General features: G+C 32.1%; 3 protein-coding genes across 6 annotated transcripts; 2 read left to right on the forward strand and 1 right to left on the reverse strand.

Annotated features, from left to right (window-relative positions):
• Positions 1–12341: 12341 nt before the first annotated feature.
• LOC134720661 (fibropellin-1-like) lies at positions 12342–30893 on the reverse strand. Of its 3 annotated transcripts, XM_063583062.1 has the most exons (13): positions 30627–30891; positions 29161–29315; positions 27430–27562; positions 26659–26810; positions 25612–25736; positions 25071–25193; positions 23046–23507; positions 22014–22163; positions 20847–20918; positions 19508–19670; positions 14109–14298; positions 13464–13558; positions 12342–13126 (listed from the first exon to the last, which is right to left on the reverse strand). In XM_063583062.1, exons 1-13 carry the CDS (start codon positions 30672–30674, stop codon positions 12823–12825), a joined length of 2172 nt encoding a protein of 723 aa, XP_063439132.1. In that variant the 5' UTR covers positions 30675–30891; the 3' UTR covers positions 12342–12822. The 3 variants fall into 3 exon arrangements, with proteins under 3 accessions (XP_063439132.1, XP_063439122.1, XP_063439141.1); XM_063583052.1 differs by having other exon boundaries at positions 20847–22163; positions 30627–30893; XM_063583071.1 differs by lacking the exon at positions 20847–20918 and having other exon boundaries at positions 30627–30890.
• A 1670-nt stretch (positions 30894–32563) lies between these two features.
• LOC134720672 (monoacylglycerol lipase ABHD6-like) lies at positions 32564–47931 on the forward strand. 2 transcript variants are annotated; one of them, XM_063583094.1, is made up of 9 exons: positions 32564–32685; positions 35682–35823; positions 36519–36678; positions 37895–38011; positions 39129–39261; positions 40529–40707; positions 41055–41109; positions 42043–42143; positions 44009–47931. In XM_063583094.1, the coding sequence occupies exons 2-9, from the start codon at positions 35705–35707 to the stop codon at positions 44171–44173; spliced, it is 1029 nt and encodes a 342-aa protein (XP_063439164.1). In that variant the 5' UTR covers positions 32564–32685; positions 35682–35704; the 3' UTR covers positions 44174–47931. The 2 variants fall into 2 exon arrangements, with proteins under 2 accessions (XP_063439164.1, XP_063439155.1); XM_063583085.1 differs by lacking the exon at positions 32564–32685 and adding an exon at positions 32811–32874.
• Positions 47932–58303: 10372 nt separating this feature from the next.
• LOC134708508 (carbohydrate sulfotransferase 9-like) lies at positions 58304–59188 on the forward strand. Its single transcript, XM_063569157.1, has one exon. It carries the CDS (start codon positions 58304–58306, stop codon positions 59186–59188), a length of 885 nt encoding a protein of 294 aa, XP_063425227.1.
• Positions 59189–60283: the final 1095 nt, after the last annotated feature.

The following is a 60283-nucleotide window of genomic DNA, read 5'->3' on the forward strand; positions in this document are numbered from 1 at the left end:
CGCGTATTTCGACATTTAAGTCCTCTAATATGCGTTGCGGAACATGTTGACTATAAACATTGTGTTCCTCTCGTTATAAGCTTTCGAATTAGGTATAACGTTTATCTATAATTAGGGGCTAAATGGTCGCAGCAGTCCATTCCATTATTCAAAATATCCATTTCATTATTCAAAATTGGCTATTTCTTTACTTTCACGCGTATTTCGACATTTAAGTCCTCTAATATGCGTTGCAGAACATGTTGACTATATTCATTTTGTTCCTCTCGTTATAAGCTTTCGAATGAGGTATAAGGTTTATCTATTATTAGGGGCTAAAAGGTCGCAGCAGTCCATTCCATTATTCAAAATATCCATTTCATTATTCAAAATTGGCTATTTCTTAATTTTCACGCGTATTTCGACATTTAAGTCCTCTAATATGCGTTGCGGAACATGTTGTCTATATACATTTTGTTCCTCTCGTTATAAGCTTTCGAATGAGGTATAAGGTTTATCTATAATTAGGGGCTAAAAGGTCGCAGCAGTCCATTCCATTATTCATAATATCCATTTCATTATTCAAAATTGGCTATTTCTTAACTTTCACGCATATTTTGACATTTAAGTCCTCTACTATGCGTTTTGGAACATTTTGACTATATTCATTTTGTTCCTCTCGTTATAAGCTTTCGAATGAGGTATAAGGTTTATCTATTATTAGGGGCTAAAAGGTCGCAGCAGTCCATTCCATTATTCAAAATATCCATTTCATTATTCAAAATTGGCTATTTCTCAATTTTGACGCATATTTCGACATTTAAGTCCTCTACTATGCGTTTCGGAACATGTTGACTATATTCATTTTGTTCCTCTCGTTATAAGCTTTCGAATGAGGTATAAGGTTTATCTATTATTAGGGGCTAAAAGGTCGCAGCAGTCCATTCCATTATTCAAAATATCCATTTCATTATTCAAAATTGGCTATTTCTCAATTTTGACGCATATTTCGACATTTAAGTCCTCTAATATGCGTTGCGGAACATGTTGACTATATACATTTTGTTCCTCTCGTTATAAGCATTCGAATGAGGTATAAAGTTTATCTATAATTAGGGGCTAAAAGGTCGCGGCAGTCCATTCCATTATTCAAAATATCCATTTCATTATTCAAAATTGGCTATTTCTTAACTTTCACGCGTATTTCGACATTTAAGTCCTCTAATATGCGTTGCGGAACATGTTGACTATATACATTTTGTTACGCTAGTTATAAGCTTTCGAATGAGGTATAAATTTCATCTATAATTAGGGGCTAAAGGGTCGCAGCAGTCCATTCCATTATTCAAAATATCCATTTCATTATTCAAAATTGGCTATTTCTTAACTTTTACGCATATTTCGACATTTAAGTCCTCTAATATGCGTTGCGGAACATGTTGACTATATTCATTTTGTTCCTCTCGTTATAAGCTTTCGAATGATGTATAAGGTTTATCTATTATTAGGGGCTAAAAGGTCGCAGCAGTCCATTCCATTATTCAAAATATCCATTTCATTATTCAAAATTGGCTATTTCTCAATTTTGACGCATATTTCGACATTTAAGTCCTCTAATATGCGTTGCGGAACATGTTGACTATATACATTTTGTTCCTCTCGTTATAAGCATTCGAATGAGGTATAAAGTTTATCTATAATTAGGAGCTAAAAGGTCGCGGCAGTCCATTCCATTATTCAAAATATCCATTTCATTATTCAAAATTGGCTATTTCTTAACTTTCACGCGTATTTCGACATTTAAGTCCTCTAATATGCGTTGCGGAACATGTTGACTATATACATTTTGTTACGCTAGTTATAAGCTTTCGAATGAGGTATAAATTTCATCTATAATTAGGGGCTAAAAGGTCGCAGCAGTCCATTCCATTATTCAAAATATCCATTTCATTATTCAAAATTGGCTATTTCTTAACTTTTACGCATATTTCGACATTTAAGTCCTCTAATATGCGTTGCGGAACATGTTGACTATATAAATTGTGTTCCTTTTGTTATAAGCTTTAGAATGAGGTATAAAGTTTATCTATAATTAGTGGCTAAAAGGTCGCGGCAGTCCATTCCATTATTCAAAATATCCATTTCATTATTCAAAATTGGCTATTTCTTAATTGTCACGCGTATTTTGACATTTTTACAGTCCTCTAATATGCGTTGCGGAACATGTTGACTATATACATTTTGTTTCTCTTGTAATAAGCTTTCGAATGAGGTATAACGTTTATCTATAATTAGGGGTTAAAGGGTCACAGCAGTCCATTCAATTATTCAAAATATCCATTTCATTATTCAAAATTGGCTATTTCTTAACTTTCACGCGTATTTTGACATTTAAGTCCTCTAATATGCGTTGCGGAACATGTTGACTATATACATTGTGTTCCTCTCGAAATTAGCTTTCAAATGAGGTATAAGGTTTATTTATTATTAGGGGCTAAAGGGTCGCAGCAGTCCATTCCATTATTCAAAATTGGCAATTTCGTAATTTTCACGCGTATTTCGACATTTTAGTCCTGTAATATGCGTTGCGGAACATGTTGACTATAAACATTTTGTTCCTCTCGTAATTAGCTTTCGATTGAGATATAAGGTTCATCTATAAGGGGTCGCAGCAGTCCATTCCATTTTTCAAAATATCCATTTCATTATTCAAAATTTGCTAATATGTTTAACCCCGTCGAATTATTTATGTATGACTGTGTCTGTCCCAATTCAGGAGTCTGTAATTTAGTGGTTGTCGTTTGTCTATGTGTTATATATTTGTTTTTCGTTCATTTTTTTAAATAAATAAGGCCGTTAATTGTCGTCTTGTTTAAATTGTTTTACATTGTCTTATTGGGGCCTTTTATAGTTGACTATGCGGTATGGGCTTTGCTCATTGTTGTAGGCTGTACGGTGAGCTATAGTTGTTGATGTCTGTGTCATTTTGGTCTTTTGTGGATGTTTGTCTCATTGACAATAATACCACATCTTCTTTTTTATATTTCCTCATTTTAATGCATATTGTGGCATTTAGGTCGTCCGTAAACCCTCTTATGGTCATTGCGAATCAAAATATAGCTAAAGTGTCACGGTCAAATTTTTTTATATTTTTTTCACTATTCACCGCTTCAATTTGAATAATGAAACATAAACCATTTCATTATTCATTATTCATTTTTCAATATTGAATAGTGAAGAATGAACTATTTCATTATTCATTATTGAATAATGAATAATGAACTATGAATAATGGACGTACTTCAGCCCGGTATTAGCGACCACGTTTTTTTTTTACAATGAAACAAGTGTGGACACAGATCAATGTGGATAGTATGTTTGACTGTTTAGCAGTGTCTTCGGACAAAGAGAATTCTCTGTTTTCCCCGCAGGGTTCTAAATTAAACTGTGTTACACAATGAAAGCTTGAGCCAAACACTTAACATTAGCAGTGTTTTTAATTAAATATTTAGTTTAAATGTTCAAGACTGTAAACTATTTGAATTGATTTCCTGATTATCATGATAAAATAACTTCCACAACTTTGATTTTAGCATACATTTGTAGCTAGAAAGGGAACACATTAGTTTTCTTTCTGCAGGATGTGATTATTTGTATGGGAGAATGTATCTTGGAACATGCAAGCATGTACTGGTTGCATGGTTCTATTATGTTTGTGGTTGATCTTCCCAGTATCATAAGAAAAAAATCATTTAAGGTCAAGGAACAGTAAATGGGCTATGTCACAGATTTCAGTAAAATTTGGCATACAACTCTGGCTCGATAAACTTCAACTGAAAATCGAAAAAATATTGCATTTATCTCAATTATCATTTGAAATATTACTGATTGAATTCTTACAAAATGGGTGAACATTTGTATAGAAAGCACATAAAATCGGCGAAAACCCTTCTAAAATTTGTCTTAAGATCGCGAAATCTCTAATTCTACTCCATAGATTTTTCTTAAAAAACAAAATGTTGTTGAAACATAAATTTCCGTTATAATGATGCAAAATAAAGATGGGATCACCGACTTCGTTTTTACGGTATACATCATTGAACGTTGCGTTCTTTGTGAAAAAATCCAACAAAACGTCAAAATAATTGTAACGTTATCGCGTTTCAGGCCGTAAAACGGTGATTTTTGACGTTTTTCACTACCAACAAGGTAACAAATTGATTATTGGACAAAAAACGAATTCGGTGACCCTATGATTATTTTATATCATTAAAACAGAAATTTATGTGTCAACAATATATAGTTTTTTAAGAAAAATCTATGGAGTAGAATTAGAGATTTGGCGATTTTAAGACAAGTTTTAGAAGTTTTATTGCCGACTTTATGTGCTTTCTATACAAATATTCACCCATATTAAAAGAAATCAATCTGCAATTTTTCAGATAATAAAAGAGATGAATGTATTATTTTTTCGATTTTTAGTTGTAGTTCAACGAGCCAAGGTTACATGCAAATTTTTAGCAAAATCTGCGATATAGCCCATTTACTGTTCCTTGACCTTAAGGTAAGATTTGCATGAAACCTGGATTTTTATCTTAGTGATATTATACCAATATGATACAGCATTTTGTTCAGGGAGGAGTATACAATCATTTAATGCGCTAGAAAGTAAACTTCTGTGTAATTTTTTATTAGTTCTTCGAAAATGTCTAAACATTTTTTGAAAAAGGACCAATATCGCCCTTAATTTTAAAAAGATTGGATGGAGTGTCGTCAAGCCACCAAAGATTCTCTTTCCTCGTTTTGGTGGTGGAATCTGTTTCTCCAATGATTTTCTAACATTATGCAGGCAAACTTATTCTTTCTTTTCGAATGATCTGCAAAATGATGTTTTTTTCTTTGTGACGTCATCAGGCATGGTCGCCTTTTTTCATGCAGTCACAATAGGAATTTCAGAGGAAAGCAAGATAATTCGACGTCATAATCGGATTTTAACCAATGAGGAACTAAGATCAAACGAACCACACGTTGATTACATTTTTTTTAATACAATGGGTGCAGAAAGGGATAAATTGACGAAGAATTAGAGAAATATATATATATATATATATACTAGACTTTTAATTTTCCTTTTAGAATGGTTTATGTTGGGCTCTTTATCTCTTGCTGTTCTTTGAGCGGTGAGGCTCTTATATCTTATCTTTTATAAAAAAAAGTTATGTCTTTCTTTCATAAAAGAAATTACGGCCACAAATCTGAATTTTGAGCAAATATACAAAATTTCGACCTCATTTTACTCAAAAAGTAGCACATGAAGGTATATTTTTTATTACATGTTTGATTTAATCAGGTTAAAAATAGCCTATATACAAATTTTCACGAACTTGTAAATACAGGATCAAAACTGTATCGTATGCTCTTAAGCTTTACTTTTACTAATTGTGACTTGGGTGAAGTGTTATCACTGATGAGTTTTTTGTAGACAAAACGCACGTCTGGTGTATCAAATTATTTTAACTTGGTAACTATTATCTCATTGAGACTCATACCACATCCTTTTATAATTATATATGATTATATTAATCCATAATATGCTCCCTTTTCATACGTGTGTGCTTTTTGTTCAGCAAGTAAAAGGCCAATCATGTATTTTAAAAATTTACTTTAAAACGATGTAAGATGCAACGGAAGCAAGTAAAAAACAAAACAAACAAATTGTTATTGGCTTAGAACTAGCTGCCAGTAAATGAAAGTTCTCTCATATCTGTACTGAGTGTGATTTTGTTGTTTGGATGTACAAGTACCCGGCCAAATTCACCCTGTTTTTTTAAGATGTAATTTCATTGGTATCCATCTTACAAATTAGCCTTTCTCAACTGATTTTTATAGATATATGTAACACAACAACAGAAGACAACTAATGAATTACAGACTCCTGATTTGGTACAGACACATACATACAGATTGTTAACTTCTTTTGGATGAACTCAAATTATATACCGAATGTGGCGGGGTCAAACATGTAAGCGTGATCACAACCGTTTCCCTAATCTTGGACAGTGGTATAACAGTACAACGTTAGAATGAACAATAAAAAATCATTTGAAAATGATATCAGATCAATAAATAGATATACAAAAAACACAGTTGCAGGGTACTCGTACATTCCAACAACAACGCAAGTACACTAGGTACAGATCTGACAGGACTCATAGTTACTGTCAGCTAGTTCAAAGCCAATAACAACTAAACAAATATATATATACATGTTCTATGTATTGTTTTTTGTCACACATAGAGGCAAGTTCCGTTTGAGTTTATAGAATAGAGAATAATGGACCAAACCTTCAAACAAAAGAGACAAAAAAAGAAAGAAAAGAGAAAGAAAGAAAGGGCCAAACACATAAGAGAATAGAGAACATCAGTTTGATAAACTGCTTTTGTTTTAAGGAAATTAAAATGAAACAATTACACTTCGGTGTTGACATTAATATCAATAGTGTGGTCCTTTTTGTAAATTTCCTGTTTAAAAAAACTTTGAATTTTTCGAAAAACTAAGGATTGTATTATCCAAGGCATATTTGGCACAACTTTTTGGAATTTTGGATCCTCAATGCTCTTCAACTTTGTACTTGTTTGGCTTTATAAATATTTTGATATGAGCGTCACTGATGAGTCTTATGTAGACGAAACGCGCGTCTGGAGTACTAAATTATAATCCTTTGATTACTATTTGACTGCAACATTTTATATTATAAATTCAGCAATTGGATTAAATAGACATTTTGGTTTATCAAAAAGGAATTAACATGATCGAATATCGAAATCATTTACTTATATGCGAAAATAAGTTAATTCTAAGAAACTTTGGTCTCAATTTAAAATCTAAGATATCAACAAAGCACTAAATCTGATTGTAATGTCATTATCAAATTTTCTGGAGAGTATTGCTTTGATAATGTTAAAATAGCCAACCAGTTTAAAAACTTTTTACCACCATTACTGCAAAGTTGGTTAATAAACTACCGATTCCTAAAAAGATTTATCAAGCGGCTTCTAGTATTTAAAAAAATATAGTATAATTAAACCAAATGAAAATGTATTAATGCTAACACATATTTCTGAAGATTTTGTATTTTAAGAGTTGCGTAATCTTAACATTAAACTAGAGGCTCTAAAGAGCCTGTGTCGCTCACCTTGGCCTATGTGAATATTAAACAAAGGACACAGATGGATTCATGACAAAATTGTGTTTTGGTGATGGTGATGTGTTTGTACATCTTACTTTACTGAAGATTCTTGCTGCTTACAATTATTTCTATCTATAATGAACTTGGCCCAGTAGTTTCAGTGGAAAATGTTAGTAAAAATGTACAAATTTTATAAATATTGTTATAAATTGACTTTATAGGACAATTACTCCTAATCAGGTTGTCCGATCCATCTGAAAATTTCAGGGCAGATAGATCTTCACCTGATAAGCCAAAAACCTCATTTTACCCCTATGTTCTATTTTTAGCCATGGCGGCCATCTTTGTTGGTTGGCCGGGTCAGACCACACATTTTTTAAACTAGATACCCCAAAGTTGATTGTGGCAAAGTTTGGAATTATTTAGCCCAGTAGTTTCAGAGGAGAAGATTTTTGTAAAAGATAACTAAGATTTACGAAAAATGGTTTAAAATTGACTATAACGGGCCATTACTCCTAAAGGGGTCAACTGACCATTTTGGTCATGTTGACTCATTTGTAAATTTTACTTTGCTGAACATTATTGCTGTTTACATTTTATCTCTATCTATAATAATATTCAAGATAATAACCAAAAACAGCAAAATTTTCTTAAAATTACCAATTCAGGGGAAGCAACCCAACAACGGGTTGTCAGATTCATCTGAAAATTTCAGAGCGGATAGATCTTAACCTAATAAACAATTTAACTTCTTGTCAGATTTGCTCTAAATGCTTTGGTTTTTGCGTTATAAGCCAAAAACTGCATTTTTCCCCATTGTTCTATTTTTAGCCATCTTGGTTGGTTGGTTGGCCGGGTCACGCCACACATTTTTTAAACTAGATACCCCAATGATGATTGTGGCCAAGTAGTTTCAGAGGAGAAGATTTTTGTAAAAGTTAACGACGACGGACGACGACGACGGACAACGGACGCCAAGTGACGAGAAAAGCTCACTTGGCCCTGTGGGCCAGGTAGCTAAAAATGGTAAAAAATTGACTATAAAGGGCAATAACTCCTAACGGGGTCAACTGACCATTTTGGTCATGTTGACTTATTTGTAAAACTTACCTTGCCGAACATTATTGCTGATTACAGTTTATCTCTATCTATAATAATATTCAAGATAATAACCAAAAACAGCAAAATTTCCCTAAAATTACCAATTATTCAGGGGCAGCAATCCAACAACGGTTTGTCTGATTCATGTGAAAATTTCAGGGCAGACAGATCAAGCCCTGATAAACAATTTTACTGAATGTCAGATTTGCTCTAAATGCTTTGGATTTTGAGTTATAAGCCAAAAACTGCATTTTACCCCTATGTTCTATTTTTAGCCATGGCGGCCATCTTGGTTGATTGGCCGGGTCACGCCACACATTTTTTAAACTAAATACCCCAATGATGATTGTAGCCAAGTTTGGTTTAATTTAGCCCAGTAGTTTAAGAGGAGAAGATTTTTGTAAAAGATGACGAAGATTTACGAAAAATGGTTAAAAATTGACTATAAAGGGCAATAACTCCTAAAGGGGTCAACCTACCATTTTGGTCTTGTTGACTTATTTGTAAAATTTACTCTGCTGAACATTATTGCTGTTTACATTTTATCTCTATCTATAATAATATTCAAGATAATAACCCAAAACAGCAAAATTTCCTTAAAATTACCAATTCAGGGGAAGCAACCCAACAACGGGTTGTCAGATTCATCTGAAAATTTCAGGGCAGACAGATCTTAACCTGATAAACAATTTCACCCCAATGTCAGATTTGCTCTAAATGCTTTGATTTTTGAGTTATAAGCCAATAACTTCATTTTACCCCTATGTTCTATTTTTAACCATGGCGGCCATCATGGTTGGTTGGCCGTGTCACGCCACACATTTTTTTAACTGGATACACAAATGATGATTGTAGCCAAGTTTGGTTTAATTTGGCCCAGTAGTTTCAGAGGAGAAGATTTTTGTAAAAGTTAACGACGACGGACGACGACGACGAACGACGGACGCCAAGTGATGACAAAAGCTCACTTGGCCTTTTAGGCCAGGTGACCTAAAAAAGCACATATTTAGATGGTATACCAGCCAAGTTTTTAAGAGACGCAGCACCTATCATTAAGATTCCTCACACTTTTTTGTTTTAATAAGTATGTATATATCAAAAGCAACTGTTGCTGATGATTTAAAGCTTGCTAAAGTAAAACCGCTTTTCAAGAACGGGGATCGATTATGGTTCATCATAAGAAACGGACAAATATGGCTGTATTTACATGCAAAAAACTACACTGAGAACAGACTTACATGTCCAGTTAGAAAAGTTTTCATGCCTGGCATCAACTAGATATATTAAAGTTAAAGTCATTTTGTGTTACAGAAAGATAAATAAAGGCAACAGTAGTATACCGCTGTTCAAAACTCATAAATCCATGGACAAAAAACAAAATCGGGGTAACAAACTAAAACCGAGGGAAACGCATTAAATATAAAAGGAGAACAACGACACAACACCGAAACGCAACAAGCAATAGACAAAACACAACGAGAATAACAAATATAACATCAAAACCAAATACATGAATATGGGATAGACAAGTACCGTGCCACGTCTTATCTCAATATCTCAAAAATAAGAGAAAACACAAACGACTCAACGTTAAAATGCAACACACACAGAAACGAACAATATTATAACAATGGCCATCTTCCTGACTTGGTACAGGACACTTTTAAAGGGGAATAAAAGTGGTGGGTTGAACCTGGTTTTATGGCATGCCAAACCTCGCACTAAAATGGCAAAGTTAAATATAACTTTGAAATGACAACATAATATTACAGGACTACAATACAAATAAAAAGGAGAACATATTAGACAAAGAAAATCTCTTTTGGATTTTTATGGGCATTTTTTTCCTTCGTGCATAAGGTTTGAAAATAAACTAAGTTGTGGTACAACTTTGAGATGCTTCCTCAGGTAAAAACTGGTTTGTATTGTTTTTATTGTCCTTAATTGACATGGACAATACGTATCTTCATAACTAAAGGTGAGTTAAAGAGTTTATCTGAGTGGACAGTATCAAAGTAATTCGGGTGTTTGTTTATGTTTACACCTTTTGCAGAAAGGGAAAACAATGCCCATCAAAAACGCAAAAAATGTTTTAATTTTCTTAAACACAAAATGCATGCAACTATTATATATCTAGTGGATACTAGGCCTTACAACTTTCCAAACAGCACAGGTAAGTCTGTACACAGAGTAGTTTTTTAGGTGAAAATACTGCCATATTTGTCCATTTGTTATCATGATGAACATTAAAGCCTGAAAATAATCGCCCTTTCAGTATATTTAGTATTGTTTCAAAGATATTAGAAAAGGCTGTATATTTACAATTAGAGTCATTTTTAGTAGAAAATGATATTTTAAATGATTTCAAATCACATTTTGGAAATTCATTTTCTACGGATATCTGTCTCATGCATTCAACAAATCCTATAAAATCAAGAACAGCCAGATGTCTTTTTACTGGCATGATTTTACTCGATCTACAGTAGGCATTTGATACGGTTGATCTCAAAGTGTTATTTGAAAGCTTAATGTGATAGGAGTTATATCTGGTTTTATTCATATTTGACAAACACAAAACACATTGTTAGTATTAACAAAACAAACTCTGAAGTGTTTGATGTAACTTGCGTTGTTCCCCAAGGGAGTATATTGGGGTCGATTTTTAAAATGTGTGAATGATTCTTAAGTAAGCATTGGTACTTAATGTTAGGTTTTACTATATACCGTATGCTGATGATACGGCTATTCTTTTTTAACATTCAGGTCTAAAAAAAAAATCTAGAAAGCTATCACATGTGTTGAAATCATGTAAATATTGGCTTGTTAGTAATTAATCGTCTCTTCATTTAGGAAATACCGAAAGCATTTTATCTGTTTCAAAGAAAAAACTTCATAATGTTAAAGGAAACGATTTTTCTTTTGAATATTGAAATTGAGAGTAAATCAAATGCGAAATATTTAGGTATCATTTAGGACAAATTTTTATCTGGTGAACAAAATGTTAATAATTTTTGAAAAAAAAAGGCTTATCACCGACTTAAATTTTTATATAGATATAAAGAATGTTTGTCTCAACAATCTAGAAAACATTGTGTACTGCATTAATACAATTCCATCTTGATTTTGCATGTGGTTGTTGGTATAAAGGCTTGAACAAGAAACTTGAAGACTAGCTTCAGGTCATTTAAGATAAAATTATAAGAATTGTACTTTATCTTCCTCAGAAAATACGAATCACTGTAAGTGAATTCGAAAAATTGGGTTATTGAATGTTAGTGACAGAGTGATACAGCTTCGACTGAATCATGTGTTTAATGTTTTTCAAAACAAATGTTCAGAATAATTAAAAAAAATATTTTACAAGAACTTCCTCGCATAGGAATACTAGAACAACTGCATACAATGTTTGTGTTCCAAATGTCAAAGTTGTAGAACCTTCATCTTTCTGATTAAGTGATGTTAAAAACTGGAATGATTTGCCAGATTATGTAAAAGGTATTCATATGGATTCAAAAAAAAAGTTTAGTATGAAATTGAAAACAAAAACTGTCAACATCACTTCGTCATCTTAAAGAAACTTAAATGAATTATAAACAGTAAGATTAATTCGAAATAAAAATATTTTGAGAAAATCTGCTGATTTGGCCTATGCACACTTCCTTGTGCAAGCCATCCTTATTCACTAATCCACATAAGAGTTAGGGAGTTTTGTAAATGTGTTTATTAAGGAATTTCCGTTTTGAATTTTTTCTCGGAGTTTGGTACTTTGTTATTTTACTTTTAATTAGTATAAAGAACAGCAATATTTTAAACAGTAACATGTATTTGCACTGTTTCCTTTTATGTTATTTACAGTATGTGAAATTTAATCAATACAAACTTTTTTATCACAAGCAAAATAAGTAAGGATTACTACTATATGATTAATTAGCCTGGCTTGCAATATTCTTTAAATATGTGTTTCATTTAGCCATTCAACTTTTTTATATTCAGGTGCCTTGTGCAGGCAAAACGTTTGTTTGGTGAAGCAAATTATGAGCCTGCCGACCTTTTGATGAAATTTTACATACCTTTCATTGTTATGGATATTTTGTTTAAGATACCATAGAACTTTCTGTGCGACAATATCTCACTTTCAATTAACAAGTTATGGAAATTTACTGTTTTGAAAGATAAAAACATTGTTTCGCCATGTGTAACACTAACTTACTTTTTGCATTTTCAACTTACGAAATACAAAAAGTAAGTTAGTGTCACACATGGCGAAACAATGTTTTTATCTTTCAAAACAGTAATTTTCCATAACTTGTTAATTGAAAGTAAATGTATGTCCTTTGTTTGCAATAATTAGAAGAGATACATCAATGAGGGGTCATTAGTAACGATATTTTTTTCTTCACAAAAGGAAAGAGAAACATCAGTATCGAAATCCTAAATTAAATAAAATATATACATTTTTTTCTCTACAATTATCCTGATATATGTCATATTGTCGATGAAAATATTTACATGTGATAGCGTTGCATGTGAAATTACAAAATGTGATCATGAATCACTGAAAAGCGTCTTCAAAATTAGCAAAATTAGAATTCATTAAATTATCCTGTTCTTCTTGTGTTACTCTTAGATAACTGTCATTTTCATAAGCCAATGGCTGTTCTTCTATGTATGTCTGGTCTGTTGGAAACTTCTGATCTTGTGGACGGAAGGTCAATTGTTGTTCCGGTGAAGCACTCTGGTAGATATCATTATCAAACGCTAATGATGGTAACGTGTTCATTGTTCCATGTCCTGGCTTCCATTGAAATGAATTGTCCATATATAATTGTCCATTACTGACATCTCGCTGCTTTTTACTACAAATACAGAAATGTGGACATTTTATTAGAGTTTATTCATCCCCATCATTCAGTGAAGAAGAAACAGGAACTAAACATATATTTAAACTTATGAGCGTCCAGCCAAATAAACTCGATCTCTGATAATCCGGTGGCAACAATGACATTGCATCATATTGTTCATCAAAATTGTGACAATCTTGACAAAGTCCAATCTAAACAGTTAATAAAGTAGGTAGTACAAATACTATACGGTTCTGTAATGGATAAAAGAAAAACATTTTAAGAAGAAGGAAACAGCGAACTACAAAAAAAAAGAAAATGTAATTCACGGATTAAATGAGCTGACACTTACCGATTATATCTAAGTAAAACAAAAAGTACTATAGCTATCAAGACCACCAATCCAACAGCAATCATCAGTAAATACCAATTGTCTTTTAACCATGACTGAAAAGATTCGAAATAAACTCATTATAGTTACCCGGCTTAAAAGCAATACTAGTGTTCATGTTCATGCTAAAAATGTGTAAATAGAGGCACCAGTTGGATATCGCTTTTCAAAAGTCATTAATCGATTGAAAGAAAACAAATCCGGGTTACAAATAAGGAAACACATCAAGTAAAAGAGGAAACTATAAACTGATTTCAAATGATAAAAACAAAAATGTATATAATAAAATGTAGATTATTATTTCTACTGGAATACATATTACAGTATTTACTACTAACGTAATAAACGGTAAAGAATATTTGTTAATATCAAAGCTTCCAAGACAACTTGTGAGGTGGGACAAATTTCGTTGACAGTTTACGAGGCTTACTTTGCACTTTGAACGAATAATGCATGTTGTTGTCCATCCGTTTTTGGGCTTTTGATTTTGCCATTTGATTAGAGACGTTCCGTTTTGAAGTTTTCTCGGAGTTCAGTTTAGTGAATTTCCTTTTTTCAACAAAACACTTAAGTTTGCATTAAAAAATATAAGTAAAGAATGCATACCTTCTTTGACATCTTTTGTCGTTCAACAACGGGTTCCGGTTGTCTTAATTCAGTAATACTGCCATTGTATAACTTGAATGGGAAATCACTTTCACCTTGTGTAATAAGGCTCCTTAATTCTTCTAAGTCTTCTCCGCATACCTTTGTACCGTTGATTGATAAAGATAAAGACATATTGGATACTGTGTCTCTGAAAGATAAAGATAAAGACTTATTGGATACTGTGTCTCTGAAAGATAAAGATAAAGACATATTGGATACTGTGTCTCTGAAAGATAAAGATAAAGACATATTGGATACTGTGTCTCTGAAAGATAAAGATAAAGACATATTGGATACTGTGTCTCTGAAAGATAAAGATAAAGACATATTGGATACTGTGTCTCTGAAAGATAAAGATAAAGACATATTGGATACTGTGTCTCTGAAAGATAAAGATAAAGACATATTGGATACTGTGTCTCTGAAAGATAAAGATAAAGGCATATTGGATACTGTGTCTCTGAAAGATAAAGATAAAGACATATTGGATACTGTGTCTCTGAAAGATAAAGATAAAGATAAAGACATATTGGATACTGTGTCTCTGAAAGTTGATTGATAAAGATAAAGACATATTGGATACTGTGTCTCTGAAAGTTGATTGATAAAGATAAAGACTTATTGGATACTGTGTCTCTGAAAGATAAAGATAAAGATAAAGACATATTGGATACTGTGTCTCTGAAAGATAAAGATAAAGACATATTGGATACTGTGTCTCTGAAAGATAAAGATAAAGACATATTGGATACTGTGTCTCTGAAAGATAAAGATAAAGACATATTGGATACTGTGTCTCTGAAAGATAAAGATAAAGGCATATTGGATACTGTGTCTCTGAAAGATAAAGATAAAGACATATTGGATACTGTGTCTCTGAAAGTTGATTGATAAAGATAAAGACATATTGGATAATGTGTCTCTGAAAGATAAAGATAAAGATAAAGACATATTGGATACTGTGTCTCTGAAAGTTGATAGATAAAGATAAAGACATATTGGATACTGTGTCTCTGAAAGATAAAGATAAAGATAAAGACATATTGGATACTGTGTCTCTGAAAGATAAAGATAAAGACATATTGGATACTGTGTCTCTGAAAGATAAAGATAAAGACATATTGGATACTGTGTCTCTGAAAGATAAAGATAAAGACATATTGGATACTGTGTCTCTGAAAGATAAAGGTAAAGACATATTGGATACTGTGTCTCTGAAAGATAAAGATAAAGATAAAGACATATTGGATACTGTGTCTCTGAAAGATAAAGATAAAGACATATTGGATACTGTGTCTCTGAAAGATAAAGATAAAGACATATTGGATACTGTGTCTCTGAAAGATAAAGATAAAGACATATTGGATACTGTGTCTCTGAAAGATAAAGGTAAAGACATATTGGATACTGTGTCTCTGAAAGATAAAGATAAAGACATATTGGATACTGTGTCTCTGAAAGATAAAGATAAAGACATATTGGATACTGTGTCTCTGAAAGATAAAGATAAAGACATATTGGATACTGTGTCTCTGAAGGATAAAGATAAAGATAAAGACATATTGGATACTGTGTCTCTGAAAGATAAAGATAAAGACATATTGGATACTGTGTCTCTGAAAGATAAAGATAAAGACATATTGGATACTGTGTCTCTGAAAGATAAAGATAAAGACTTATTGGATACTGTGTCTCTGAAAGATAAAGAAAAAGACATATTGGATACTGTGTCTCTGAAAGATAAAGATAAAGGCATATTGGATACATATTGGATACTGTGTCTCTGAAAGATAAAGATAAAGACATATTGGATACTGTGTCTCTGAAAGATAAAGATAAAGACATATTGGATACTGTGTCTCTGAAAGATAAAGATAAAGACATATTGGATACTGTGTCTCTGAAAGATAAAGGTAAAGACATATTGGATACTGTGTCTCTGAAAGATAAAGATAAAGACATATTGGATACTGTGTCTCTGAAAGATAAAGATAAAGACATATTGGATACTGTGTCTCTGAAAGATAAAGATAAAGACATATTGGATACTGTGTCTCTGAAGGATAAAGATAAAGATAAAGACATATTGGATACTGTGTCTCTGAAAGATAAAGATAAAGACATATTGGATACTGTGTCTCTGAAAGATAAAGATAAAGACATATTGGATACTGTGTCTCTGAAAGATAAAGATAAAGACATATTGGATACTGTGTCTCTGAAAGATAAAGATAAAGACATATTGGATACTGTGTCTCTGAAAGATAAAGATAAAGACATATTGGATACTGTGTCTCTGAAAGATAAAGATAAAGACTTATTGGATACTGTGTCTCTGAAAGATAAAGAAAAAGACATATTGGATACTGTGTCTCTGAAAGATAAAGATAAAGGCATATTGGATACATATTGGATACTGTGTCTCTGAAAGATAAAGATAAAGACATATTGGATACTGTGTCTCTGAAAGATAAAGATAAAGACATATTGGATACTGTGTCTCTGAAAGATAAAGATAAAGACATATTGGATACTGTGTCTCTGAAAGTTGATTGATAAAGATATAGACATATTAGATACTGTGTCTCTGAAAGAAATCAATCAAAATCGATAACACTTCGTTCGAAATTACGTTTGTAGTCATAAACCATATGATTTCTTCAACTTCAACTGTATAAAACCAACTTATTTTCGTTCGCGAATACTTTATTTCGCGTTTTACCCTTTCATATCTACTTCGCGGATATTTAATTTCGCGATTTTCTAATTTCTTGATATAGTTTAATAAGGAAAGATTTAAGTTTTATATATTCGCGACGATTTATATTCGCGCTATTTTTCTACTCGCGAATATAAATTGATTTACCGTATTCGGGGGGGGGGGGGGGGGTGCTCAGTAGTCAGGTAGTCTAAGTAGTAACTACTGTAATAACTAGTCAGTCAACACTAAGGTTGTGAGTTCGAACCCCGCTCTTGCGGGTGCACTCGACTCCAATCTTAATTGACAAGGATTGTCAGTTTTCCTATTGAAGGACGGTAGGTTTCTCCGGGCTCTCTCCGTCAATAAAAACTGGCCTCCACGAAGTAGCACAATATTAAGATTGTATACCTTCAGTTCCCTAGTTTTAGAACGCTGTAACTTTCTTTATAAAGGTTGAAAATTTATAAATGTGGTATTTATAGATAGCTAACAGATTATTTTTCCGAATTAATGCAATGTTAGTATTATACAACAATTATATAATAATTATAATGTTAACTTTGTCTACAAAATTTTACAAGAAATTTTCACTTTCAATTGAAATTAGCTTCTTCGTGAATATCCCGAGAGGGTTGATTTTATTATTTGTTGTTCCTAGAGCCATTATCTACAAAAGGGTGTCTCAGACAGAGTTATAGATCTGCTTACCCTTCCGGGGAACATGAGATCACTCCTAGTTTTTGGTGGGGTTCGTGTTGCTTATTCTTTAGTTTTCTGTTCATGTTCACTATTGTTTTTCTGTTTGTCTTTTTCATTTTTAGCCATGGCGTTGTCAGTTTATTTTCGATTTATGAGTTTGACTGTGCCTCTGGTATCTTTCGTACCTCTTATAGATAAAATTTTACACCTGATCATTTATTATCTACTTTTATGTTTTAAGGATGTTTACACTAATTATAGATTTATGAGAGAATTGAATACGGTAGCGAAAATTTGAGACACCCTATTGTAGCTCCTGTTGTGTTAATTAAGATTTCATAAAAATTTCCTGTATAGTTAAAGAGATGATAGAGCTAAATTCATTCAAGTGAACTGACCAAGACTTTGTCATTAATTGCATAATAATTGATTACATATTGATTGCATAAAAAAAATATTGCATTCATTTAAAAGATTATTCTTTTATCTATCTTTATATATATATATATATCTTTTATAAATGTATACGCAGTCTTTAGAAAGTTGCAGCATTTTAAAGGTTGGAGATTGGAAGTAAAAAAATTCGTTGTATTGTGCTACCTTAAAAGTGGCGTTAAAAACACAAAAAATTTAAATTGAGTTTTCGGCGATAATTACGTTGCATAAACGGTAGATTTATTTGAAGGGGATTGTATCCAGTTGTCCTTGCATCTGCTTTTCTGTAGCTGTGTGCCATTTTATTCAACCGATCTAGGTCTAGTAAAAGAACCAACCATTCGAACTTTTAGTATGATTGTTAGCTTGGAATCCAAAATAGCGCTTCGGACGCATTACATTTATATAGTATTGTTTTTTTTTTTATAGCATAGGATCGATTCTGACCGACACTGGTGCTGGTAGGCTATCAGTCCGCGAAGGTAACATCAGCTCATCAGTAATAGTCAGTGCTTCGTTACTGTCATGATTTATAACAAACCCTTTTGAAATTGTCCATATATAAAAAAAAATTATCAAAGTAAAATTGAGAAAGGAAATGGGGAATGTGTCAAAGAGACAACAACCCAACCATAGAGCAGACAACAGCCGAAGGCCGCCAATGAGTCTTCAATGTAGTGAGTAACTACCGCACCTGGAGGCGTCCTTCAGCTGGCCCTTTAAAAACATGTATACTAGTTCAGTGATAATGGACGACATACTTAACTCCGATTTATACACAAGAAACTAAAATTAAAAATCACAAGACAAACAAAGGCCAGATGCTCCTGACTTGGGCCAGGCGCAAAATTACGGTGGGGTTAAACATTTTTATGTGATCACAACCCTCCCCCTATACCTCTAGCCAATGTAGAAAAGTAAACGCACAACAATACGCACATTAAAATTCAGTTCAAGAGAAATCCGATACATTGATATATTTTAAGAGATTAAGGTTTCAACTCTCTCAGGTAAAGTTTATCGGTGGAGGATTTTACTATTATGTTATTTTCTCTAAGATCATATAGCTCTTCAACTGTTTCGTTTTTATACATTCAGATATTCGGTATTGCAAGTTCCTGGCGAAGTTAAATCCGGAAAAGCGCTTTGAATGCATGGAATTTAAGACGGTTTTTTTTTATCATTAGTGTTATTTTAATATGCGAATTTACAGAGAAAAAAAATGCAAAATTATTATTTTTATTGTATAAAAGCATACTATCAATGTCAGAACCACGGAAACACAGTTTTTAAATAAATTTGATAATGGAAACCCAAAACTAGTGTGCAAATGAAGAAGCTTGAAGACCGGACGAGCCTTAATAAACATTGACCAATTGTTTCATAGTATTTGTAGGATTATATTTAATCTCATTATCTATAGATATAGGAAGATGTGATCTGAAAGATATAGATTCATTCATAAGATTAATACACTTCTTTATGCTTAAAATTACTCTGCAAAGAAAAGGTTGCCATATACCCTTGATTGTTTTCCAGCCATTCTGCTGATCCCTTTATTTCCAAAGAATCTTCACCATATCCAGTATATTTATTTATCAGATGTTTAATTCTCGAAACAATCTCCTTTTTAATAACCGATGTAACTTTTTGGTGAAGATAGATCACAAATTTTTCATTAACACCTGAAATAAATTTGAAAAATAAATTAGTAGCTTAAATAAAGGCAACAGTAGTATACCGCTGTTCAAAACTCATAAATCCATGGACAAAAAACAAAATCGGGTTAACAAACTAGAACCGAGGGAAACACATGCTTATTTACGTGTTAAAAGTAAACTCATATAATATAATTAATTTTGTTGAAGTATGATTATCGCTTGAACTTTTTTTGCTTTCTTTTGTTTTCTTTCTTTCGTGATAATATCATAACGTACTGTAAACAACTGTTATATATAATATACAAATGATGAGTATTTATTAGTTAGCAAAAATTCAATCTGCCGACCACAAAAAACAACAACCGTTGTTTCAAATAAAATAACGATATTAACACTAATCATTTCGCACTTAGCATGCACATCAGTGATAGATAGAAATAGACTTTATAGATATAAAAGGTAAATGTCAATGCCAAAATATATGTTGTGATTCAAGATCGTGTGTTGTAAAACATAACCCTTTCACGTGTTAACCGATTTTTTTTATTCTCATCTGCATTTTCAATATAAACTAAACAAAAGTATAGGTAGTACATTACGTATTCACCATTCAAAATGCATGATTCGGGTGACTACGTATTTTACTTATCAGACATCTTCCTGCCTAATTTCAGATAAAGCCTAGATGCCACAGAAAGCGTCATTCATAATTTACTTATCTGGTCAAAGTTTCAATTTATCTCAACCGTTTAATCAGACGTAAGTTGTGCTATACTGCAACTTGATTCATAAACATGTTAGTAGAAATAGATTATAGAGAAATAAAAGAAAGAATGGTCATTCTTCATATGATTTAGCACATTCAGTCATAACATAGAGACGAAGAATGAAAATGCTAAAATTAAGAGAATTAAAAGAGAAATATTTACAAATGAAAGGGCCAATACATATGTGAAAAGAATAAGATGAATAGACAAGAAAAAACAAGATATGCAATAATCGTTGAGAGTTTTGTGACGGGTAGCACCAGTGAGAAAAGCTGATACTGTGACTTGCTACACATACGTACAAAAAGTGAAAGAAGACAGACAAAAAAAAGAAATATGCAATTTACTCGGAAAGTATTATATAATGCCCGGATATGCGTCCGTTTGAATCGTTTCCATAGATCTTGCAAGCAAAAATGTAGAGGGAACATACCATTACATACTATCCCGCTCTCTTCAATTTGAAATGGCAGTATTTGTTGTTCACAATGGTTTCCTCTAAAACCTGTATGACAATGACATAAACCTGAATTATTTGATGAAACGCAAATTCCGTTGTTTGAACAACTTATGTTTTTACAAGGATCGATTGGATCTGCGCATATTGGTCCCTCGTAGAATTGAGGACACATGCATCTGAATTGTCCGATTTCATCAATGCATGTTGCGTTTCCATGACATGGTTGTGGAGAACATTCATTTATATTTTCTGAACAATCTTTTCCCGTAAACCCATACAAACATTTGCAGAGGAAACCTCCAAAAACGTTCAGGCAAGTAGATCCATTTGAACATGGATTCTGAATGCATTCGTTGATATCTTCTTCACATGTTGTGCCATAAAAACCATCAGCACACATGCAGCTATATCCACCATCACTATTCTTACATTCCCCTTCATTTTTACAAATTCTGTCTTCGCATTCATTGACGTCATATTGACAAAAAGGTCCATTCCAGGCACCTGGACACAGGCAATGAAAGCTTCCATTTGTGTTTACACAAATTCCGCCATTACGACAAGGACTACTGTGACATTCATTTATATCAAGGTCACATACGTTACCTGAGTAACCCTCTGTACAATAGCACATAAATGAACCGACTAGATCATAACAAGAGCCATTATTGAGACATGGATTTCCTGAACATTCATCTATCTCTTTATTGCAAAGATTTCCGGTATAGCCCAGCTTACATTTGCAATCAAACCCATTAATTTTATCTTCACAAACGCCCCCGTTGAAACATGGGAAACTAGCGCATTCGTTAATGTCATCTTCACATTTGGATCCAGAAAATCCACCAGCGCATGTGCATATAAACCCACCATCAGTGTTCTTACATACCCCTCTATTTTTACATATATCGTCTTCGCATTCATTGACGTCAGATTGACAATTTGAGCCATTCCACGCATCAGAACACTGGCAATAATAGCTACCATGTGTGTTAACACACATTCCGCCATTAAGACAAGGGCTGCTATCACATTCATTAATGTCAATATTACAGAAGTCACCAGTCCAATTTGCAGTGCAGAAACACATAAATGCACCAACTAAATCGTAACAAGAGCCGTTATGAAGACAAGGATTACCTTTGCATTCGTCAATCTCCAGTTGGCAATTCAATCCAGTGTAACCTTTCTCACATTCACAAACGAACCCATTTATTCCATCTTGACACATTCCACCGTTTAAACATGGAGAACTGGAGCATTCGTCAACATCGACTTCGCAGAGCTGTCCTGGAAAGAGAACCAGAAATTAATCAAAAGAATGTTCATGATCTTTCAATATACTATTTATAGTCCTGTAGAAAAAGTGATATTAGCAAATTAAAAAAAATATCGAATTTCAATGAAAATTTAAAACGGGAAGTCTTTGATCATATGGCAAAATCAAAAGCTCAAACTCACCAATCGAATGTAAAATGTCAAAGTTAACAATCACTACATAAGACTAACCTCAACCGAAAGGTCGTTAAAAAGTATACATATGGACATTAAGCAGTAGCATAAGGACTTGAAAAAAACATGGAAAACTCGATTTATTCGAAGACGGATCTGGTGGATCTGGTGTCTGGAAAAGTTATATGTGTGATATATTTTTAGAAATAATACTTGGATATGATCATATTGAGATGGTATTGATCTTGCTTGACGGAGTAAACGACAACTAATCATTTTATACTGATCTTTTAACTGATAAGTTTTCAACCTTCTTGCTTCCCCTTAAGGCAAAATTATGTTCATCTCCTCACATATAAAAAAGATTAAGAATGTATTATGTAATGCATCGATACTACTTAAATCGAAAAGAGCTTATAGACAAATAGTTGGATAGAAACAAAATGTTTTGACGAACTTATCAATAAGACTTAAAATATGACGGATGGTGTTTTCACCTACCTGAGAAACCCGCTTCACATGAGCAAAAAAATGACAGATGGTGTTTTGCACCTACCTGAGAAACCCGCTTCACATGAGCAAAAAATGACAGATGGTGTTTTGCACCTACCTGAGAAACCCGCTTCACATGAGCAATAAAATGACAGATGGTGTTTTGCACCTACCTGAGAAACTTGCTTCACATGAGCAATAAAATGACAGATGGTGTTTTGCACCTACCTGAGAAACCCGCTTCACATGAGCAATAAAATGATCCATTTGTATTTTGACATGTTGAGTTTCCATAACAGTTAACATGTTCACACTCATCAACATCGTCTTCACATTCAGTACCAGTCCAACCATCTGTACATTGGCAATGAAAACTACCAATCGTGTTTTTGCACTTGGAATTGTGTTGGCATTTATCACTTTCACATTCGTCTACATCACTCCCACATAGATGACCACTCCAACCCTTAGCACACTCGCAATGAAATATGACGTCGTTAGGGTCCATGACGCAAGTGCTGTTATTCAAACAAGGATTTCTCTTACATAAATCAGTTAAAGAGTCACAATCGTCACCACTGTAACCATATGGACACGTACATCTGTAATCGTTTATAAGGTCTACGCATGTCCCGTTGTTCTTACAAGGAAAACTGGCACACTCGTCTATTTCATTCTCGCATTGTACACCTAGAATAATATAGTTAATGTATAGGTTTCAATACAAACATACTAAAATCTTATGGCTGTAGACTGCAGATTAGGAATCAATTATCATTGAAAGAAAATTTAAATATTGAAAACATATCACTATTCATAAGCGGTAAAATAACAAAAAAACTCAGAGGAAAATCTAAAACGAATAGTCCGGTTATCAAATGGCAAAATCAAAAGCTCAAAAACATGTAACGAATGGATAATTACTGTCATATCCCTGACTTAGTACAGGGGTAACGATTGGATAATTACTGTCATATCCCTGACTTAGTACAGGGATTTTCTTATGTAGAAAATGGATGTATCTTTTGTTAAAAATGGTGGACTAAGCAGATACTGAAAAAATAAACTACATCTCGAGGAAGCAAACCACCTAAGAGTAAAACAAATCAAAAAGAAACTTAAAACATAAACCTCCAATCTTTTCTATAATATCGAAACCAAATTCACACAAAATTTTAAGAGCAATGATCATCAGCTCAAAAAAAATAATGTGAGCAGAAAAATATCTAAATATATATGTAGAAAAAGTGACTGTGGGTTATTTATTTTTCGGTTTAAGTACATTTCTTTTCGGATCGCAGTTTTCCAAAAAACAGAAATATGACCAACGTACTTGACAATATGCTGATATGCACAAGTGTTGCGGTTCATATTTCAACTTAATTTCAAGATAATACTTATCTCATCTTAAATTACGTTTGGAAAAAGAAATCTTAAAAGGTCAAACATCTATATGCATGCTCCAGAAAAGGACAATTTTCCTCCTGTATGAAAGTAGACTGCCACTTTGATTTCAATAATCATGTCATAGTACCTTATTATATAAGTGTTCAGAAAAATATTAACAAAAATACCGAAAACCAGGGTAAATTCAAAAATTGGCAGTTTATAAAATCTGACAAAATGATACGCTCCACCAGCTGAGACATATAATGTATTATATGTCACTGGATCCACTATTAATGAAAGGAACGAATAGAAAAACAATGGTCATGTTTTTGATTGATGGAAATAGGTTTCACCATGTTGATATAGCTAGCTTAACCTCCCACTTGAGTGACAGTTGTTTATAGTTCCTTTTTATGTACAAATTTGGAAAGGGCAACCAAAACAGACACAATTGGTTAACGTTAAAATAATTTGTATCCTAAAGACAAAACTGTGTTCACATGTTTTAACCACACACAACACAACTGACTTTAATTTTCAAACAAACATACAAAGACATCTGTCAAAGACCAAACAAACCGGGGTTTGTAGTTGATAGTATATACAGCATATTAAAACATGATTACATATAATGTTTTCCCGAAAAAGTAAATGTACAAATAACGTATCTATATATCTATCTGGTTTTGGTACTTTCCGATGATCTTTTTGAGAAAAAGGACGAGACGTTCTTTGACAAAAGCCTGATTCTATTTTTTTTAAAGTCATCGATCATCATCTGTGTTGTTTGATTGTTTATTTATTTATGTTTACCCCGCATCTATTATCTATTCAGATTCCGGGAATATAAGATATGAAACTTACCTGCATAACCTTCTTTACAAACACAAAGATAGGTGCCCATGCTGTTGTGACATGTAGCCTCGTTTTTACACGGTCCGCTCACACAAGCATCTTTCTTTACGTTACATTCTGATCCAGTCCAGTCTGCAATGAGTGTTATATTCGCAATATTTTCCTATATATTACTCAAAGTTTAATAAATTTTTAAAACTTAGCTATGATGATATTTGTTTGCCAGTTGGAGCAACTACATATTGAATAATCAATTAGATTTCTGTGCATGTGTATAATTATAATTATTTATATTAGTATCATGTTTATTAAATTTTATATGTTTTGGAAAGGATTATGTTTATCTTTTTCTTCAAAGTGATATCATAGTCATTGCTGTAAAAGTATTTGTTTACCATGTATACCTTTGGTATTTAGTATGATAGATATTATAAATGCCAATATGTACATTGGGTCAGAAAATGGAAAATAAAACATTATCGTCAGTAAGGTCAGGAGGGTTGTTATCAATTTTTAATTATCATTTGCAACTTCGATAAAAACGACGAACCTGCAGTACATGTTTTGGCGCCATTTAATTTGTTACAAGTATATTTTTCAGAAGGTTTACAATATATGTCACATCCTCTTCCATAATAATCAGGATCGCAATATACCTTCATCTGAACCGTCATTCTACAAGGAAACACAACATAATTTAGAGAGCAGATCTCATAGTTGAAAATCTTAAAACGGGAAAGGAAAGAAACTGCATTTCTAAAAGGTTTTCTGATATGTGTTATGACAAGCAGTGTCTTACACAATTTAATGTCATAGAGCGATAAGAAACCTCTTTAAGATTGACTTTCTGATCAACAAATAACGTCATTTATATATCCTCCTTTTTTGTGAGTACTTGCATCTCAACTATATTCCTGACAATTAGAAGGTACAGATATAACATATAAGATTTGGTTTATGTCGAAATCACTTTCGCTTTACAATTCAAAACATCTATCACAAAGTTGAGCGAAAAATTTAAGTCCTGTTTTTTTAATTTGATGTCTTGCTGTGATCGTAATTCCATGTCTTCATTGCAAAAAGACCATCGACCATTCAGCCATCTTTGACAAATAATTGCACAAAGTAATTTTGACCACTGACGTTTTCTTAGTCACACATAGACAAATTTTGCTAACGTGAATTTCACATGAATCTTACGTGAAATTCACGTGACATATTTAACCGTGAAGATCACCTCAAACAAACTTATACGCGAAACTCACGTGAAATGAGATTTACGTGAACCTCACGTGCAATGAAATAAATATGAAACGAGGTTACATTAATCATTTTTCGTATGAATTTTACGTGAACGTTACCAAAAAAATGGGACTTTTTGTGATTTTGATTAAGTTTGAAAATTTGGATTTTCTTTGAATAATTCAATTTTGCTTTAACACGAGATTGGGCTGATTCAGACGTGTTAGAATTTAAATTAATGATTTAGATTTTTAGCCTTCAAATTATGAAACCATTTCAGTAGAAATGTCTTACTTAAGGGAACACACAGTCAATTGTTATACACATATGTATTTGCTACTTTAGTTTTACTTACCTCACCCTGTGTGAAAGATTCAATGTGGTTACTGTCGCCGTTGTTTCATTGTAATCCGGGTTATATTTAAAGTAGTATTTCGCCATAAAATCTACATAATCATCGCGGTTATCATCATCGTCGTATATATCTATCTTTAATTTACATGATCCCTGAAATAAAGATGACAAACTGCTAACAATCTTCTCACGAGATACTGATATTTGTTGGAATATTGCTACCCGAAATTTATAAGCCGGTAAACTGGGTGGAAATTTTTTGGAACTTCACTTGCATCAGTTTCATACAGATTTGATAAATCTTCTATTGGTTTGAATCAGAACATGTTTATAAAGAAAACGTACCTAACATGTTTAACCCCGCCATATCATTTATGTATGTGCCTGTCCCAAGTCAAGTCGTTTGTTTATGTGTGACATTTTTGTTTTTCGTTCATTCTTTAAAATAAATAAGGCCGTTAGTTTTCTCGTTTGAATTGTTTTACATTGTCTTATCGAGGCCTTTTATAGCTGACTATGCGGTATAGGCTTTGCTCATTGATGACGGTCGTACGGAGACCTATGGTTGTTCATGCCTGTCATTTTGGTCCCTTGTGGACAGTTGTCTCATTGGCAATCATACCACATCTTCTTTTTTATATATATATTAGCTATAACATACAAAAATTGTATTCAAAATGTCACTAATAATACAAATAAAATGGAGGGTCCATTTCCAAATTGGATATGTCTAATTGCAAAGTTATAAAATAATATAGATTATTATACTTACACTCCAACTATTAAAGGAAAATGTCTTTGGATTTGAAGAAGAGCCGAGCCTACTTCCAAATGTAAAGGAATTTTTGTTAAAAGTTGTAGCTGTACTCCAACGCCCAAACCCACACACGTGTGTATTTTGTGGTCTGAAATGAAAAAAAAATATACATATATACATTCTTTCGTCAAAGCTGAGAAGTAAAGAAAATTGACAAATCCGACCTGTATACTTTTTCATTATGCATTTAATTCTTTCTCATGCACTCAAAGTAAATACAGCAATACACACTGCTGATGGTCCATATTTATGTGCAGACGCACGCTACTCATTCTAAATTGCAGTTTCACAAACCCATAACTTCATGATTTAAATCGAAGTAAAATCGCCGATATTAGAAGAACGGCGGCATGATCACATATTAGTAGATTATGAACGAAAGAGTTTACTTTTAGAAACTGCGAAAAATTCTTCGGTACGATATTTTCCTTTATTGTTTTGTTCGTACTTTGTTTTGTTATCCTTTATACCGTTATTACAAATTGTTTACACATCATTGGCTTTCAAATGTTTAGCATTGAGCGTTCATGATGAAGGTAAATCCAGAAAAGCACTGCTTCGGACGGATGAAATTTATAAAGTGTGGTTTTAAAGAATTTGATATTCATGACTTTGCTCGATTATGTTGAATATTCATGATTTTGCTCATCTTTATCAAATATTCATGACTTTACTCGTCTATATTAAATATTCATGACTTTACTCATCTATATTAAATATTCATGACTTTACTCATCTATGTTGAATATTCATGACTTAACTCATCTATGTTGAATATTCACAACTTTCTGAGGTTGACAAGATGACTGCATGCATGTTTCTTACGTTTATTTTTTTGGCAAGACCGTATTTTGTAAAGTTTGCTTTGATATCTAAGTTGACATGGACTCATTTTCATTATCATGGATATGACATGACGCCATTGACATACTAATAATTATATGTTCATGAGCGTCAACCATGGGTTTAAACGACAAAACATTGCACCTTAATTCACTTAAAATATGCGGATTAAAATAAAGACAGTTGATGTTGAAGGTTCTTTGATGGACAATGTCCGAATTATGACGAACCAAAGTGCTTGACATAATTACTACAATCCGGAAGTTATTAGTTGACTGATAAGTCATTTCTATTTACATTAATACAGATTTCTGAACAAAACATTTTCTATACCTCCAGTGTATAAATGGACAAAAATAAAGTTGTGCAAAGTAAGAAATGTTTTGAAAATTGTTTGGTGTTCATCATTTGTGTCTTTATTTTTATTAGTGCAAACAATCTATTCTTCAAAAAGTCGTCCTAAATAGTTTAGTTGCACAAAAGGATATTTGGTTGTGTTACGAATTCTTAATCTGTTAGTGTATAAATAGTTTTTTACTGTTTGTAATTTGTTTCTTATTTTTTGTACTTTACATTGTTTGTTTTTTCTTCTTCTACTACTAATGTTAAATCGTGTCAATGTATCATGGCATCTTTAATATACTTCTTCTTATAATATAATTTTACAATCCAGAAAAGAAAAAGAAAATTGAGAAGAAAAAAAACCTCGCAGATGCAGCGAAACAGTTTGAAAGTTCAATGTAAATTAAATATTGACAATTTAGTCCAAATGCACTCACTTTGAAAGTGCCCGCGCCATTATTCTTTGTTTACTTGCATATCATGGGCAACATAAGTACCTACCCATTTATAGTATCTAGACATATTATAAATCTATGGTCGCAATCAGAGCCTCTTATAAAGAACTTCCCGTCACAATAATGATTGTTAGCTCCTTTTCCTCGACTGTTACTGAAATCGACCAATTTGAGCCATAGCTTGCCTCCACATTCGATCTCCTACAAAATGTGTTTTGTGAGACAAATATATAAAATTCTGGTGTTTATGATTTCCCTATATTCATTCTAATGTTATGCCTTACACTGCATATCCTTAAATTTTCAGTGGCATATTTTCTAGCGAACTGTGACAAAATTGCGGGTCTCTCAATATAATTATGGTAAAAAACGTTCAAACTAAAAAGGTTTGTTGTGGTATTGTTGGTGTTCTATAAATTATAGACTTTTTTTTTTGGTTTGTTTTTCTTTATTGGAAAATATCTTTGTGGGTTTGTCCTCGGCTAATCAACTTTAATTGTCACTTTTGGTTTTTCTTCATTTTTTAATACTTTTCAAAATTTGTATCCTATTTTCTTTACGCATGTTCCAGGAAATACTCTAAACACACATATACTCCCCCCCCCCTCCCCCCCCCCCCCCCCCCCACTTCGATCCTTTTCACAGATATTGTTAATGTCTGCGTTGCCTTTTTCACAGATTTTTATTTAAGATGCTATGCAGTACTTATATATATACATGTTATATCTTATGGTTTCTTACAGTTAAGCCATGAACAGCTGAAATCTAAATCATGTTATATCTGTATCTAAAATGAAATAAAGCAGCTTCCTTCTAGCGTATTTCTTATGAATAGCAATATGTGTTTCTTTTTTATTTATCAATTTTTCATGTAAACATTCTACTTTATTAGTTTCTCTCTATACATGTATAGTATACATTTGACTCTTTTTGTATCTACTCATATTTCTCTGATCTCTAATAGAATTAACGGTACCAATTTTCTTGCACCAGATGCGCATTTCGACAATTCATGTCTCTTCAGTGATGCTCGTGGTCAAAATATTTTAAATCCAAAGCTTATATAAAAGATGAAGAGCTATAATCCAAAAGGTCCAAAAAGTATAGCCAAATCCGTGAAAGGAATCATAGCTTTGTATGAGGGAGATACTTTCCTTAATTTTTAATAATTTCTAATATTTTGTAACAGCAAATCTTAATAACACAAAAAATCCGTCTTTTCATGCCATATTTCATGTAATATTTTCCCACAAATTGACTTTGATGCAATAATTAGAAACAAGACTGCATCATCAACAAATTTAAGATATATGTGATTCGTAATATACATTTCAGACAAAATTATATTACATGCAACATTAAACATTCGCAGATGGTAAAACTATTTCTAACAAAGCGGTGACATTTTACAAATTCTAAAATCATGTTTATGCTCATTATATCACTTAAATATTTTAATCTGTAGTAAATTAACAAGATGTAATAAAGAAGAAAAATAAATACTTCACTCACCACCATAAATAAACACAAAATTATTGAAAACAAAAACATCCATTCCATGTTGATGAAACTGTTAAATTGAGGTCAGAAATTAAGATTCACAATTATCTCTTAACAATCATATTTATTTAAGTGTACGCTATTTCCTGTCATCCAATTTTAAAAATTCCGTATGTACTCCATAAGTGGAAAGCCGTTATAACTGGATTATCATGTTTTTCATCGGATGACAACTTCGCTTTTGTTTATTCGTGTCAGAGGCTGAGGTTAGAGGTCAAAATATTCTGCGTGTAAACCGATATGATCTGATTTTATTAGTCATTACTTGGGTTTGTTTTTGTTGACTTGAGAAAAATCTCAAGTACACATTAAATTAGTTTCCGATGTTTCCATGCATGCCTTTTACTATGCTATGACTCTACATACAAAGTAATAGCAATCATTAGTAAATGCAAAGACTATAATATAATATCATTCATTGAGAAATGACACTTGATAAATAAAATAAGAAATATACATGTGGTAAATTTAGTGAATAAAAATTAAAACAGAGTTTAAATATGATTTAAAAAATTGTCAATAAGAAAAACCGGATTCAATTATTTATAAATAAAAAAAACGTCAATGCATATACGGTCATATTCGGTTACTCGGATTCAATCGTACGACAATAAAAATAGCCTGACTTTTTACCATTCAAGATTTCAATGGTTAAATGAGGTCCTTCCCTTTTCTCCATAATCATAAGATTTTATGTTGTGATATCACCCAATCGATATGTGTGTTCCATATTCTTCAAAATATTTCATTATTTAACTTAATCTTCATATAAAAAAAACATGCAGACAGAAAACACAATCCTTTACGTATCGGGCTCAAGGCCGACTTCCACATATACGATCTTTTTTTTTAATATTTTGATATATAAAGTTAGATAGTAGCAATTTTAAACAAGCGAGAAGGTTATATCAATAGTTTACAGTCAGTATATCTCAACTTCATCATACCTGAATAAGAACATTTCCATACAACCCGGCGGGCGACATACTATTTATTTGCCAGCTGAATATGAACTTTCAGAAGTTATTGATCAGTCAATGGTGCATAAAAATCTTCTTGAAATTCCTATTAAATTATCCCAAACACAGACACTTGTCTCAGAATTGTTTCCCCTTTATACCTTAATATAACATATATGAGGGAGGGTAGGAGGGTCCTGATCCCGAAATCCCGAGTTTAAAAACACGAAATCCCGAAATCCCGGGCTTAAAAAACGAAATCCCGAGGTCCCGAAATTCGAAAAAAGAATTCCCGGATCCCGAAAGGATCAATCCCGAAATCCCGAACTTAAAAACACCCGATCCCGGGGTCCCGATAAAGGTCCTATATCCCGGCCCCTATATATAATATATTATGTTAAAAATTACGCACCAAATATTTTTGTTTTTGTAAATGATAAACATATATAGGCCGGGCCACGCTGCGCAGAAAATAAATAATCTTCAGAAGATCATTGAAGGACTACTGAAAACCGAAAGAAGACGAAAAGAAGGTATATAGGGGGAGGGGAATTATGAGACAAGTGCCTGTGATCCCAAATACGAAATATATACATAACTTTTAGTAGAACTATTCATGATACCTCCAACCTGGGACTGTTCATGATACTCAGTTCAAAGCATGGCCTCAGAGAAGATACCCAGATAAAAATAAACTGTAGGCTGGACCCACTGTGGCTGGACCAAGGATTTGTATAGTTAGATCTAACTATACTGGCAAACTCCTTGGCTAGACTAGGTATGATGGTAATCACGTATAATTTCGAACATGCAGCGGTATATGGTAATATATTTTGAGTTAAATCGACTGTAAGTACACTCTCAGATATAAATGATATTTGTGAAAAAAAATATCGTGTTCTAAATGACCTTTTCGATATGGCTTGGTAGCGACGAAATTCCGAAACCAGATGACCGTTTTCAGTCCTACGATTCCCTTTAGAATTTTACTTCCGGTCGTTTTGTTTACAAACGAATTTCTGACTCTTCTTATTTATTTTATGTTCATAACTGTAAGTACAATTCTGACGAGCTTATTTCTACACATTGACGACTGAAAATGAAACGTGTGTGTATACTCTGAATTGATTTTTAAACATAAATTTCCATGGCGATGTAAATTCGCTACCCGTTGTTTTGTCACGTCAGAAATATGTTCATGTGTACACCATATTTTAGGCGTGACTGCCAACGCCTACCACGTATGCATAATCACGGTTAATAAATACCTAGTTTACAACAATTGGGTAGCTTTACTTTAAAGTGCGACATGAATATTGAAAATTGAGCCATAATTTCTTTGTATTAATTTGTAAAAAAAAAAGTAGAAAGAAATTATTAACTTTGTGTTGCTCCTCAACCCTTGTGTTAAATTTGTGAGGTGGAATCAGGGACTTTCAAAGTCCCTAAAGGAATCCTTCAAAACCAGGTTAAGCCATAGTAAAAGATTGTAAAATCTATATACAATGTAGACCTGACCAAAGACAGGACTCATTTATGAGGGGTCTCATTTGGGGTTCTGATTCCTGATCCTGCTTACTGATTTGTCAGATTCCCGTATCCTGCTTACACTATGTATGTAAGCAATTCTCATTTTTTCATTATTTTCTGGGTCCCGCTAGACCTCATTTCCAGCATGTCCAGTTTTCACTTCACAATAATTTAACTTTGACTTTCATGTGTCAAGCTTATAAATAATCGGAAACCCTCGTCACGCTTAGACCCCAATGAGACCCACTTTATGATGGAGACAATAATTTGTTGATGTTTATCATTTTTACTGTAAACATGGTAAATTCAGAATTATTGTGTAAATTTAAAAGGGTTAAATTTGCAATAATTTAAAATTCCATTTTTAAATTTTTATATACACTGAACATGCTGAACAGGACTCTTCTCAAAAATGAGTTTGGTCTAAAATGAAAAAATCACAAAAATAAATGCACAGTGAAACAATGATTTTCATCATTTTACATGTAATAAAGATATCTGATCATTATTATTCCTTTGACCTTAATAGGACAAATTTTTTGGTGATTATTGTAATGTTGCTTACATGTACAAATGTACATGTTTTATCTCATTGTTATCACATCCTCTCACAAAAAATTATAGATATTTTCACCTCAGGCACAATTTTAAAATTGTATATATTGTTTACCAAAAAAATATTTTTTTTGGACATGTTGTCAATATCAGTTTCTGGATAATAGATAAATAAATGTATATTGAATGTATACATTGTACAAATGTACACATGTATATATGTTCAAGACCATATGAGTATTTGGACCATATACATGATATAGGACTAAGGTATTTTTTTCAATAATATGCATTAGAAAACTTGTTAAAAAAAATGATTGCCTCATGAAATTGTATTATTTACAATTCCAATTACATTAAACTTTGATGCCAAAGTTAGTTTTCTATCGCTAATTGTATTCTTTCATGTATGCGTAGGATGACACCTACATGTACAATGTATAGATTGTACTTCCACAAGGTACCATAGCTTTTCTTGGGTCCTGGGTCATTCTGATGTGTCTTCAGTGTTTTTAAAAAGCTCTAGATCTCAAATATGGTAACATGACTGTAGCATGTGTATAACGTAGTACATCATAATATCACCAGACAACTTTAATAATTAGACTAGGGTCTTTGCTGGTGACGTCATTCATTTTTTTAAAAACAAAAACAGGTACATGTACAAGTATAAAAATTCTGAATATTGCACTGCTACATGTACAAATGTACATCTAAATGTACATGTAATGCTAATTATATAAAGTTTCAAAAGTAAGCAGACTATTAGACTCTTTATCCTGTCGACTTTTACATCAGTTTATAGTAAAACAGTTGACTTCTTAAGCTTGTGTAACAGATCATTAATTAAGATATTTTTGGAAGTTATCTTCCTAGGTCGACATTTTGCCATTCACTTGTAATAACATATCTGTAATGAAAAAAAATATGTTTACTATAGTTTTGACTAGTGATGAAATTTACTGTATAAAACTGCTTATTGTATTTGTTAATCTTATCATTAATTTTTAATAGATCAATAATAAAATTACCTTTGGTAGTGTCTTTTGAATGACGTGACAACTAGACATTGCTTGAAGGGTTATATGAAGAGTTCAGTATTATAAAGGTAAACCTGTTAATTAACCCGACCATACATGTAAGCATATGGTCCAAATAATCATATGGTCCAGAACATTATATGTAAAACACAAATATCCAGTCATCATTTTTAGTAAGTAATTTGGTTTCAAGGTCATTTTGTTGCTCTGTTAGGTCATAGAGACTAAATTTATACATTGTATTGAAATAAAATATCTTCTTGCTGTTGGACTCACCATGCCCCAAAATGACAAGTTCCTGGGCTTGCCAACAAAAAACCTTAGCAAGAGCCCTGCTTTGTACACCCATGGCTAGAAGGACAGTAACGAAGATTTTTTTTTACAGTTCTTCAAATCTCATGAATATGAAGAATCACATTCTGCACATACAATGTAGCTAATGGATTTGCTATTTTTACTCCCACTTTCTAGAGATTAAAAATAAACAAACAATAATATAGTAAAAGCAAAAGAAAAGACATTATTTGTAGTTGAGTTGCAAAATAAAATTGAGATTTGAAAAATTGATTGTGTCAAATAGAGACAACAACCTGACCAAGAGCAGAAAACAGCAAAAGCAGGGGTGGATCCAGCCATTATGAAAGGGGTGGTTCCCAACCCAGGACAAAGGGGTGGTTTCCAAATATATGTCCCCATTCAAATGCATTGATCGTAAAAAAAGGGTGTTCTAACCCCTGGAACCCTCCCCTTCATCCGCCACTGAAAAGCCTAGGCCTCCAATGGGTCTCCTGAGAAAATACCACAACCTGAGGTGGGCTTCAGCTGGCCATCAACACATACAAGAATGTCTACTTGTTTGAGCAAAACTGGATGACACACTTATCATGCTTTTATTGGAAACTATATTTGATTGTATTTTTCAGACACTAGAAACATCACACAGATAATGATGCTGCTGACAGAATACTTATTATATTCATTGGGTATGATGGCCACATCCTTGACTGCTGCCTCACTTCTTATTTACATGAAAAGACCTGAAATGTTTGTACAGGGATATATGAAGTAGGTTTTTATTTTATTCAGAATCACTATTAAATGGCTTAAAACAGAGGCGGATTTAGAGTTTTTTTTCAGGGAGCCAGGGCCTTTCTTTTCTGGGGAAAAAAGGTTGATTATATAGGGAATCACTGGAGCAGGACGCCTCTTAGGCAGTCAGTGGGCCCGCCCCCACTTATGAAAATTTCTGGATCCGCCACTGTAAAATGCAAGATATATATACAACTTGAAAACTCTAGGTTTATATCATTTTACTGAAACTAGACTAAAATGTTTACATCATATTTTTGTACACTTTTTTTTTCTTTTCACTTTGGGTTTCTTACTATAAACATGATAAACATGATAAAACATTGAATTCTTGCAGATGATTTTATTTTTATTATCAAACTACATGCATGACAGGTATTACATGTAACTGGTGTATTTTTAAAATTTTATCTGAAAAAAAAGTATAAATTAAAATCAAACAAAAAAATGTGATCTCATATACATACTTCATGTACAATGTACTATATACTCATATCTCAGTACCTAGTTAATTTTCTAAATGCAGATGTAATATTTTTTGCTAAAGCTTAATACAAAATACAAGTCTGCAAGCTTTATTGTTCATGTAGATTTTGAACCTGTACAGTGTACATTGTAAAAAAAAAACCAGTTATATTAACAGTACAGTATTTGATTTTTATCTTTTACAGGTTGGCAGTGTTAGTCAGTGGCATGAGGATTAAGAAGGTCAACATTGGTGATATGACAATAGCATATGGTGAAAGAGGAGAAAAGAACAAAGGACAGTCAAGCATCTTACTGCTTCATGGATTCTCAGCTGATAAATTTATGTGGTCTCCTGTTGTTGGGGTAATTTTCTAATTCATTTGTTATGATGATGGTCTTGAATATGCATATAATATTTGTCATTTAAGGAATGACTATAATATTTTTTCTGTCTATAAAGAAATAACATAAAAAATTTGGTGCACACTGAATAACGCTTGTAGCGGGTTATTTAACAGTGTGCACCACCTTTTTTTATGTTATTTCGAATAGATTGAAAAAATATTACAGTCATTTCTTATAATTTAATTCTAATTTCCTTTTGAAACCGTAGAAAACCATGAAAAAACGTTGATGATGTCACGGTCACATGACTAAATTATGTCTATGGGCTCATAGCAAACTAACGTCAGCCAATCATAAGACGCGTTTCATCCAAAATTAAATTATTTGATGATAAGCAAGCAACAATTAATTCATCATTTTTTTATTACTTATGTTACAGTTCTGATATGACATTAGTTACTTAAAGTCCATCTAATTAAAAACCAATCTCTCATCTCTCCCGTTTTCTGATATTCCACGTGACACATCAGAAAACTGAGATCCCACAGGACACATCAGAAAATGGAGCTCCCATGTGACATATCAGAAAACAGAGCTCCCAGGGAGACGCAACATATCAGAAAACAGGAGTGATGCGAGATTGTTTTTTAATTAGATTGCTTAAAGTCCAGCATCAAATATTCTTTTATATTCTGGACTTTTTTTTAAAGACAAGATTTTTTTTTCTATCCATTTCAGGCTTCGTAGAATTAAGGAATTAAGTACTATTATCAAGTGTTTCCCTTGTATGACTATTTTGTTTATTTTATTTGTTCAAAGAGGTACTTTTAATTAAAATTATAGAAATTAAGGCATTTTTTATTTTTATGTTGGACATATATTTTGATTATTATACAAAGCAACTGAGAAATCAGCAATTGTTATAAACTAACTAAAAAGGAGGGAGGGCTTTTAGACCCCTTTGATATACTAAAAAATTGTAACACATGTTTTACCAGAACAGTAAACTTTGCTTCAATTCTATGATTTAGAATAAAAAGATAAAACCATCATTTATTTGGTGATGTCATTTAAACATCTGTTTCTATAACATGCTATCAGAAATGAAAGGAAATTTTAGATTTTGTGCATGTCTAAATATATTTTCTTTTGGGGGAGGCTACCCCTGACGCCTTTTGCTGGAATTCAATAAAAACAATACTTGCAAAGACAGTATTTATACTTATATTTGCAGAAGTTGCCAAATGACTTACATGTAATAGCTATGGATCTACCTGGACATGGGGACAGTGATGTTCCTCCTGACAATGAAGATCTCTCATTTTATTCACAAATAGAAAGAATAAAACAGGTATGTGTCAAAAGTTGTAAATATTATAAAGAAAACAGCTTTTATTTTGGTTACCTCTCATTTAATAATTCTTGACATATTGTCACTTGTACATATTCTTTCAGTTTCAATACCTATTTTCAAACATGCACAAAGCGTCCTCAACTTAACTCTTGTTTTCATCAATGCATAAATCTGATTCAAAAATTTATTATAAGCTTTTATGCATACTATTTTCAGCTCACCTGGCCCAAAGGGCCTAGTGAGCTTTTCCCATCACTTTGCGTCCGTTGTCCCTCCTTGTCCCTCGTCGTTAACTTTTACATAAATCTTCTCTTCTGAAACTACTGGGCCAAATTAAACCAAACTTGGCCACAATCTTAAAATATGTGTCCGGTGACTCTGCCAACCACCAAGATGGCCACCATGGCTAAAAATAGAACATAGGGGTAAAATGCAGTTTTTGGCTTATAACTAAAACAACCAAAGAATTTAGGGCAAATATGACAGGGGTAAAATTGTCTATCAGGTCAAGATCTATCTGTCCTGAAATTGTCAGCTGAATTGGACAACCTGTTGTTAAGTTGCTGTCCCTGAATTGGTAAATTTACGGAAATTTTGCTGTTTTTTGTTATTATCCTGAATATTACTATAGATAGAGATAAACTGTAAACAGCAATAATGTTCAGCAAAGTAAGATTTACAAATAAGTCAACATGACCGAAATGGTCAATTGACTCCCTAAGGAGTTATTGTCCTTTATAGTCAATTTTTAACAATTTTCACAAAATTTGTACACTTTCTTTTTCCACTGTAACTACTGGGCCAAGTTCATTGTAGATAGAGATAATTGTAAGCAGCAAGAATGTTCAGTAAAGTAAGATGTACAAACACATCACCAAAACACAATTTTGTCACGAATCCATCTGCTTCCTTTGTTTAATATTAATAGACCAAGGTGAGCGACACAGGTTCTTTAGAGCCTCTAGTTTATATAACTAGCAATATATATGTGTCTGCATTTATTCACAAAGTATTTTTTTAAATGTAAAAATATATTACTTTTTGATATACTAAATTGTAAGCTTGAATATGAATAAGAATAGTAGCTTTTTCAAACAAACTGTCTATTTAATAGTTTGTAGTGGCTATTGGTCTTGACAGTGACCCAATCCATATAGTTGGACTGTCCATGGGTGGTGCATTAGCTGGTGTATTTTCTGCTGAGTATCCTCATCTGGTGGACAGAGTAACTATGATGTGTCCTGCAAGTAAGTGATAACATATTATACATGTTATATAGGGTCAGATCCAGGATTTTTTTAAAAGGGGTGTAATTCCATTAAACTGATAAACTAATGCTGAGCATAGCAAGTCTAAAAGTTTTGGACAATTTTATACTTAAGATTAAATTATATGATCAGACGATTTTTTTATTGATCAAAGGGGGAAAAAAGTGGATATTGTCTCTGTGGAAATGTGAAATGACTTCTATACATTACATATCCTTTATACAGTTATTGATTTGTTTGGCATTTCTTGATAGCTCCAAATGTTTTGAATAATTTCTATATCTATAGGGAGATGAATTATAAAGTAAGATATCTGGTGCAAGGGCATCTGGTGCAAGAAAATTGGTACCATTAATTTTATTACTACCACTGGGTCGATGCCTCTGCTGGTGGACTATTAGTTCCCAAGGGTATCACCAGCCCAGTAGCCAGTACTTCGGTACTGGCATGAAAATACGGATTAAGGAATGTATCTCCCTCATGCAAAGCTCTGATTCCTTTCACGGATTTGGCTATACTTTTTGGACCTTTTGGATTATAGCTCTTCATCTTTTATATAAGCTGTGGATTTCAAATATTTTGGCCACAAGCATCACTGAAGAGACATGTATTGTGGAAATGCGCATCTGGTGCAAGAAAATTGGTACCGTTAATTATACCCCCGCTTTAAAAAAAGGGGGGGGGGGGGGGTATACTGTTTTACCTCTGTCTGTCCTTCAGTCAGTCCGTCCGTCCCATGAATAATTTTCGTCGCATTTTTCTCAGGAACTACAATACAAGGATTTCTGAAATTTGGTTTCAGGGTTTATCTAAGTCATTTATACCGTGTGATGCGTTTTCAGATTGATCACTTGACAACTTCCTGTTTACCAAACACTTGTATGATTTTACACATGATAGCCAAGTTGAAAATTTTCGTCACATTTTCTCAGGGACTACAATACAAGGATTTCTGAAATTTGGTTTCAGGATTTATATAAGTCAGCTATGCCTTGTAATGCGTTTTCAGATTCATCACTCGACAACTTCCTGTTTACCGAACACTTGCATATTTTTACACTATTAATATTATCCACTTGCTGCGGGGGTATCATCAGTGAGCAGTAGCTCGCAGTTTCACTTGTTTTATTAGATAGAATCTTTCTGAAAAGGAGTAGGCATTATAGTACACTACATGATTTCTTTCTTTGAAGAAGGGGGAATTGTTTTATTTATTTTGACATCAGTAATGTTATATATTTGATAGTGAGGACACCCATTGAAACAGATGTAGCAGTGAAAATTCGTGAGATTGTGCAATCCATTCTTGATACTGGAAAAGATGATGCTTTACATGCCTGTCCATTGATACCTAAAACACCAGATGAAATGCAGTTATTATTAGATTTTGCACAATTCCATAAACCTATGTTCATGCCAAAACAGGTAAGAAGTTGATCTTAATTCTACAATTTTATTTTTGTGTAATGCATTATAAAGGATATTGAAGGATGGATCAATGCAATATTGCAGAGGCATAGGTAGTTTTTTTTTATGATAGGTTTGTGGGGGTGAAATAATTTTATAATAGGTTTGTGGGGGTGAAATAATTTTATTGTAATGCAAAATTCAATTATATAAAACAGTGATTATAAATTGCACACCATTATATTTTTAACTTGCAATTATTTTTGTCACCTTTCTTCAATGATTTCTAATTTCAAATACATTTGTACCTTTATAAGCAGATATAAAGATGTATAGTGAATTGAAACTTGCTTCCTGTGTTTCAGATTATACAGGGAGCAGTAGATATGAGAAGACCATACAACAAATATTATTACAGATGTAAGTTTATAAAACATGCATTTGAATTTGTATAAGTTTATCTACGTATCTCTGTGTTGTTATTGCAGAATTTGTAAAATATACAAAAATCTTTTGGCTTTGTTTTACTGACTATGAGGAACTCATCATAGATTTCAGGATAAAGCAATTCTACAGCTGACACATGTTTTGTCTTCAAAAGACTCATCAGTTACATTCAATGTGGAAGATTCCATAACTATTCCATGGTGACAAAATATTTAATATTAATATTAAGAAGTGTCAAAAAAAAAATAGAATCTGGGTAATTTGATTAACTGATTTTATTGTCTATGAACAGTATGTCAGAAAGATGCAAAAATAAAATGCTACACATCTTTTTATCAATAAATTCATTTCTTAGTTTCTATAAATAGATCACACATAAATTTTGTTGCCTAATTTGGATTTCAAAATCTTTATTCTTCGATTTTAAAGAAGTTGGCACACAATTTAGATTTTAAAAGCTATCACCTTGCCAAGATTAAAAGATGAAAATGATGGAGAAATTCAATAAGAAAAAACTAACACAAAACACACACACATACATATACATGTATTGAATATCAGTTAAACCTATACAATAAGTGGTTTCCATGCATTGTTTGTAACATGTTTAAAGTATGCAGTAATGTTGAGTTTGGTTAAAAACAAAAACTATAAAATGAGAGTTTATTAAGTAAGCACACCCACATTGGGAGATCAATTTATGGTGTTCATGGAAATTAATATAAAATCAACATTATTATATTTTAAGATAAAAGAGAGGAGAAAATTAATGAAAATAATGCAAGACAATTATTCATCATTAATAAACTATCATATGCCTTTAGCTTTATTTAATCTAAAAAAAAATATGAATCTTTGATACAATATATTTTAAAGATCCATTATTTGATTTTCTTGTCATTGCAGTGTTTAAAGCCTTAGCTATGTTAGAAAACAGCCAGTTATTAGAAAAGATATCTGACACCATTACAGTTCCAACACATCTTGTCTGGGGAGAAGAAGATCAGGTATTTATTAAAAAATGTAGATGTATGTAAATCAGTAAATTTTCTGAAGTCTTGACATTTATGGAATGACTGTAATTTTTTTTTCTGTCTATGAAGAAATAACATAAAAAATGTGGTGCACACTGAATAACGTGTGTAGCGGGTTATTTTACAGTGTGACCACATTTTTTATGTTATTTCGAATAGACATAAAAAATATTACAGTCATTTCTTATAATTTAATTCTAAATTCCATTTTAAACCGTAGAAAACCATGAATAAACGTTGATGACGTCACGGTCACATGACTAAATTATGTCTATGGGCTCATAACAAAATAATGTCAGCCAATCAGAAAACATGTTAAATCCAAAATTAAATTATATCGTTTTGTGAATGAATTCAAAAGAGAAGAGACCTCCTAGTCCTAGATCCAATAGACAATTCCTAATTTCCTAATGAAAAAGAATTATAGAATTATAGACACAAATTGAAATGGAACAGGTGCATAAAACTGGCTACTGTAAGGTCAGAAATTATTGTGAGGTGTTTTATTTAAAAAAGAGAATAATGTGACTATATGAGTCTCACAATAATAAAATTTACAGTATGATATCTGTTACATATTCCTGTATGATTTTTTTCTGGATATCACAACAATTCAGCTTGAATTTTTGTTAAATCATAAAAAATGTAGAAATATTTCTGAACTTACAGTATGATGTTAAAGTAAAGGTGCTGCTTCTAAGGTTGACATTACTTGCATCAACAATTTTTTTATTAGGTCTGTTTTAGGTGACCCCACTAATGGTAGATCTATAATATTTTGTATGCTGTCTTATTAATATTGGTGCATCTGATTTCAATAGTGGTTATGTGTCTCTAACACCTCAGTCATTGTCATTGCTTTGAATTTAAAAATTGTTGAAATATGAAAGTTTTGAATTAGATAATTTTAAAGAGAGCCACTTACTAAAAGTCAATGATATTTGAAATTCTTTGCAGTTCTTTGGAGATTATTTGGCCTTGCCCCCTTAGTCATGACCTATTGAATTTTAATCTTTTACTTAGTTCTGTGTTATTTTGTTACCATTTTGATTTAAACATGTGCTTTTTACTATTGAAACTATACCTAGGTAAGACATATGTCTGAGTCAACAGTTAATTTTATGTTGCTTTATTAATATCTTATAGAGGGTTATTTTTGTGTGTATAAACTTTCACGATTTTCATTGAATAAGATATATGAAATATGTTGGCGGATTCAAAACTTTTATCAATACCTTTGCATGTGCACTTTTAAATCAGTGGAATTTATTTTGACAATTTTGTTCTTTCTGCTAAAATACATGAAAATTTACACTCCGCGAAATAACCCGCTATTGGTTTATTCCTTTCATCATCTTGTTTTTCTCTTCTTTATCCAGTTCTTAATAAATTTTATGCCTATATTTTGTAACTTTCTCTTTTAGGTAATACATGTTTCAGGAACAGAGATATTTAGTTTGTGCTAATGCTTTTGTAACTTACTCTTGTTTTAGGTAATACATGTATCAGGAGTAGAGATATTTATTTTGTGCTAATGCTTTTATAACTTACTCTTGTTTCAGGTAATACATGTATCAGGAGTAGAGATATTTATTTTGTGCTAATGCTTTTGTAACTTACTCTTGTTTTAGGTAATACATGTATCAGGAGTAGAGATATTTATTTTGTGCTAATGCTTTTGTAACTTACTCTTGTTTTAGGTAATACATGTATCAGGAGTAGAGATATTTATTTTGTGCTAATGCTTTTGTAACTTACTCTTGTTTTAGGTAATACATGTATCAGGAGTAGAGATATTTATTTTGTGCTAATGCTTTTGTAACTTACTCTTGTTTCAGGTGATACATGTATCAGGAGCAGAAATATTAAAAGGAAAACTTCCCAATCTACAACAAGTAGACATTATACCAAGGTGTGGTCATGCTATAAACCTTGACAGACCTGGTGCCAAAACTAAAAGTCTCCTAGAGTTCAGGAAGAAATCGATAACAGTCCAGTCATGATGAAGAGATTATTTTTTTTATATAAACCAATGATGAAGAGATAGAAAGTTTTTTTATGTAACCGATTCTGTGATAGAAAAATGTTCAAAGTACCGTATTTTTTATTTTTATAAACTGGTCATTTTAAATTTAGCATGATAGGTATTCCAGTGATTGTATTTGTTATTGTGTTCAGATGAAAACTATGATAAACAAATTTTTATGTTTCTGCATTCCATAGGTTGTATAACTCCTGTCATGGCTACAAGTAACAGAAAAAACCTCCAAATTACAAATGTAGGCTGTAGTTGTTAATATTTAAGGTTTTGGTTAACGTTTCAGGAAAAGGTAGTTTTTGATGAAGTTGAAGAGTAATCTACTTGAAAGTTCAAACTTAGTACACATGTTCCCTATGATATGATCTTATTAATTTTAATGCTGAATTAGAATTTTGATGCCATTTTCATGGTGTACTGAACATAGAAAATGATAGTTAAAGTGGGCATCTGTGTACTATGGACACCTTCTTGTTATTTCCTCCTGTGGAGGATTATTGTATTTTACTTGTTAAGATAAAACCACACAATTTTAAAACCTAACTTAAAGTGGAAATTTTTATTGCATTGTAAAAACCATTATGTTATATCCTGAAAAATAGTTAATCTTAGCCAGGATTTTTGTTTTAATATAGTTCATATTATATAATATTTTCTGTAACAGGGGTTCAGTGTAAACTCTACCATGCTTTAATCAAAGTATTGTTAATCTTATTTGAACTATAAATGGATTCATGACCACCCAAAAACCAAGATCCATGCATTCTTTACAAAATCCAAATGATGTTTTAACAGTAAGCAGACAGTTTATATTGAAATGAAAAATATATTTGTGTCAGCAGTTTTTATTATTAGCACAATTTTTTTATCTACATGATTTCAGTATCAATATTGTCTAGTCAGTACTGCTATATATTTTTATGAATACTTGTGTAATGTGCATACACTAAAGTGAAAGTGGTTTTTGTTTTTATTGACAATGTCTTATTTTTTGCTTCCTGATCTTTCATTTTTATTGTCCGCCAATGCCAAAATCTGTTTGTCCATTTAGATTTTAATGTACATGTTCATGTTCATTAATCTAATTATAAATGTATGCATGTTGCTTTAATCTAAAAATGAGTTATGTTTCTATATTATAAACTTAATGAATAATTTTTGAAGCATGTAGTTTATGTAATACTCAACCATTTACTAGCCATAATGTTTTAGAATTATTAAATTTAAGGGGTATGCATGGAAAGATTGAAGAGAATTCTATAGTTGTCATAAATCATTTCAATTTTTACAAGAAAATAATTCAAAATATCAAAATGAAATAATCATATAAAAATCAACAAATATATTCAATTCATCCCCTTTAGTAAATTGAAGCCAATTAAAATGAGTATATTTATTATGTAGGTTTTAAAAATTGAAGTTATATTCTAATTTGTCAGCTCAAACGAATATAAATTATTTAATAAATAACAAAGCACATAAATAGGTTAAGTGTGTCTACAGGTGTTACAGCCTTTAATCTTCTGCTGTTGTATTTTTCTTTGGTCAGGTTGTTGTCTCTTTGACACATTCCCCATTTCCATTCTCAATTTTATTTAATATTAATAACATTCAACATGATTTTCAAACTATAGTCCTTCACTTTAAATTCATGCACACTACCAATCCAATCATACAATAGCACAGTAATATACAGTAACCTAATCAAAAACCATCTACAAAAGAGGAAAAATTCACATTAACGATAACCATCTCATAAAAGGGTGGGTGGGTTGGTAAACATATTAGTGAACTGATGCTACATTTAACTATAGGCAAACTTTGAATAACTTTAATTTCTCAAACTTACCCCTTAAGTAATACTTAATCATGCTTTTCACAAAAATCATGAGTGCATATACCCGTAAAACTTGTATAGAGGGTATATGCCATCCAATCAAATTGAACATAAACACACACCATGTGCTTGATATAAACACACACACATGTTTATAGTAAACAATCACTTGACCTTTACTACATCATGTGACCAATACCTTTAATAAATATATTTATTGAGAATAAAGTATTTAATTTTAGGTACTTTGTATTTTGTATTTTTATATTTTTTTGTCAAATGGTTTTTAAATTTATGTTTAGAGTCATTAGAAGGCAATAAATGTTTAAATGGGTACAAACAAAAATATTGAACATTTATGTACTCGAATAAAAGTTGACAATCAGAATAATTTTTTTCTCCAAAATGACATTTCTCTTTTTGCATACTATGGTAGCTAGCAGTTATTGTCTGAGGCTTTTCTGGGTGATTTGTTTGAAAAGTCCATGATGACAAGATATTGACTGAGGCTTTTCTGGTTTATCTGTTTCAAAAGTGCATGACGACAATGGAAACAATCTCATTTCCGTTTTGATTTTTAAAGCAAAAGAAGACATTCAAAGTAAAGAAAAGATTTCTTATTGGTATGCTGAATGTATTACTTCCTTGATGGAAATCATTAGGTAGTTTTGATTTCATTTTTGGGTAAAACTTACTTGAAATGCAAGAAAAACTCTATGGCACTGTCTTGATATCTATATCCTCCACAGTTAATCACTAACTTTGATTGTTTAAACAAAACTAAAAAAAAAAATATTTGATCCTATCCAGGTAAAGTCATGCAATATATTGATGAATAAATGTTATACTTTAATACTTTAGTAACAATGATATGTATATGATTTTTTTATTAGAAATTATATAAAAAAATGCATTGTATATAGATATAGGAAGATGTGGCGTGAGTGCCAATGAGACAACTCTCCATCCAAATAACAATTGGAAAAAGTAAACCGTTGTGTATGAATTTGTTACAAAACAATTTCTAACTTTAAATGTACAGTCATAAACAAAGGAATAAAAATATAGCTCAAATTTTATATTTGCCAAGCAAAATACAATTTGATGTAATATTTAAAAAAATTACAAAATTGCAAAATGGAGTCTCATAAGCATTTTGATTTTTTATATATTTAATGTGTTGTCTTTCTAAAGATTGTAAGATTGTGAGAAAGGTTTCATTGAATATGTTTTTTGCCAAGAAGTTGCTTTTATCACAAGTCCAATTTGATGATGTTTTATTTTTTCTAGATTTATTTAATATTTTTTCTAGCACAAATCCACGTATTTCAAGCTGTTGTAAATGCTCCATATTTTAATACTTATTGAATTTATGATGGTGTGATTTTTGTTTTTATTGAAATTACAGAATGGCACTATGTCATCTTTTACATCTTAAACTTATTGCTGTTTGCATGTTCATTTTTTATTGCATTCAGTGTTTTAACTATTGTCAAAATAGATGTAAAAATTTAAATACCAGGACTTATTTGAGGTGTACAAATAATCACCAGTCATTTGGTGTTTTTTTTATCTTATTTTAAAAAAGAGTTATATGAAAGGTCCAAGCTTTAGTTTTTCCTCTTCATTGATTTTCTTACCTGTCTTCTGTTAAAATCCTTTCTGTTTGTAAGTTTAAAATATAATTTCATTCTATAAATAATATATTGTTTTTTAAATCATGTTATTTTATCTCATCCTTCAAAATCTACCAGTCTTTCAAATTCTTTTTTACTGATATAATGTCTTTCTTTTGTTATGTATATTTCGTATTGTTTGTATATGCTCAGGAATTAAATCTTGCCTCTCTAATACATTGAAATGTAATAAATATACAAAAATCAAAAGTGTTATTGTTTTTAATCACGAAACAGAACACCAATAGAATTTACTACATTAGACATATGTGTCTTGTTATTTGCTTTGTAGACTAAAGTTGAATTTTTAAATGGCAAGCAGAAGTGGTTTAATTACAATTAACAGAAAAAATAATCATATCATCCGAACAAGACATGTTTTTTATGTACAATCAATCCGCCAGCTTCTTAAGTACCATTACCTTTGTATATTTGATGATCAAATATCTATATCAGAAATAGTAACATGTTCTTTATATTCTTAAGTGAAATAATTAAGCTTGAAAATAATGGAAAAGTTTGTAGTTATTTCATAGATCAACCTCTTCAGAACCATTATCCTTGTAACTAAGGTTTGCACATTGCCCATCAATTGATGTGAAATTTTATGTAGATTGATTCAATTAGATAGAGAGAAGGGCAAAATAATATTTTAATGCCCCCTTCAAAACAAGATTATACTGGTACACCACTGTCTATCAATGAAAATTTTTAACAAAATTACCGAACTCCATGGTAAATTCAAAAACAGGAAGTCGATTATATCTAACAAAATCCAATGTTTGACTATATCAAACAACTGAGGTAATGGAGAAATAGCTGTCATATTCCTTCCTGTCTTGGTACAGGCATTTTCTGAAGATTGATTGATTGATTTTTGTTTGCTTAACGTCCAGCAACAAATATTTCATGCATGTTTAGGACGACATTTTCTGAAGACAATGTTTGACAAGACCGGGTGTAATTAAGAAATTGCCCCCCTGGAAAATCGAACCCTGTGTATTTCCTTTAAATTTTAGGAAGTACAAAAAAGTACATTGATATGACATATCACAAATATTTCTGAATTTGTACGGTTTGATAGGAGTTGTGACTCAATGCGAAAGATCTATTCCTTTAGTAGTATAGATATGAAGTACAAAAAAGTAAAACCACAAAAATACTGAACTTGGAGGAAAATCAATTCGGAAACTCCATAATCGCATTGTAAAATCAAATAACAAAACGCATCAAAAACGAATGGACAAGAACTGTCATATTCCTGACTTGGTACAGGCATTTTCAAATGTAGAAAATGGTGGATTAAACCTTGTTTTATAGCGCTGATTTTGATAGGTTTACGGTGATACATCCAAGGATATTATTACACCGCGCGTGCGTCAAGTATTTTACTTAAGTTGGGCCCCCCTTACAATTTCACTAAAGGTTTTAGCTGGTTCTTCTGCTGTCTGAATTTTGGTGAAGATATCCGGTGGTAGTAGGTTCCAGTCTTTAATGGTATTTGGAATAAAATTGTATTTTAACGTATCTGTTTTTGTTTTTTGAAGACGGAGGAAATGTTGACTGTGCATGTTCTTGGTTGTACGGGATGTTTTTTTCAGTTGGTCAGATGGTAAGTTTGCTTGACCGTGTATATTCTTGCAGAAAAGAATAAATGTTTTGTGTACGTCGGTCTTTTAGTGAGGGTAATTGTAGCTGATCTAAAATCGCTGTCATACTTCCTGGTTCGTAATCAGTGTAGTTTGATGTTATAAACCTAGCCGCTCTTTTCTGTACATTTTCCAGTTGGTCTTGGAGATATAGTTGATGTGGGTCCCAGGCAGTGCTTGCATATTCTAGGACAGGTCGTATCAGTCCTTTATAAGCCTGGAGTTTAACTTCATGTGGACATGCGGATAGATTTCTTTTTAGTAAACCTAGTGTCCTGTAAGATTTAATGCATATCTCCTCTATGTGCTTACCCCAGTGTAGATCATTTGTGATGTTAACTCCTAGATATTTTATTGATGTTAAAAATTGGAGTTCCGTATTTTTCAATGTGTATTTAAATGATGTTTTCTTCTTGCGACTCAATGTCATCATGTTACATTTAACTGGTTGAAATCTCATTCCCCAATCTGTCGCCCAGTTACCTAGGGTATCGATATCCTTCTGTAGTTCAAGACAGTCATCTTCTGTATTAATTTTTCTGTAGCATACACAGTCGTCTGCGAACAGTCTAATTTCTGATGTTACGTTATCTGCTATGTCGTTGATATGGACCAGAAATAGGATTGGACCAAGAACCGTTCCTTGAGGTACTCCTGATAGCACTGGTGATGTTTCGGATTTAACTCCATTTACTATCACACACTGAGATCTTGTAGATAGAAAAGCGTCAATCCAATTCAAGATGTTTTTGGGCACGCCATACTTGTGAAGTTTACTTTTAAAGAGCTCGTGCGGTACGGTGTCAAATGCTTTTTCAAAATCCAAAATAAATATATCTGTTTGTTTCCTCTTATCAATAGCAGTTGCCCAGTCATGTATAACATTGATAAGTTGTGTTTCACAACTGTGTCTTCTTCTAAATGCATGTTGTCGGCTATTTAGGATGTTGTGTTTTTCAAAGTGCTGCATTAGGTTTGAGCAGATGATGTGTTCTAGTAACTTACAAGTGATACATGTTAGGGAAACTGGTCTGTAATTGCTTGGGATGGTTCTGTCGTTCTTTTTGAATAGTGGACATATACTAGCACTTTTCCATTCGTATGGGATGGTTCCTCTGTTGATGGATTGCTGGAAAAAGTGAGCCATTACCTCTGATATGTTAGGTACCAGTTCTTTTAGTACTCTAGGATGTATACCATCAGGGCCCATTGCTTTTGATGCATTAATACTTTTGAATATCTTCTCTACTCCCTTGGTTGTTACTATGATGTCTATCATTTTGTCTACAGGAGTTTGGTATGGAATAGATTCATATTCTGTCTCTGTATATACACTTGTAAACTGGGTGTTCAATGCCTCAGCTTTTTGTTGGTCTGTATCGGCTGTCTTATTATCATGAGTCTTAAGTGGTGGTATTCCCTGTTTGTCTGCTTTCTGGTTGTTGATATATTTCCAAAAGGGTTTAGAGTCTTGTTTTATATCGCCTATTAAGTTGTTGACATAGTTATTGTGGGCTAATTCAATTTTTTTGTTAATATTGCGTCTTAATTCTTGCCTTTTTCGTTTTATTCTCATGCTGTTGTTTCTTTTATAGTTGGCATGTGTTCTGTTCTTTCGTTTTATCATGGTCTTGATGTTATTATTTATCCATGGTATTGACTGTTTTCCTTTTAATATTTTAGTTGGTACATTTTCTTTGGTGGTTCCTAGTATGAATTCTTTTATCATATTCCAGTTTTCTTCCACATTTCTGTTGTTTTGATGGCCGTTGAAGTATTTGTCACTGGTAAAGTCCCTTGAGTCATCTCTCATCTGATTGTAGTTTCCTTTTGAATATTGGTAAGAGGTCCTTTCTGGTCTTATTTTTCTTGGTAGTGTGCATCGAAGAGTACACATGACAATGTCGTGGTCGCTCAACCGATCAGGTGAGTGGATATCTGTGAACTGCCCTGGTAATGTTGTTATTAAAAGGTCTAGTGTATTACTTTCCCTGGTTGGAAATAGGATGAGTTGTTCAGCACTAGCTTCATTAAGTATGTCTATCAATGCTTGGCCGTCGCTACCATAATGATTAAGGCATGTGTTGGTATCTTTATTTAGCTTTGTCTGCCAATTTATTTTACGGTAGTTAAAATCGCCCAAGATGTGAATACATGGTTGTTTGTTTGCTTTTCCTAGTTTCTTGATTTTATCCATTTGGTCCTTCAAGAAGTTAAATTTGATCCAAAGGGGCATTAGGTGGTCTATACCAGCTTCCTATGTAATGCCGTTTTCCTTGCAATACTATTTTGATCCAAATAGATTCTGATCCATTTTCGAGGATCTTCACAGGGGCTGAGTCAAGCGCTAACACTCTCACTTTAATGACAGTCTCATCAAATTCCGTTATATTTACATTGATGTGTTAAATAAACAGACACAATAAATAAAATAGTCAAAATATGGGTACATCAGTCATCATCGTATAACAATTTTAAAAGGAACAATTTAACAGAACACAAAAACATCTACTATCTACGAACACATTCATTGATTTGAGTGTCTGACGTCAGAAAATTGTATACGTCACATAGATTTGTCGTTCATTGTGCATACAAACAATTTTAAAATTTACATAGGCAATGCTAGCATACAGGGTTAAAAAATCAAAAGTATGTAAGAAAAATTCAGAAATTGACCGAGATTTAAACTAGTCCAAAAGTTATATATAGAATTTATAATATATAGCTAAGGCAATTTGAAAATCTGCAATCTACAAAAGGGCTTCGATTAGCTGTATCTGAGTAAAATGTTAAAATTATTTTCTGACTGTTGTAGTCCTTCCATGTAGATATAAATTTCAATATTACTATATTAAATAGAGGGATTAGCAATGAATATTTGAAAATCTGTGTTCGATGTAGGAGGTAGGTCAGATTTCCATGGTTGGGGTTTAAACTTACATTCCTACCAAGTTTTAATTCCAACATTTTTTTCTAAAAAAAAAAATAAGCGTAGCCGGAATTACTATGTCAATTAAAAAATCTTAGGTCTATGTGAGGGTTTCGGTCCAAAATCCACTAAAGAAATGCATAAAACTCATTTAAGGGGATTATCTGTCAATTTAGGTAATGTTGACATTTCTTACTTTGCTGATTATTTTTGCTCTTTCTCTCTATCTTTTATAGTTTCTGAAGAGAGACAAATAATGCTTGTGGTAAAAAAAATACACATGTGGTAAAAAAAATCTTTATGGGGCAATAACTCCAAAAAGTGGGGAAATGATAATTGAAGACCTTCTGACTTATTTTCAGGTTTTACTTTGCTGAACATTCTTGCCATGTTAAGTTTCTCTCCATCTATCACTATTCTTAAAACTTAAAGAAACCTCAAAATTGTATTTCAAGGGCAATAACTCCTATATGGATAAGAGACCAATTGACGATATTATTCATATTGACTTGATAGTAGGTCCGGCTTTTATTTATACTTTATTGATTGAATATTTTCCCTCTCTATCATAGTTGATGCAAAAAAACAACATTTTTTAATGTCTTACTTAAAAAAAACGTTAAAAAATCTATATGTCTGTAAAAGAGTTCCAAGATAGTAACCCTAAACCGAGACATTGTATCAATAGAAAATATTTCAGTGGCAACAAATCTAAATCAGGTTGTCCAGTTTGCCTTTAAATTTCATCACATAGATCTTGACCTGCGTGTTGAAATCATTATCTGTTTCTTACTGATTTATATATATAAACAAAAACACCTATGTCATATGTTTAACCATGTTAGTCATGTTTCTGGACGGATAAGAATCTAAACCAAAAAACTTATTCTATATATTTAAAAAAGGATTACGACGGACAACGACGCACAATAAGTGTTGGCGAAGGCTCACAACCAATTTGAAGCAATGTGAGCAAAAAAAAAATAATAATAAAAACGAATAGAAATTAGTATGTCGTTACAACAATTCTGTCAACTGTTCCACGATTATAGCCTAACAGCATGAAACATAGTAGATTAAAAAATGTTAAACCGGATTTGTTTTTTTTCTAAATCGAGTTTCGAACAGCGGTATACTACTGTTGCCTTTATATATGACGTAACGAAAAGCTACATAAATATATATACTTATTTATGGATTTACATTAAATATGAAATTGAAAGCAACAGCTTGCTAATAATCTCTGATAATTATTCAAACGAAATTCTATTTTTGGTGAGTATTCAAAAAGAAGTAAAGATCACTTAAAAAAATTAGAATATAATATAGCAAGCTGTTTTTATTAATATCGCCAAACTTTATTATGATATTATGCTATAATGAAGCGGTATATGAAACACATACGCAGATTGATTGCATTCTGTGCTATAATATTTTTTCTACAAGTATTCAAAATGATCAGAGATATGGAGAACTTTAACCCAATTTTGATACAAAGTGATAAAACATCTACAAGAGAAAGAATGACTAGAAGCACGAATGATGCATTTCGTATTGTCAGTGTATCAAACAAAACCACGGAAAATTTAATTTCTAACAAAAGGGATTCAAATATTGTACAACTAAATCACGAACAACATTTAAAGAAGAATACGACAAAAGAGAATATCATACCACGGTTAACCGATAAAGAAATGGATCACATAAAACATGCATTTGAAAATTCGCCTATTGTATTAAAAAAATACAAGTTAATATTCTTTTGGAATGAAAAGTCTGGTTGCACATACTGGAAAAGCCTCTTTTATTATATACATGGATTGAACAGTACAAATGTGCATTATAGTCATCTACTTTCTTATCTTGTACAATTCAATGACAAGGAAGTAACAAAGATGATGTTTGATGACGCCTGGACAAAAGCAGTGTTTGTGAGAGAGCCAAGAGAGCGAATATTGTCATGTTACTTAGATAAAGGATTAAACACGGCTTTTATGATGCATTCTTGTAAAAGTACCCCGAAGTCATTTTTGGATTTTTTAAAGCTTATAAATCTATGTAAAGGTTCCCACTGGGAGCCTCAGGTAAAAGTACCGAAGTTTTTATATAAGAATATGATAGTTGGCAAAATGTCTGACATTTTTACATTTACTGAACAGCTTCTTACAAAAATTGGAGCATGGAATGAAACTGTTAACGTTTGGATGAAATCAGAAAAGATTAAAAAGAGAGCAAGGTATCATGCGACAAACGCTAAAGATAAATTGTATCAATATTACAATGGTACCAAAATACAAGATTTAATTTTTGAAATGCATGCTGATGATTATGATGTATTTAATTTTGAAAAAAAATATTTTGACTTTGACAACAAATCAGAAAGGTTAAAAACACTATCTTAGATTAATGTTGAGAAAAAGTTTCAGGTTTCCAATGTCAAAATTTAATTTCCAATTGTCTTTTTCAAATCTAATTGTCCATTTTCAAAGTGAAAACGGATTATCAGACATTTTCTTCTTTCATTTATTTCTGCCCAAATATATGAATAAATACAATAACGATTTCAAAATTTTACTGCACCAAATGCCCATTTCGACATTTTCATTTGATTGATTTGAACATTCAAAACCTTTTACGGAACACCCCCAAAAAAAACCAATCTAAACGGAATTCATAAATTGATACTTTTATCTTGCATCAAATTCATATTTTAAACATTTGATCAATTTATATCTCGAAATTTAAGTTTTGTTTTGGAAGTTATATGCATTAAAAAATTATATACCAAACGTAAATTTTCAGAACCATTCCAGTTGGGGTACTTTCCACGTGTTTATCTTTAGAGTTTTCTGTGAATGTTTTATGACTTCCTGAAGTATTTAGTATATTACTATTTAATCTCAAATAAAGGCAACAGTAACATATACAGTTGTTCCATTAAGCAAAAACAAATACGGGCAACACATTAAAACCGAGGGAAACATACCAACTAAAACCGAGGGAAACACATCAATTTAAACCGAGGGAGCACATCAATTATAAGAGTTAAAACAACTGAACAACAGAAACACTTAACTTTATCAAAAGCCAACGCCAACATCCATAGAAACGGATTATAGACAACAAATGTCATATTCCTGACTTGGTATAGAACATTTTTAGTAAAAATGGTGGTTTGAACCTGTTTGTATTGCTCACCATTTTTGTTGTTGAAAACCTTTTTTTGTGGAAAAAAATAACAGGTGCAGACACAGATTTGTCTTGTCTTGTGGGCGAATGTTGTAAACGACTAGTGCAATTTTATAACGGATGGGAGACAGCTGGCGCATATGTTACTTTAAAATCTAAATTTTTTATTTTTTTTTATTTCTGTTTGTCTGTTTTTTGTATAGTTTCCCCAGTTTTCTTCATTTGTGAAAAAGCCTGTCCCAAGTCAGGAGCCTCTGGCCGTTGTTAGTCTTGTATGATTTTTAATTTTAGTTTCTTGTGTATAATTCAGAGTTTAGTATGACGTCCATCATCCCTGTACTAGTATACATATTTTTAATGGGCCAGCTGAAGGACGCCTACGGGTGCGGGAGTTTTTCGCGACATTGAAGACCCATTGGTAGACCTCGGCTGTTGTCTGCTCTATGGTCGGGTTGTTGTCGCTTTGACACATTCCCCATTTCCTTTCTCAATTTTATTTCAAAAGCGATAACCATATAAGGGTTAAATATATAGATATACCATTTTGTCTTTTTATAAATATAAGAATATAAGGTATAATTGCCAATGAAACAACTGTATACAAAATTAACAACTTTAAATCACCGTACAGCCTTCAACAGTTAACAAAGCATATACCGCATAGTCACCTATAAAAGGTCCCGAAATGACCAAGTAGATCTTTCATCGATTACAACTGCTATACATAGAAATGCGTGTTTGAACAATGCCATTTCAGTTTTTCTCCATCGATCATAGTTTGTGTCAAATTTAAGTTTTAGATAGGTTTCCCTCTATCTATCTTAGTTCCTGAAAAAGTAATTAAAATTGTCTTTCAAGGGCAACAACTTCTATAAGGTGGCACTTTGTAAATACGGCTGTTTCACAAACAACGCCTTTTTTGGGGAAATATATGATATTCATAGGTATTTCTTTTGTTTACGTACTGGTTATAAGATATGATCTTTTTTGTTTCATCTCATAGAAACATAACTTGGGAGGTTACCAGTATAAATACACATGGTAGGAGCAAAATTCGAATTCAGTGGAGGAGGTAGTACATTATTTCAGTATAAGTTTAAACTCTTAGAATTTCTGAGAATAGAAATGATAAAAAAAAATATGCCGAATAGCCCTATGTATTGATCTTTGAATAGAATAGTCTAGTAGTGCATATCAACTTTTCATTTGTTTTACGAAATTTCACAGTAAAAGAGGGACAAAAGATACCAGAGGGACAGTCAAACTCACAAATCGAAAATAAACTGACAACGCCATGGCTAAAAAATGAAAAGGACAAACAGACAAATAATAGTACACATGACACAACATAGAAAACTAAAGAATAAACAACACGAACCCCACCAAAAAACTAGGGGTGACCTCAGGTGCTCCGGAAGGGTAAGAAGACACTGCTCCACATGTAGCACCCTTTGTGTTGATTATGATATAACAAATCCGGTAAATAGTCTAATTCGGTAGGTCACATTCACGAAAGGGAAGGGGATTGTAGTTACGACATAAGGAATATATCCGATATCATTTGTGAAACGGTTATTCCATAACGGCCAAACTGGCACAGTTTTAGTGAAGGGAGTTCCTATGGTAAATGGCTTTGTCTATATTTACAGAAGTGCAACCTATAAGAGATCAATTAGCGATATTATTCATGTTGACTTATTTGAAGGTCTTTCTTTGCTGGCTGTTTTTGCTATACAAAGTGTTTCTCAATCTATCGTAGTTTCTGAAAAAGACTATAAAAAATCCAAATAGTCTTTCAACAGCAATACTCCTTATAAGGGGTAAATTGACAATTCAGGTCATGTTAACACTTGATTTATAGGTCTTTCAATACAGAACAAAAACTATAGGGGCAACAACTCCGAATCAGATTGTCCATTTGCCTGGAAATTTCAAGGCAGATAAATCCTGACCTGTCTGTTGATATATTTATCGATTTCAGCTGTGCTCTTATGCTTTATTGTTATTTTATTTTTAGATATAAACCAAAAAATTGCTCTTTTAACACCTATGTTAAATGAATAGTCATAGTAGTCATGTTTCTGGACGGAAAAGAGTATAAAACAAAATCTTAATGCCAGATATTAAAATAAAAAGTTTACGACGAACACCAAGTGATGACTAATAAAATCAACGGTACCAATTTTGTTGCACCAGATGCGCATTTCGACAAAACATGTCTCTTCAGTAATGCTCGTAAGGCTCACAACCAAATTGAGGCAATGTGAGTTAAAAAAAAAAGATAATAAAAAGAATATTCAACTGTTGACTTTACAACAATCTTCTCAACTTTTCCACAATTATCTATAAATGAAAGAGATGTATTTGTGGATTTATATAAAATATGAAATTGAAAGTAACAGCTTGCCAATAATGTTTGTATATTATCAAACAAAATTCTATGTTTGATGAGTATTCAAGAATTTGTAAAGATCATTTTGAAAACAATTTATAATGTAGCAAGCTGTTTTTATTTATATTGCCATAATTAAGTATGATATTGTTTGGGTTTATAAATATTTTGATTTGAGCGTCACTGATGAGTCTTACATGTATGTAGACGAAACGCGCGTCTAGCGTAAGTAATTATAATCCTAGTACCTTTGATAACTATTATCATATAATGAAGTGGCATATAAAACGAATATGCAGATTTACTGCATTATGCGCTATAATATTTTGGATACTAGTAGTTTTCGGAGATTTGGATAACTTTGACCAAGTTTGGAAACAAAATGATAAAACATCTACAAGAGAAAGAATAACTAGAAGCATGAATGATGCATTTCGTATTGTCAGTGTATCAAACAAATCAAGGGAAAATATTACGTTAAAAAAAAGTGATGTAAATGTTGTACAACTAAATCGTGAACATTTTTTAGACCAAAATATGAAAAGAGATAATATTTTACAACAGAATAGACATGTTCCACGGTTAACTGATAAGGAAATTGAACAGATAAAACATGTATTTGAAAATACACCTATTGTCATACAAAAATACAAGCTGATATTCTTTTGGAATGAAAAGTCTGGCTGCACATACTGGAAAAGTCTGTTTCATTTTATACAAGGATTGAAAATTGAAAATGTTCACATTAGTCATCATCTATCGTATCTCATACAATTTAATGACAAAGAAGTAACAGAGATGATGTTTGATAATTCTTGGACAAAAGCAGTGTTTGTGAGAGAGCCAAGAGAGCGAATATTGTCATGTTACTTAGATAAAGGATTTGATAAGTATTTTATGGAGTATTACTTTAAACGCATGCCGAAGTCATTTTTGGATTTTTTAAAGCTGATAAAACAATTTAAAGGTTCCCACTGGGAGCCTCAGGTTAAAGTACCGAGGTTTCTATATAAGAATATGATGATTGGAAAAATGTCTGACATTTTTAACTTTACCGAACAGCTTCTTACAAAAATTGGAGCATGGAATGAAACTGTTAATGATTGGATGAATTCAGAAAAGATTAAAAAGAGAGCTAGGCTTCATGCGACGAACGCTAAAGATAAATTGTATCAATATTACAAGGATACAAAAGTTCAAGATATAATTTTTGAAATGTATGCTAATGACTATGATGTGTTTAACTTCGAAAAGAAATATTTTGATTTTAGCATTAACTTCAGAAGCTTTAAAACATTAAGGTAGATTGGTATGTAATAGACAACTATTTCTTGTTTTGTTGAAACAGTTCCATGTTTCTCCTTTCAATTTTTTTTTTCTTGTAGTCTTTTTAATATAAATCTCTTACAATTTCGTATTTCAGTTTATTTGGCAAAAGTATTTGAATTATAACATTAAAGATTATAACATTTGATTTTACCAGATGCCCATTCCGACAACCAATGTGTCTTCGGTGCTGCCCGTTTCTGATTGATTTGAACATTTCAAAACATACGAACGGAATTTATATAAGTTAAATTTGAAATAAATTGACATTTTTATCTTGAAATGAATTTATATTTCAAAGATTCGATCATTTTCAATCTCATTCAAATTCTTCAAACTTCAGTTTTGTCTTTAGTGTTATAGGAATGACAAACAAACATATATCGAATGTAATATATTTTCCGACCCACGGTGTTGTACTTTCAAAGGGTTTATTCTCAGATTTTACAGTTATTGAAAGTGTTTTATGACTTTCTGGAGTAACTATATTACTATTCTAATAATGTAAAACGGAGCCCAAATCCGCCCGATGGGCAACACAATATTATTTCAGATTTTAAAGTTGACTTTGCAATTCTATCTGTCAGTAAATAATCTCATCATAGATACCACTACGAGTACTCTCAGATCTGTTTCTTTCTGTTGTGTGGATGAAAGTAACTATCCATGTACTCCCTATGTTTGTGTTAGATGTATTTCTATTTGTATGCATCTGATGAGTTAAGCCTTTCTCAACTGATTGTAATAATTTGTTCTTATGTTGTACTGTTACACCACTGTCCAATTTTGGGGAGGGTTTAGCGTCAACAAAATAGTTTAACCCCTTTTTGAAGAATCTAAACAAATGCGTTGTGTTTTCTGTATACGTTTAATCGTCGTGATGGCTAATGCGTTTCAATATAAGTCACAGAGTAAAGCGTTTTGTTTACAACGTTAACATAGCGTAATGTGTTGTACCACATCCTGTGGGTGCATGTCCCAAGTCAAAAACAGCATAAACATCATGATTTGACATTTTGTTACCACAGAAGTTTTAAGTTTTGAAACATTTATATTCTGAATAAAGATTACCTT

This window comes from Mytilus trossulus, chromosome 1 (assembly GCF_036588685.1).
Source record: "Mytilus trossulus isolate FHL-02 chromosome 1, PNRI_Mtr1.1.1.hap1, whole genome shotgun sequence".
Lineage (NCBI taxonomy): Eukaryota > Metazoa > Mollusca > Bivalvia > Mytilida > Mytilidae > Mytilus > Mytilus trossulus.

What these genes read in the sequence shown, in the direction of transcription:
- LOC134720661 (XM_063583052.1), bottom strand. Translation starts at nt 30,674, where the DNA reads ATGGAATGGATGTTTTTGTTTTCAATAATTTTGTGTTTATTTATGGTG. An exon ending in TGGCTGGAAAACAATCAAGG is followed by an intron (nt 14,299 to 19,507) that starts GTATATGGCAAC and finishes TTTATCTTTCAG; the next exon opens with AGACACAGTATCCAATATGT. An exon ending in GTTTTACTTAGATATAATCG is followed by an intron (nt 13,127 to 13,463) that starts GTAAGTGTCAGC and finishes CTGTATTTGTAG; the next exon opens with TAAAAAGCAGCGAGATGTCA.
- LOC134720672 (XM_063583085.1), top strand. Translation starts at nt 32,826, where the DNA reads ATGTTCATGTGTACACCATATTTTAGGCGTGACTGCCAACGCCTACCA. An exon ending in AAATAGAAAGAATAAAACAG is followed by an intron (nt 38,012 to 39,128) that starts GTATGTGTCAAA and finishes TCTATTTAATAG; the next exon opens with TTTGTAGTGGCTATTGGTCT. An exon ending in CTATGTTCATGCCAAAACAG is followed by an intron (nt 40,708 to 41,054) that starts GTAAGAAGTTGA and finishes CCTGTGTTTCAG; the next exon opens with ATTATACAGGGAGCAGTAGA.
- LOC134708508 (XM_063569157.1), top strand. Translation starts at nt 58,304, where the DNA reads ATGAATGATGCATTTCGTATTGTCAGTGTATCAAACAAATCAAGGGAA.